General features: G+C 37.1%; 1 protein-coding gene, 1 non-coding gene and 5 pseudogenes across 4 annotated transcripts in view; 3 read left to right on the top strand and 4 right to left on the bottom strand.

The window, feature by feature from the left end:
* The window catches only part of LOC147940326 (putative lipid-binding protein AIR1B pseudogene), a 619-nt pseudogene extending 555 nt beyond the window's left edge, over positions 1-64 (bottom strand). The window contains exon 1 of the transcript XR_015564602.1: positions 1-64. This exon is cut by the window's left edge and continues 555 nt beyond it. The product of XR_015564602.1 is annotated as a putative lipid-binding protein AIR1B pseudogene (transcript).
* An 18,792-nt stretch (positions 65-18,856) lies between these two features.
* LOC147940325 (putative lipid-binding protein AIR1B pseudogene) lies at positions 18,857-19,475 on the bottom strand (annotated as a pseudogene). The gene has a single exon (XR_015564180.1). The product of XR_015564180.1 is annotated as a putative lipid-binding protein AIR1B pseudogene (transcript).
* A 20,037-nt stretch (positions 19,476-39,512) lies between these two features.
* LOC147940324 (small nucleolar RNA R71) lies at positions 39,513-39,619 on the top strand. Its single transcript, XR_015564851.1, has one exon. It is a non-coding gene; the product is annotated as a small nucleolar RNA R71 (small nucleolar RNA).
* Positions 39,620-48,859: 9,240 nt separating this feature from the next.
* LOC147940323 (uncharacterized) lies at positions 48,860-53,871 on the top strand (annotated as a pseudogene).
* Positions 53,872-56,284: 2,413 nt separating this feature from the next.
* LOC147940322 (uncharacterized) lies at positions 56,285-56,946 on the top strand. Its single transcript, XM_087461262.1, has 2 exons — positions 56,285-56,681; positions 56,765-56,946. Exons 1-2 carry the CDS (start codon positions 56,285-56,287, stop codon positions 56,944-56,946), a joined length of 579 nt encoding a protein of 192 aa, XP_087317388.1.
* A 3,170-nt stretch (positions 56,947-60,116) lies between these two features.
* On the bottom strand, positions 60,117-65,926 carry LOC147940321 (putative lipid-binding protein AIR1 pseudogene; annotated as a pseudogene).
* A 1,180-nt stretch (positions 65,927-67,106) lies between these two features.
* LOC104707551 (putative lipid-binding protein AIR1 pseudogene) lies at positions 67,107-67,869 on the bottom strand (annotated as a pseudogene).
* Between the last annotated feature and the right edge of the window lie 4,220 nt (positions 67,870-72,089).

Raw genomic sequence — 72,089 nt, 5'->3', positions numbered from 1 at the left:
GTTGAAAAGGCTTAAGAAGTATTAGTGAGTTTAAGTTTGTATGAGATTGGTGGAGAGAAATGTTAAGTGTTTAGTGGGTATTTATAGGGTTTCCATTAGGAGATAAATGTGAAGGTTTGCACTAGGAGACAAATGTGAAGGTTCCGATGAGTTGACTAATTTTTCTTTTAAAATATGATTCAATTGTTCAAATTAGCTGGTTCTCTCTAAAAGTATATGGTTATAATTTTAAAGAACGTACAACTTGGTGCCTTGGTGGTAAGAAATTATATGTCTAAAAAAACAGAAAAATTGGTTAATTAATGAGATCGTTTTAAACTTTTAACACAAACTTGAGATCTAAAGTCAATTTGATAGTGTGGAAAAAAAATCCAAATTCGTCGAACTTAAAAGAAAAAAAATTGTGAATACTAATTTGGCCAATTTGCAGGTTTTCAAATACGGAAGGACAGCCTTGTCCAATATGAATTGTTACAAGAAAAAAATTGCAAGAATTAGATCCAATATATGAGAAAATCAACGTTGTTATTTCTCTTTCGGATAATATGTTTCTATATTGAATTGAGATGTATGCGCGAGTCATACTACTTATGTCCTTTTGCTGAATAAATAACATAAAATTTCGTGTATTAGTTGTATCTATTTGATCATATTTCGGATTATAAAAAGGTCGAACATGCCAATACGTGGTTGACGGCATGGGTAGTGCGGCTATAGGAGAGATCGAGTAATTTGGAAAAAGTAATTTTGTTCATCAAAGGTTTTTGTCAGAAAAATCAATTATATTCTTATATCAATCAATAATTTTAAGATCTAAATTCAGATAAATAATCAAAGATCTAGCATTAAGAACAACCTATGGTGTTGAACAAGAAAGATAATGAATCCAAACAATTAATCAATCTAATAATCCATGAAATCCCTAATGATAAACCCTAAACCTAACAAGCAGATCTACTCATACATAATTGTGAGAACACAAATCATGAATAAAATAGATAGCATTAAGAGATTAAAGAAAGAAGAAAATGAATTCTGAATCTTCTCTGAAGGAGTCGTGATTTTTCTCTCCAAAAGTTCTCTAAAAATCTCTCAGGATTTTCTCTCAAAAGTTGTAGGAAAAAATAAAGCTTAGGTCTAACCAATGATCATAAAAATCTTATATATATTCCTAAAACATGTCCAGGGACTAATGATGCAAATATAGAAAACATTGGGGTGGTTTTATAAATTTTCAAAAATTGTGGGAAAGCTTCCGATTTGTCTTGTGGACACTGCATCGATCGACACATATGAAGCATCGATCGATGCTTACTCTTGAACTGGTCTCCCAACTTCGTAGCTCAGCCTCAATGCTTGATTATACTCCAAATCTTCCTATTTAGCTCCATTATGCTCCCATCCTAAATCTTATAAAGACTCAAAAGACTCTAAAAATACCAAAAAGACTCTATAAATAAGACTTATATTATGGCTAAAAACACCTAAAAACCATGATATATCAACTCTCCCAGACTTAGCATTTGCTTGCTCTCAAGCAAAACATAAACTTAGACCTGTGAAAGAGGTTTGAAAATGCAGAAACTCTTTTTATTTCCAAAAGTATTACCATAATCATCCAAACCATAATCCATATGCTTAGCAAATAAATCCAAATCGAACCACCATGTACATCTCCGTTGACATTCATAACATCCCAAATTCAAACCAAATTCCACTACTTCCTCCATTAAGCCTTCATTGGTGGGTCTCATCAATTTGATCAATGTTAAGAACCTTCTAGACTCATTCCCGTACAATACCATAACAAGCAAGACAAATCTTTACCACCAGTGGTACTCTTTCTCTCCCCCAGACTTATTTTATTTAATCTTCCTATGATCTTTGTTTTTTTTTCTTTTTTTTCTTAATATCTTTTTTTTTTAAATCAAAGGTGTAGGCGAATAATGTGGTCATCGGTAATTTACCTACCCCTCGCTTCCAAGCTTTGTGTGATCATTTGACTCAAGAGTAGAATAATGAGGTCATAGGTAATTTACCTACCTCTCTAAACTGATCAAAATCATCTCATCTTTTATTCTTTTTTAAAAAAAAAAACAAAGTTCCCAGGAAACATATTTCAAACTTTAAATAGGGGAGAGGAGTACCAATTTTTTTTCTTTTTCTGAAATCTTACTTGTCAGGTATAAACAAGGAGCCAAACTCTATGAACATCAATCTCTTTGATGAGGTAAAAAGAAAAGTACAGAAATTACCTCAGGCTTTTATGGATTCTGTTGGAAATTCGGATGTCTTTGGTAAGCTGGTCAGCCTTTGGATTTTTCGTTAGGCGGATTTGTGGATTCAATCTGCAGCATTAATCAACCAAGGCAGTACACTAAAAAGAAAAATCATAATTCCAACAATTTTTTTGACTCAATCATTTTTTTTTTCGACTGACTCTCAAAAACAAAAACTTTTTTCAACTGACTCTCAAAAACAAAAACGTAGTTAGTAACTGCCTCCCCCAAACTTAAACAACATTGTCCCGAGTGTTATCAAGTAAGAGATTGGCGAAGAAAAATAAATAAAAACGAATAAGTATTGAAATTGTGAACAAAATCGGTTTACCAATCCAGATGTTCTGTGTCGACTGATGCTGATGGTGTGTCGGTCGATGCACTTTGCAGATGCAGAGAGTTCCAGCATTACTCCTGAGTTAGCTGCGATTAATTTGTGTTTTTCTCATTCCTTGGCTGTTAGCACTGCTAAGAATCACTCAAACACAAGATTAAATGCAACATGATAGATAGAAGTTCATAATTCAATACAAATTCAAACTGACTCAAAGCAAGAATAAAAATGACTCAATTTAAGTGGAAAAGAAAAACCTATGAGTGGGTTGCCTCCCACTAAGCGCTTGTTTTAAGTCATTAGCTTGACTGTGTCGGATCTCAGGCATCCGGTGGATTGGAACATGGCAATGAATGCTTCCGAGAGTATGTCCTCTTCATCCAAGGGCGTGTGTAGGCAGTAGGTACATGAGATCTGCCAAGGATGTGAGGATCATGACCAGGACGGGACTGAGGTATGGGTGACTTTCTTTTAAGTCCTGCAAAATCATCAACAGAAGAAACAAGCGCTCTACGATAATCTCGTGGCTTGGTTAACTACAAAAAAAGTTTTTGTACCTTTGAAATTCTTATTGATGAATGGAGAAGGTTTAGGAGAAGGAGATGCTTACCTTGGCTTTACCTGTGGATTCTGGACTTTGGAATGGTGAGATTTCAGCTTTACAACTGGTCGAGGACTTGCAGCTAAGGAATCAACTCAAGAATGCCACCTTTATGTCATTCCAGGTCTTCAGAGATCCTGGTTTCAAGTGCCTTAGCCAATGAGATGCTTCCCCAACAAGAGAGTAGGGAAAAAGCTTGCAGTAGATATAGTCCTCTGTGACGCCATTAGCCTTGATGCTTGTGACTATATCCTCAAAATGCTCAATGTGGTCTAGAGACTTCTCATGCGGCAAGTTCTGGAATGGCCTTTGTCTAACAAGAGCAAAGTAGGCAGACTTCAACTCAAAATCATTCCTTGGGAATGGAGGAGGGACAATTGCGGAGCGGTTCTCATAGAATAAGTGTGGTCTGTTGAAGTCCACAAGAGTCTTGAAAAGTTCTCCATTGTTGTCTCGTCTGCCCTGAAGGATCTGCTGGTTGTGACCTTCCAAATCGGCTCTGGCATTGCGTCGGTCGATGCCTTCTTGGTTGCGTCAATCGATGTCGTTGTTGCATCGGTCGATGCAATGTGCATTCTCATCGGTCACGACGAGTTCTTCCTGAATAACCTGTCCTTCAGCATCAAGTTTCTGGTCTTGCTCATTGCGCACATTACCCTCTTGATCCCTCAAAACTCCAGCCTCATCAGGTCTCAATATGATTGTATTGGCCATCTTCGCTGACTTGGCTGCTTTTGTGTTATCACGCTCTAGTTGTCCTAACTCTTGGTTTGTAAGCTTAACAACTGGACCAGTAGCATTTTTTCTGGTGCTAGGCTTAGGCATGTACCTGAAACACACAAGAGAAAAGAAACAAAAGTGTGTGAGTAAAATAGAAAAATAAAAATTTAGACAAAATCAAAGACTTTAATCTAATGGTGAATCAAAAGAGTCCCCGGCAATGGCGAAATCAATTGTAGTACTTAGGGATCGAATCCACAAAGACTCCAGATTCACACAATAGATTTAATAATCTTTTAATTATGCTAAACATAAATATTGTAATTAAATTGCAAGATTAAACAGAATATAAAAGAGATGTAAATTCAGATGGATGAAATGCTAGGCTTAGGGAAATTCTCAGGAAATCATGGAAAATCAGATCAATTAATTTAGCAAGCAAGATTCAATAATTAAGCACCGTTCTTGAACTCTAAAAAACACAATTTTAAAATAAATTAGTTCTCACTGCAAATATTATCTAAGTTTTAAAACCCGAAAATCCAAATCTCTTTGCAAAATTCAAGTTAAAAACTAGCAATAAAATCAAGTTTAGATAAGTTCACAAAATCACTAATTCAAATCTCTTTGCAAAAAGTAATTTTGCTCACCAAAGGTTTTTTTCAGGAAAATCAATTATATTCTCATATCAATCAATAATCCTAAGATCTAAATCCATATGAATAATCAAAGATCTAGCCTTAAGAACAACCTATGGTGCTGAACAAGAAAGATAATGAATCCAAACAATTAATCAATCTACTAATCCATGAAATTCCTAATGAGAAACCCTAAACCTAACAAGCAGATCTACACAGACATAATTGTAAGAACATCAATTATGAATAAAATAGATAGAATTAAGAGATTAAAGGAAGAAGAAAAAGGAGTTTTGAATCTCCTCTGAAGGAGTCGTATTCTTCTCTCCAAGAGTTCTCTAAAAATCTCTCAGGGTTTTCTCTCAAAACTTGTTGGGAAAAAATAAAGTTTAGGTCTAAACAATGACCATAAAAATCCTATATATTTTCCTAAAACACGTCTAGGGACTAATGATGCAAATATGGAATACATTGGGGCGGTTTTGTAAATTTTCAAAACTTGTGGGAAAGCTTCCGATTTGTCTTGTGGACACTGCATCGATCGACACATATGAAGCATCGATCGATGCTTACTCTTGAACTGGTCTGCCAACTTTGTAGCTCAGCCTCAATACTTGATTATAATCCAAATCCTCCTATTTAGCTCCATTATGCTCACATCCATGCTAAATCTTATAAAGACTCCAAAGACTCTAAAAATACCAAAAAGATTCTATAAATAAGACTTATATCATGGCTAAAAACACTTAAAAACCATGATATATCAGCAATCAGGACAGCCTCACTAGCTGAGATCTGTTTTTCATTGAAGATCTTTTGATTTTGTGATGTCTAAATGGACCAGAAGATCCAGGGAGCAAGGGATCCTTCTCCTATTCTGGTGGGAGGGAGGCAGATCGCGTTAATTGCAGCAGATATACCAACCGACACAGAGGAAACCGCTTATGTATCAAAGTCAGATTTGAGGGGGCTAATTTCCAGACTTCCTTTGAAAAAAAGACAGTGGAAGAGGAGTTCTAGGACAGATTCATCACCCTCATGATGCGGACATCGATCCTAGCATCCAAACCGCCGAACCAGATTTGTACAATATCTTGTACCAGAAGTACAAGAAGGTTCCATGATACGATCATAGCCTAAACAGCTCAAAAAGAGGTTTACCTTAGTTGTGCAAGATATTGTAATCTCCCTAGAACTGAAGGATGTCAACTGGTCTGTACCAGCTTCATGCCACCACAACGGATATGATCACATTTTCAAGGAAGAGCTTGCTGAAGCCTTTTACCAAATGAGCCTTGAACAAACCAGTCCCCCGGTATGAAACCTCTTTTGGCAGGTCGAGGAATCCCTAGAAGTCAAAAGAAGACATTGGAGCCGCAACAGACTTGCGAAACAAGTTTAACCTTCGAGAGCAATCAAGATAGTAAAGATCAAGACCAAGAAATTGAGGACATGGAAGAGCATCAAGAGACAGATCAAGGTACTTTAGAGGGATTCCAGGAAGACCTCTACTTCAAGAAACAAGCCAGCAAATAAATACAAGACAAGAGCTGTGAAGTAGTTCAAAGAGTAGTACAAGAAATGACTAAGAGGACATCTATTGGACCTAGATCGCATCTAGGTAAGACGCATCACGAGAGTTTAAGTATGTTTAATATTTCCTCTATTTGGTTTATTTTCTTACAAAAAAATGGTTTTATGTTTGATTTTATTTTTTTCCTTTGTTGCGTTATTTTTGCATTTATTTCCGGCCTCAGGGCTAGCTGAATGACTATTATAAAGTCTCTCTACATCAGTTGTACGATTTTTCACCTTTGATAATAAATAAAAATGTCGAATTTTCTTACTTTTTCTCTTCGAGTGTTCTTGAGAGAATAAACTTGTTCTTTGTCTTTTGTGTGCGATGTTCGTATGCTATATCAGAGACCAATCACATCTCCGTGGTGTATTTCATTCCGCTAATAGTTCCCCTTTTAAGGATCCCACAATAGAGAAGCGACCACCATCGTGTCAGATCTTCGTCATCGACCATCTTTCTTAACAAGAGAAAAGTGACCGCCAGCTTATGAAGCCACTATCTCAATCCCGGTACAAGTCTCACCACCGAGTCTTATATCACTTTAAAATGAGGGCATCTTACATAATCACTCACCTGTTTGTGGAATAGGTTGTCGCCAACCGGTAGAGCATTTTGAGCTGCTTTCCAAAGTAGCAACTTTGTCTTAGGCAAACTCCTGATGGACTAGATGTTTTTCTTCTAGTTGTAGGAACTCACGGAAGGGGCTACTGTAAGTGTATCCTCTATTTTTGTGAGTTTTAAAGCTTCATAGTAGGCTGATTTAGCTGAATATATCCCATTTAATGTAGGAAGCCAAGCCCAGATGTCCAGAGCTCATTTGTATCTTGGTTTTAGGGATAAAATTTCTTTTGCATAAGCTAGAAGAAAGAGACGGATGAGATCTTTGTTCTATTCTCTAGAGCCCGAGAGTAGGAGACTAGCAACTGTAAGGTTTTGGGAGACTTCAGTAGGGGGACCCATAGGTGATAAAGGGCAGAAATTCTACAGATCGGGGTGGTTGATCCCATACCAATGAGTTTTGCTAGGTTTCCTGAGGACTCTTCCCATATAAATGCTCCTCCACTCATGTGACGCTGAGTTGAGAACCTTATAGTCAAGAAGTGAAGATGTTTAACAGTATTTACCCAATAGGACTTTAGCCGGAAGATAGTTTGGTATAGAGGGATCTCCAAACTAAGTTTTGCTAACAATGCTCTATTAAAGGTATGGAAATATCTGACACCCAGTCCCCTTGTCTTAAACGATTCAGTCATTTTCTTCCAAGAAATTGAACTCATTTTTTTTCTTCCAAGTATTGGATTCCCACCAAAACCTAGTGAGAGCAGCTTGAATACATTTGCAAAGAGAGCTTCGGAGATGGAAGCAAGACATAGTGTAGGTAGGTATTGCTGCTAGAACTTATTTCAACATAGTGATCTTCCCTACTTGAGGAGAGGAAACGAGAAGACCAACTCAAAGCTCTCTGTTTGATCCAGTCAACAATTATATTGAATAAGTCATTTTTCTTCGGGTTAAATAATTCTAGTAAACGCAAATATTTGCCTTCTCCTCCTTCTTTCTCGATCTGTAGAAGCTGTTTGACCTGATGCTTTCTGATATTTTTGTAGAAAAATTTGTAGAGTTCTGCAAAATTTTGGATCTGATCGGCCAAAAACATCGTATCATCCACAAAGAGGAAATGATTTACTCGAAGACTTCCTTTTGCAACTCTTATCCGTAAAAAAAACGTAGAGTTACCAAAAGGTAACGGTCGTTATATTATGTCAGTATACATATATATGGATATAATCTGAAATATTAGGCTACACCACATAGATAATACACGACATAGATAATAATAGTTAAATGATTGAGTGAGAACGAAGTTGAACTTTTGGTGTACATATATCTTTTTGAAAGTTGACCCGCAATATTGGGATGGGTAAAGATTTAATTCAAATAACCAATTACATTCTGATGCTTCGGTTTTCATAGAGTATAATTTGTTTCCAAAAGAACATGGTCCACACTTCATAATATTTGTTAACAATTCATAATCTAAACTCCCGATAATTTGGTTGAAATATACAATTGTCTCGTGTCCTTTTCGATTGTCATTGGGCCAGAAATAAAAAAACAAATTTTAATCCACACTTGATCAGAATTTTAAAAATGATATTAAAATAAAAGAAAAAATATCAATGAGTTTATCGAGTCAAAAAAAAATCAAAAAAAAAAAAACTCAAGATTCGTAAAAATAAAAATTTTAAAAGAAAAAACAAATGTTAATTCTCACTGATCAGAATTTTAAAATAATAAAAAAAAGAATTAACATATATAACAATCAGAAAAAATCAAGAAAAATTCAAGATTCATAGGATAAATATTGAAATTAAAGATTAAACTGTAACATCCGCGAATCGAAGTCCCGGTTTAGGGATTGCATCGGTCGATGCACTATGTTTGATTTTGGAACTACTCATAGCTTAATTACTCCAGAGTGTGCAGAGAGCGCGGGAATCAGAGGGGATCCTAAGAAGCGTATTGGAGTTGTTAGAGTTGCGGGAGGCAAGTTCCTGAGAGTTATTGGACGAGCTAGAGGAGTTGATATTCAGATCGCGGGGGAGTTGTAGCCAGCTTATTTGCTTATCAGTCCAGTGGAGTTGTATGATGTTATTCTCGGGATGGATTGGTTGCATCGGCACATGGTGCATTTGGATTGTCATCGGGGTAGAGTGAAGTTTGAGCGTCCAGGAGGGAAGTTGGTTTTTCAGGGTATTAGACCGACTTCGGGGAGTCTCGTGATCTCGGCCATTCAGGCTGGGAAGATGATCGAGAAGGACCGTGAGGCTTATTTGGTTACTATATCAATGCCAGAGTCAGTGGAGAAGTCTACGGTTAGCGGTATTCCGGTTGTTGAGGAATTTGAGGATGTGTTTCAGTCATTGCAAGGATTACCACCATCTCGGTCGGATCCTTTCACGATTGAACTGGAACCGGGGACGACGCCGTTGTCCAAGGCTCCTTACAGAATGGCTCCAACAGAGATGGTAGAGCTGAAGAAGCAGCTAGAGGATTTGTTGAGTCAGGGATTCATCCGTCCTAGTGTATCACCGTGGGGAGCGCCAGTGTTATTTGTCTAGAAAAAGGATGGGAGTTTCTGGTTGTGTATTAATTATCGGGGTTTGAACCGGGTCACTGTGAAGAACAAGTACCCTCTTCCTAGGATCGATGAGTTGTTGGATCAGTTGAGAGGTGCTACTTGGTTCTCCAAGATAGATCTAGCGTCGGGTTATCATCAGATCCCGATAGACGAGGTAGATGTGAGAAAGACTACATTCAGGACAAGGTATGGACCTATGAAATATTAAAGTTTCTTAAGAAGTTTTTAATTTCACTTTTTTCAAAATTAAGAATAAAATTTGTTTTAAGATACTTTCATTACATTCTTTGATGGAGATACTCTAAGTACATTAGGAATTCTAAACCGACATTAAATAAGAAGAGGTAGGATGCTGGGCCTTGCGGACTTGGACATGTATGGGCCGGTTATGGAGATCCATCTTCAATGGTTTACAACAATCCCCCTTGGATGACGTAACCGTTCAAATGCTAAGAGGTCATCATAATACGCTTGGGGATGATGCCTCATTAAAACCTTACCAGGAAAACCCATTGGGACAATACCATGGTGAAGGAAGAAAAGTACAACACGTATTACACCCTCTGTTCTAAGCATCACTAAAAGTCATTGAGTCTGCGCTTCCCAATCTGATGCTTGAGCTTCCTGAAAGTTGATGTCCGTAATGACTTGGTGAAGAGATCGGCTGAATTGTCGCAGGATGGAACTTGCACCACTTAAACTTCTCCGGCCTTTTGTAGTACATGTGTGAAGAAGAACTTAGGCAATATATGTTTCGTCCGATCTCCCTTGATGTAACTGATAACAGGTTTTTCACCCAGGGTATCAATTCCCTATGCAGTTGTAGTACAAAGGGTTATCAATCCAAATGGTTGTTTATGATAGCAGGAAGGATGCAATCAGAACTATGCAAGTCAAGCCAAGCAAGAATAGGGTTTTGTCTAACAATCCTAAAATAATAAAAGAAAAGAATATAAACAAGGAACCACACGACCTAAGCACTCGATGCAAGCATTAGAGTACAAGATCGGGTGGGGTGATCGAGTAAGCAAAGAAGGTATGAACAACTCGAGGGGTTACTCGAAGCAGGTGATCGTGTACCTGTTCGGGTAAGGGATCGAGTGATGAATAGAAATGCAAGCAATTAAAATACGAAAGCTTGTAAGGATGGGGTAATTGAATCCTAAGTATTCCTAACCAGTACAGATGTCTTACATGCCTCAAGCAAATATTTCCTAGAAAATGAATCTCTAAAATCTTGTTAAAACACTCTCGTGATAGAAATAATCAACCTTGATCACTCCCCTACCCAACTCTCGTTGGAGAAACATGACCAAGCAGGCATTAAGATCCGATTCATTATTGTCAGTAAACCCCTTACTCATCTAATCACTTAGGCTACGTGAGTAAATCTCTAGCATTGGTTGATTCAAGCATCTCATCTACACCTCTCGGTGGTAAAACACCTTAGATCTAATCTCATCCTCTCGGTTTGTTGACAACATTAAGAACACCAATCTAGAAGGAAATCTATTAAACATATACAATCAACTAAGACATCCTAACCAATCAAGAATACAAAATCATCTATCCCATCCCTATAAACTTTACTACACTACTCGGAAATCATAGTAGGAAACATCAAAGCAAATATAAATGAAAATTGCATTATATTAAACGATAAAGTAGAGGGATTAGAATACAAGATAGAAATCTAAAGAAATGATAACTAGTTATGAAATAAAATCTAAAACAAAAGGGAAAAGTGTTTGAGTCGCTCAGTTCTCTCACAGAAGCTCTCGCTCTCTGGTTTGAGGGTCTGCGGCGTGCTCGTTTGCGAGGAAGGAGAGGAGGGGTTTATATATGGAAACCCCTTTGACCTAGCTTCCCAGACCTGCCCGAGGGTCTACTCGATGGGGTACACGAGGATGAGGTCGAGTTAGTCCTCGGGTAGATCTCTGGGTTGGTCTTCATGCTCTTGGATCCTCCTCGATCGTGTTGGGGTTCGGACTCGTTCTTCCAGCTCGATGGCTCCTTCGGGTACATCTTCGGGTTTGTCCTTGTTTTTCCCCATTTTAGGCTCTTAAGCACCTGTTATCATCCAAAATATGAAAATGCAAAAATGCAACACCCTAAATGACCTAAAAGTGAATTCTTACAGTTAATGACCTAAAAATGCTAAGTTAAGGGTATGAATAATGCAAAATATGGACAAAAAAGGATGCTAAAAACATGTAAATTAAAGAGTTATCAGATCCCCAAACTTAAATCTTGCTAGTCCTCTAGCAAGGAAGTAGGAGAGTGCGGTTTGAAAATGGGGACTCATAACCTTTATATACTGTGACAACCCGTCCCGCGGACCCCACTAGCCCCCCGCTAGCTGTCCCAATTGACCGTCCGTGGACCCTGCTAGCCCCCCCCCAGCCGTCCCAACGGACCCCAAGCTGGCCCTGTAGGGCATCGATCCTAACCCATCACTGTGGATATCCAAATCCACCAGTAGGTTATTGGTGCGCCAGGAGTTCCTCGAACCCTGGTCCCCACCCTTTAACAACTTTCCCACAGGACAAGCTGTCACCAATTGACCTGCAAATCAATTGGTGGCAACTTCTCCTGTGGGAAGGTTGATAAAGGGTGAGGACTAAGAGGACATCTATTGGACCTAGATCAACGAGTAGTACAAGAATATTTTCTTTATTTGGTTTATTTTCTTTCCAAAAAAAAATAGTATTGTGTTTGATTTTTTTTTTTTTTTCCTTTGTTGCGTTATTTTTGCATTTACTTCCGGCTTTTTGGGCTAGTTGAAGGACTATTATAAAGTCTCCCTACAGCAGTTGTACGATTTTTCACCTTTGATAATAATAGAAATGCCGAATTTTCTTACTTCTTCTCTTAGAGTGTTCTTGAGAGGATAAACTTGTTCTTTGTTTTTTTGTGTGCGATTCCAGAAGGCTGAGTTCGTTTCCTATATCATATTAGAGACCAATTACATCTCCGTGGTGTACTTCATTCCGCTAATAGTTCCCCTTTTAACGATCCCACAATAGAAAAGCGACCACCATCGTGTTAAATCTTCATCATCAACAATCTTTCTTAACAAGATAGAAGCAAACACCAGCTTGTGAAGCCATTATCTCAATCCCGGCACAAGTCTCACCACTGAGTCTTGTATCACATTAAAATGAGGGCATCTTACAGAATCACTCACCTGTTTGTGGAATAGGTTGTCGCCAACCGGTAGAGCATTTTGAGCTGCTTTCCAAAAGTAGCAACTTTGTCTTAGGCGAACTCTTGATGGACCAGATGTTTTTCTTCTGGGTTGTAGGAACTCAGGGAAGGGGCTAGTGTAAGTGTATCCTTTATTTATGTGAGTTTTAAAGCTTCATAGTAGCCTGGTTTAGCTTAACATATCCCATTTAATGAAGGAAGCCAAACCAGATGTTCAGAGCCCATTTGTTGCTTGGTTTTAGGGATAAGATTTCCTTTGCATAAGCTAGAAGAAATAGAAGGATGAGATCTTTGTTCTATTCTCTAGAGCCCGGGAGTAGGAGACTAGCAACTGTAGGGTTTTGGGAGACTTTAGTAGGGGGACCCTGTAGTGACCCTCATCAAGGGATACATACCGGACAAGAAAAACACTTAAAAGGACACGTGACGAACCCAAGGAGATAAAGGAAGAAAAACCTCGACAAACGACCGAGTAACTTGTGGGAGAAGTCATTTGGACGCGGGAATGGCCAATGGCCAAAAGACGGACGTGGACCATCAGGCCATCAAGGAAATTAGACGACGGACGTTGGGGAATGGTAATGGAAAGGTTAAAAAGGAAGGAAAGGAGAGAATAGCCAAGAAAATAATAAGGAAAGGACGAAAAATGGACCATAAGAACGTAATGGCCGTGTACCAACGTACCGGCCAGGGGACTAAAGGATGGTTGGGAGTCACCGCGGGACATACCGTATGTCACGGATGCGGAGACAGACTATGGACGAAAGGACCGTACGTCTCGGATGCTGGGATAGACTACGGATGAGAGGACCGTACGCCTTGGACGAGGGGACCGATCATGGACGAGGGTTTGGTTGATACGAACAAAGGGGATGGAAACGTGGACTCCGGACGAGAGCTTCTGACGCGGGAAGGACGAAGGGAAACTGAAGGGTCCATCCTTAGCCGCGATGCCACATGTCAAAATCTTAAGCCTCTTCCGCCGGTGAGTGGAATGCACGCGCCACATGCAGCCAAGATTTTTTCACTTGTCAAAATCAATGCAACAAAGTGGACATTTGTCCCACTTGAGAATCGGCTAAAAGGCTTATAAATACCCCCTTTTATCTCTCATTTGCGACCCTAGAACTCCAAAAATATACCAAAACTCTCTCAAAATTTCGATTGATTCTTTAGAGAAAGAGTCTAACAGATTTTGATCTAAGGAGAGACAAGGAGAAGGGTGATTCAAGCAAGAGGCTAAGGAGGAGAAGAGGAGCTGTCAGATCTACGGTGTGGTGAAGTCCAAGACAATCAAGTGCTGCTAAAATAACTGTGAGTTGTGGTTGTGTGTTTCAGATGATGCATGAGCTCTAAAGCTCATGTATCCATCCTTGTGTATTGTTTGCTTCTTTGATGCATGTTTTCTTTGATAGATTCATGATAACAAGCTTAATAACTTGAGTAGATCGACATGCATTAACCTAGTTGAATGCATGTGGTCTTGAGAAGGTTCAAATTGAACATGCATGCATAGATCTAACGATGAAATCAGAAAATCATGAGTTCTTGAGATGCAAAACTAATCTTGCATAATTTTTGGTTGTGTGAGCTTGCATGTTTAATTTTTGAGAAGATGGGTGTGCATGCAAATTTTTTGGGAGTTATAATCGGTGAACATGATGAAAGATTATGTTCACTTGATGAGATAAAATGCAATAATTTTCTTGCATAAATTTCTTGATGAAAATGGATGACATGCACGAAAAAGAAATGAGGAAAAATGGAGTAAAAATACAAGAAAAGGTGAATATTCTTCAGAATAATTTCACTAAGATTTTTGGGGGTTAAAAATGATTGCATGCATGTAAAAATAATCCTAAGTTGCTTGAATAACTTTCTTGCTTCACAAGGATTGTGTGGATTTTCTTGCTTGAATTTTCTTGAAATTTATAGCTTGAAAATAAATTGTTTGTCATAGAAGTACTTAATAGCTAGTTCTCATAGAATATGATCGGACTAGCGAATGATCTCTGTCCCCAAAAGTGAGTTGGTCCGGCGAGTTAACCTTCATGGTCTCGTGGCAAGGACGTTTTGATGCTTACCTAGCTACTAGCCCGAACCGATGCGTCTAAGTTGTGGAACCGGTTGGTTACCTTTGTGGTTTCATCGCAGTATGGTTGTGGGAGAATGGGACATAGTATTGAAGGGCCCTAGGTTGTGGAAGTCTAATAAGGACCAATTTTGTATTGGTGCCTTATTAGCAATTCTTACCCGAAAAATGTTGCGAGTGTGGTGGTGTGATAGTCTGAATGACTAAGTGTCCAGAGGAGTCAAGTCTCTTGATATCTTCTAATTTTTCTTGTGAGACTTATTGTGGTCTGTTGTGTGATTGACGCTTCTGCATTGCGTGTTCTGATTGCTATTGCATGTTGATTGTTGCATGTTTGAGTGTGTTGTTGTAGGGTAGTTGGGTGGGAAGATTGCATGTTAGAGGGATTACCCAATTCACTAAGTAATCTTAGATTACTCATGATAATATTTTGTCTTGAAGGACAATGTGAGGTGGGTATAGAGCTTGGACAACTAGGAAACCGGCTAGGGCGTTTTCTTGCTGTCTTGCAAAAATTTAATATATCCTTTTCTTCGAAAATGGATCCAACTGTTTTACTTAAGTGTTTTGTTTTAATGTACATTATACATAGTAATAAATCGAGATATCTTCATATATATATTCGGACAAGTGGAAATGGTACATGGTCCTATCCGAGCCCGCACAATGCCTCTTGCGTGCCAAAGGTTGAGAAGCCTAAGGTGCGTACGTAGCAGGTAGGCGTCGCCGGGGAACTGGTCGAGAGTCCTAATTCGTTGGTGGAACCTCGGTCGGATTGCAGGCGGATGTCCTCTCGTGACGACCTCCGGGCCGGTCCTCAGTTAGTCCGGCCGTAGGAACGGTTTGGGGGCGTTAAAGCCCCATAGGTGATAAAGGGGCAGAGATAGAAAACCATGGAATTCTACAAATCAGAGTGGTTGAGCCCATACCATTGAGTTTCCCTAGGTTTCATGAGGTCAGTTCCCATATAGATGCTCCTCCACTCATGTGACGCTTAGTTAAGGACCTTACATTCAAGAAGTGAAGATGTTTTACATTATTTACCTAATAGGACTTTAGCCCGAAGATAGTTTTGTTTTAGAAGGATTCTCCAAACTAAGTTTTGATAACAATGCAATATTAAAGGTATGGATATATCTGACACCCAATCCCCTTGTCTTAAACGATTCGGTCATTTTCTTCCAAGAGATCAAACTCATTTGTTTTTTTTCCAAGTAGTGGATTCCCACCAAAACCTAGTGAGAGTAGCTTGAATACGTTTGTAAAGAGAGCTTCGGAGATGGAAGCAAGACATAGTGTAGGTAGGCATTGCTTCTATAACTTATTTCAACATAGTGATCTTCCCTACTTGAGGAGAGGAAACAAGAAGACCAACTCAAAGCTCTCTGTTTGATTCAGTCAACAATTATATTGAATAGGTCATTTTTCTTCCAGTTAAATAATTCTGGTAAATCCAAATATTTTCCTTGTCCTCCTTCTTTTTGGATCCGTAGAAGCTGTTTGCTTTTATTTTTATCTCCAATAGGGTTTTAGTAGAGAAAATGATAAATAATTTGGATTGATTATCGGTTGATCTGATGCTTTCTCATATTTTTGTAGAGAAATTTTAGATCTGATCGGCAAAAAACATTTTATCATCCGCAAAGAGCAAATGATTTACTCAAAGACTTCCTTCTACAACTCTTATCCCTAAAAAAAACCTAGAGCTACCAAAAGGTAACGGTCGTTATATTATGTCAGTATACATATATAAGAATATAATCTGAAATCTTAGGCTACACCACATAGTTAATAATAGTTAAGTGATTGAGTGAGAACGAAGTTGAACTTTTGGTGTACATATATTTCTTTCTGAAAGTTTGACCCGAAATATTGGGGACGGGTAAAGGTTTTCATAGAATATAATTTGTTACCAAAAGAACATGGTCCACACTTCATAATATTTGTTAACAATTCACAATCTAAACTCCCAAGAATTTAGTTGAAATATACAATTGTGTCGTGTCCTTTTCGATTTTCATTGGGCCAGAAATTTTAAAAAAACATATTTTAATCCACACTTGATCAGAATTTTTAAAATAATATTAAAAAAAGAGAAAAAAATATCAACGAGTTTATCGAGTCAGAAAAAAATTCAAAACAAAAAAAAAGGAATTCCAAAATCCGTAAAATTAAAGATAAACTAAAAAAACAAATTTTAATCTTCACTGATCAAAATTTTAAAATAAAAAGAAAAAGAATTAACAGATATAACAATCAGAAAAATCACGAAAAAAATCAAGATTCATATTATAAATACTGAAATTAAAGATAAATTAAGAAAGAAAATTGACGTTTTAGTAAATCTAATATCAGTTGAGACGAGACTTACATTAATATATAAAAACATAGATGTGAAATTTAATAATTGTCAATTGGTTTTGAGTCGGAAATCTATGCATTTTAATATAGTGTTATAGTCTAACAGAGACTAACTGAAATAAAACCAATATATAGTCCGCCAACTCAAAAATAATAGTATTAATTTTATGTGAGATTTTTATGGAATTATGACAAAAGTTAATTTATAAAGAAATTTAATCAGAATAAAAAGTCATATGTGTTGAAAATCTCACATCTTCAAACAAACAAAGCTCTAGCAACTCTGACGACAATGAGAGTTGTGAGTGAATCCAAATTCACCAACATCTTCTTTGCTTCAGACTCGTTGACTTTAGTCTAATCACTCAATTGGGAGATCCAAGAGATTCTACATGATATACTAATTTTCTTTTCTTTTTTTGTTAATGATCTGGCTAAAGATGATCTTATTGTTGTAATGAACCCTATCTTAGTGAAATGAGAAAAGGAATGATTTACCCAAAAAAAAATGACTTCTAAAATTTTATATCAAAAATAAGGATCGTCAATTTTCTCATTACAAATTACTTTTGATTATGAATCTTATAATCTAAACTCGCTACAGCTATAATATTCTAAAATTAACATACTCTTGTTCTTGGGTAAAAATCAAGATTCGAACGGAAAACAGTTAGATTTGCAATTTTGTAAACTCTATTAACGAAGTTTAGAGTTCAGAGTACATAGCTGATTTCAAATAACGCTTACTATTTATAGTTAATAACTTTTTGTGACGATTCTATAACAACTCTAGCCCATACATGGCTTTTTGAAATTTGATGCAGATTTAATTAATCTCTGATTAGTGTATGTATGTATAGTTCACGTGTACGTACGTGTGCATTAACAAATCCAATACTCACGGACCAGATTAACGAATCCTTATGGTATTTTTAAAATAAAATATTTTTGTCTTTTATATGTTTGGGAAATCTCATTAAAATTAGTTACAATTTCATTTCAATTTATCTAATTTTTAAAATTTTATAATTATTTACATAATTTGCTATTTTAAACTTTCAAAATGGTTTCTGTATTTGCCGACCCATAAACCTTAATTAATAGACAAATTTCACAGTTCCTTTTTGCTTACATATAATGACAATTTTAATTTTAATTTTGTGTCATAGTAAAAATTAGTTAAATTGTTATAATAGAAGAAGATGAAGGGAGATGTGACAACAATTTCATAGTAACTTTCGTATAGTTTAATATTTTATTTTGTAAATGGGAAATTGCAATATCAACGAAGCAAAATTGTGTTCTGCGTCCAAATATGTAGTTGGAATCTCTAGACTTCACCATACAAATACAATTCATACATCTGTCTTCGTGGCTAAGTACTTAGCCAGGAAAGTATCAAAAGATTGTCTGTGTTCTTTCTATTGACAACGGGTAAATCATGTTTCAAAAAGATGGTTCTTTATCCATCATTCATCACTCGAAAGGTTTAGTTGATAGGACGGCTTGTCTCGCAAAGGTATCAATTTCATTTTACAAATTTTTTTGATTTCTGCAAAGATTGAATGATTATGTCCCAAGTCAAGCCAAAAGTCGATTACCGTATGATTTATGATTTTTCGCTTTTAGTATAGTTACTTTAATACTTTAACTTCTAATATATTTTTGAATACTATGTTCTATGTATACTTCTTTAACATCACAATATATATAGTTCTTATATCCAGTTCTGCAGAAATATCTTCTCTAGTTTGATACTTTTATTAATCAGATTCGTTTTTGCCAGCAATGGTCTGTTTGTACATGTCTTAATGTTTACAACGGAATACTAATAAGGGCATGTTTTGTAGTGATATATATAGTATTACAGTATAATGTCACCTTGGTTTTTAAGATAGGCATATAGACAACGACATCGGTTCATACTTTATTAATCATATCCGGAAGACAAAGTTACAAAGAAGAAATGGAGGAACAATGAAGCAAAGGAGTGCAAACTTGCCGATTACACACACACAACCCCACTATCCATTATTATTGCATGACAACGTCAATAAAACGAAACATCAACTGTATGATTCATTCATTTTATAGGTAAGTTATAAGTGTTCAACTTACAAGCACTGGTAGTTCGCTGGAGCTGTTCTACCGCAAACATTGAGGAGTACGGTGAGATCGATGGGAAGGTTAAGGTTGATTCCAAGAACGTTAGCCTTGACCAAAGTGCAGAGGCAGGCTGCGGCCTCAAGGTCAGCCAAGCCTTGGATGAGAGTGCAGCATGGCTGTACAGGTGGGCTTCCCACTGTTATGTTCACTATCTTGAGAACATTTGCGCACAGAGCGACCTTAAGGGTATCATTAGGACAAGTCCCTGTGGTCGCAGTGGTGTAAGTGAAGAAGAGGAGGTTGAGGGAAAGGAAGAGTGCAAGGGAGGTTCTTGGAGCCATTTGTTTTGGGAGTTGAAAAGGCTTAAGAAGTATTAGTGAGTTTAAGTTTGTATGAGATTGGTGGAGAGAAATGTTAAGTGTTTAGTGGGTATTTATAGGGTTTCCATTAGGAGATAAATGTGAAGGTTTGCACTAGGAGACAAATGTGAAGGTTCCGATGAGTTGACTAATTTTTCTTTTAAAATATGATTCAATTGTTCAAATTAGCTGGTTCTCTCTAAAAGTATATGGTTATAATTTTAAAGAACGTACAACTTGGTGCCTTGGTGGTAAGAAATTATATGTCTAAAAAAACAGAAAAATTGGTTAATTAATGAGATCGTTTTAAACTTTTAACACAAACTTGAGATCTAAAGTCAATTTGATAGTGTGGAAAAAAAATCCAAATTCGTCGAACTTAAAAGAAAAAAAATTGTGAATACTAATTTGGCCAATTTGCAGGTTTTCAAATACGGAAGGACAGCCTTGTCCAATATGAATTGTTACAAGAAAAAAATTGCAAGAATTAGATCCAATATATGAGAAAATCAACGTTGTTATTTCTCTTTCGGATAATATGTTTCTATATTGAATTGAGATGTATGCGCGAGTCATACTACTTATGTCCTTTTGCTGAATAAATAACATAAAATTTCGTGTATTAGTTGTATCTATTTGATCATATTTCGGATTATAAAAAGGTCGAACATGCCAATACGTGGTTGACGGCATGGGTAGTGCGGCTATAGGAGAGATCGAGTAATTTGGAAAAAGTAATTTTGTTCATCAAAGGTTTTTGTCAGAAAAATCAATTATATTCTTATATCAATCAATAATTTTAAGATCTAAATTCAGATAAATAATCAAAGATCTAGCATTAAGAACAACCTATGGTGTTGAACAAGAAAGATAATGAATCCAAACAATTAATCAATCTAATAATCCATGAAATCCCTAATGATAAACCCTAAACCTAACAAGCAGATCTACTCATACATAATTGTGAGAACACAAATCATGAATAAAATAGATAGCATTAAGAGATTAAAGAAAGAAGAAAATGAATTCTGAATCTTCTCTGAAGGAGTCTTGATTTTTCTCTCCAAAAGTTCTCTAAAAATCTCTCAGGGTTTTCTCTCAAAAGTTGTAGGAAAAAATAAAGCTTAGGTCTAACCAATTATCATAAAAATCCTATATATATTCCTAAAACATGTCCAGGGACTAATGATGCAAATATAGAAAACATTGGGGTGGTTTTGTAAATTTTCAAAAATTGTGGGAAAGCTTCCGATTTGTCTTGTGGACACTGCATCGATCGACACATATGAAGCATCGATCGATGCTTACTCTTGAACTGGTCTCCCAACTTCGTAGCTCAGCCTCAATGCTTGATTATACTCCAAATCTTCCTATTTAGCTCCATTATGCTCCCATCCTAAATCTTATAAAGACTCAAAAGACTCTAAAAATACCAAAAAGACTCTATAAATAAGACTTATATTATGGCTAAAAACACCTAAAAACCATGATATATCAACTCTCCCAGACTTAGCATTTGCTTGCTCTCAAGCAAAACATAAACTTAGACCTGTGAAAGAGGTTTGAAAATGCAGAAACTCTTTTTATTTCCAAAAGTATTACCATAATCATCCAAACCATAATCCATATGCTTAGCAAATAAATCCAAATCGAACCACCATGTACATCTCCGTTGACATTCATAACATCCCAAATTCAAACCAAATTCCACTACTTCCTCCATTAAGCCTTCATTGGTGGGTCTCATCAATTTGATCAATGTTAAGAACCTTCTAGACTCATTCCCGTACAATACCATAACAAGCAAGACAAATCTTTACCACCAGTGGTACTCTTTCTCTCCCCCAGACTTATTTTATTTAATCTTCCTATGATCTTTGTTTTTTTTTCTTTTTTTTCTTAATATCTTTTTTTTTTAAATCAAAGGTGTAGGCGAATAATGTGGTCATCGGTAATTTACCTACCCCTCGCTTCCAAGCTTTGTGTGATCATTTGACTCAAGAGTAGAATAATGAGGTCATAGGTAATTTACCTACTTCTCTAAACTGATCAAAATCATCTCATCTTTTATTCTTTTTTTAAAAAAAAAACAAAGTTCCCAGGAAACATATTTCAAACTTTAAATAGGGGAGAGGAGTACCAATTTTTTTTTCTTTTTCTGAAATCTTACTTGTCAGGTATAAACAAGGAGCCAAACTCTATGAACATCAATCTCTTTGATGAGGTAAAAAGAAAAGTACAGAAATTACCTCAGGCTTTTATGGATTCTGTTGGAAATTCGGATGTCTTTGGTAAGCTGGTCAGCCTTTGGATTTTTCGTTAGGCGGATTTGTGGATTCAATCTGCAGCATTAATCAACCAAGGCAGTACACTAAAAAGAAAAATCATAATTCCAACAATTTTTTTGACTCAATCATTTTTTTTTTCGACTGACTCTCAAAAACAAAAACTTTTTTCAACTGACTCTCAAAAACAAAAACGTAGTTAGTAACTGCCTCCCCCAAACTTAAACAACATTGTCCCGAGTGTTATCAAGTAAGAGATTGGCGAAGAAAAATCAATAAAAACGAATAAGTATTGAAATTGTGAACAAAATCGGTTTACCAATCCAGATGTTCTGTGTCGACCGATGCTGATGGTGTGTCGGTCGATGCACTTTGCAGATGCAGAGAGTTCCAGCATTACTCCTGAGTTAGCTGCGATTAATTTGTGTTTTTCTCATTCCTTGGCTGTTAGCACTGCTAAGAATCACTCAAACACAAGATTAAATGCAACATGATAGATAGAAGTTCATAATTCAATACAAATTCAAACTGACTCAAAGCAAGAATAAAAATGACTCAATTTAAGTGGAAAAGAAAAACCTATGAGTGGGTTGCCTCCCACTAAGCGCTTGTTTTAAGTCATTAGCTTGACTGTGTCGGATCTCAGGCATCCGGTGGATTGGAACATGGCAATGAATGCTTCCGAGAGTATGTCCTCTTCATCCAAGGGCGTGTGTAGGCAGTAGGTACATGAGATCTGCCAAGGATGTGAGGATCATGACCAGGACGGGACTGAGGTATGGGTGACTTTCTTTTAAGTCCTGCAAAATCATCAACAGAAGAAACAAGCGCTCTACGATAATCTCGTGGCTTGGTTAACTACAAAAAAAGTTTTTGTACCTTTGAAATTCTTATTGATGAATGGAGAAGGTTTAGGAGAAGGAGATGCTTACCTTGGCTTTACCTGTGGATTCTGGACTTTGGAATGGTGAGATTTCAGCTTTACAACTGGTCGAGGACTTGCAGCTAAGGAATCAACTCGAGAATCTTTGGTTTTAGACAAGTTTGGACGTTCTCGTGGAGGTGTTTCGATCGATGCAATAGCTGCCTCGATCGATGCTGGGCCTGCAACTTGTGTTTCTTGAATGATTCTGCAACTTTCCTCAGCAATCCGTGTTTCCATTACAAAAACATCATCTACTAGCGACTTGTCATGGATCAGAACCTCATCATGGTCTCTAGTACTGATTAGATGATCTCCGCTCCAATCTTCAAGCTTAACAGCTTGCTTACTCACTTTTTCAACAGTCTCCAACTCGTTGACATACCCAGCAGTAATGTCTCAATGAATCTCTATGAGCGGATCATCATCAAAAGCAATTTCCACAGAAATTGTCTGACCATCAATAGTGGGAGCCTTTCTCAGCTTGTCCATCTCAAAGTTCATAACCAAATCATCTATATTCAGATCTATTTGTCCCTTTTTCACATCTATGATGGCACCAGTTGTAGCCAAGAAAGAGCATCCTAAGATGAGAGGATCACTAGGCTCTTTGTCATACTTCAACACCACAAAGTCAGTGGGAATCGTGCAATCTCCAATCTTGATTCGAATATCCTCTAAGAAACCTTCAGGAATCCTTCTGGATCTATCTGCTAAGATAAGAGAGATCTTAGTTGGTTTGAAATCTGTCATCCCAAGTCTTACAATAGCCGAATGTGACATCAAATTGATACTAGAGCCAAGATCGCAAAGAGAATGAGAAAACCTTCCTGTGGAGATAGAATAATCTAACACAAAACTTCCGGTATCTGGTAACTTCTCTGCAATCCTACTCTGAATCACTGCACTTACTTCCTCAGATACAACCACTTTCCCCCTCCTCTCTTTCTTTCTTTGTGGAGGCTGATTCAACATAATTGAGCTGACATCCTTGGTTAGCAAAGCTCCTTCCTCAGGACTCAATCCATTAGTGACCATCCTCTTCACATATCGCTTAATCCCAGGAGAAAAGTTGACTGCATCAATCAAAGACATCTCTATCATCACCTTATCCATCACAGCCTTGCATCTAGCTTCCTCAAGCTCCTGCTTAGACCTCCTAGGCTTAGGAAAAGGAACCTTAGGCTTATAAGCTTGCTCTGATGGTGGAACTGGAACAGAAACCGAAGCTGTTTGTGGGGTGTGTCGATCGACACTGGTGGTGCATCGATCGATGCAACCACCATCTAGCGTCGATCGATGCAACCACCATCTAGCGTCGATCGATGCAACCACCATCTAGCGTCGATCGATGCATATGTGTATTGGTCGATGCAACATCCACTACCGTATCATCGTCTCCTTCCTTCACCAAAATTGCAGTACAAGCATGTTTGGGGTTCGACTCTGTTCTTCTAGAAGGAAGTTCCTCTTGTCTTTTAATTGACCCAGCAGTCTGAATCACTTGATTCTCCAGCTTCTTAACATGAGTGTTTAATGCATCGAATTTCCCAGTCAGCTCAATGTATACAGAATCAATCTTTCCATTGAAGTCTACTGTTAACTTCTGTTGACCTTCCAAAATCTGTCCAATCATTGATTCCATCTTGCTCTCTGAATTGGGTGGAGGGAGGGGTTGGTAAGAAGAAGAACCATAAGTCCTTGTAAAGCATATGTTCTGTTGTTGCTCCTGGTAATCCGGCTTAGGAGTGTAGCATGAAAAGTTCCCACTATAAGGCCTGTTGCCTTGCTGATTGCCAAATTTATGTGCCTGATACCCAGCTCCATACATATAGTTGACATCTTCTTCTATAATCTCTGGCTTTGGCTCAAAAGTCTCAACATCTTCAGCAAAATGGGCAGACTTCTTGCTCACAAGAAGATTGTGCACTGTATCCAGCTTAGCATTCACCGTAGAAAACTGATTTGAAGCATGGCCTTCATGTGCTCTTTCCCACTCTAAGTCTGCATTCTTGGTGCTATTGCTTGATGCTAGCCTTTCAATGAATTGTACAGCTTCATCCGGATACCTTATCTTGAAGTTCCCATCACTAGCTGCATCCAAAGCCATCTGATACCTCCAGTCAATACCGCTGAAGAAGATACTGATCAACTGCACCTCCGAGAACCCATGATGCGGACGATCCCTCTGGTATGCTTTGAACCTCACCCAAGCAGCTTTGTAAGATTTAGCTGGGCCTTGTCTAAAGGTGGAAAGCTTAATCCTCAGCTCATCTGACATTGCATCATCATAAAAGTAGTTCAAGAATGCCACCTTTATGTCATTCCAGGTCTTCAGAGATCCTGGTTTCAAGTGCCTTAGCCAATGAGATGCTTCCCCAGCAAGAGAGTAGGGAAAAAGCTTGCAGTAGATATAGTCCTCTGTGACTCCATTAGCCTTGATGCTTGTGACTATATCCTCAAAATGCTCAATGTGGTCTAGAGACTTCTCATGCGGCAAGTTCTGGAATGGCCTTTGTCTAACAAGAGCAAAGTAGGCAGACTTCAACTCAAAATCATTCCTTGGGAATGGAGGAGGGACAATTGCGGAGCGGTTCTCATAGAATAAGTGTGGTCTGTTGAAGTCCACAAGAGTCTTGAAAAGTTCTCCATTGTTGTCTCGTCTGCCCTGAAGGATCTGCTGGTTGTGACCTTCCAAATCGGCTCTGGCATTGCGTCGGTCGATGCCTTCTTGGTTGCGTCGATCGATGTCGTTGTTGCATCGGTCGACGCAATGTGCATTCTCATCGGTCACGACGAGTTCTTCCTGAATAACCTGTCCTTCAGCATCAAGTTTCTGGTCTTGCTCATTGCGCACATTACCCTCTTGATCCCTCAAAACTCCAGCCTCATCAGGTCTCAATATGATTGTATTGGCCATCTTCGCTGACTTGGCTGCTTTTGTGTTATCACGCTCTAGTTGTCCTAACTCTTGGTTTGTAAGCTTAACAACTGGACCAGTAGCATTTTTTCTGGTGCTAGGCTTAGGCATGTACCTGAAACACACAAGAGAAAAGAAACAAAAGTGTGTGAGTAAAATAGAAAAATAAAAATTTAGACAAAATCAAAGACTTTAATCTAATGGTGAATCAAAAGAGTCCCCGGCAATGGCGAAATCAATTGTAGTACTTAGGGATCAAATCCACAAAGACTCCAGATTCACACAATAGATTTAATAATCTTTTAATTATGCTAAACATAAATATTGTAATTAAATTGCAAGATTAAACAGAATATAAAAGAGATGTAAATTCAGATAGATGAAACGCTAGGCTTAGGGAAATTCTCAGGAAATCATGGAAAATCAGATCAATTAATTTAGCAAGCAAGATTCAATAATTAAGCACTGTTCTTGAACTCTAAAAAACACAATTTTAAAATAAATCAGTTCTCACTGCATATATTATCTAAGTTTTAAAACCCGAAAATCCAAATCTCTTTGCAAAATTCAAGTTAAAAACTAGCAATAAAATCAAGTTTAGATAAGTTCACAAAATCACTAATTCAAATCTCTTTGCAAAAAGTAATTTTGCTCACCAAAGATTTTTGTCAGGAAAATCAATTATATTCTCATATCAATCAATAATCCTAAGATCTAAATTCATATGAATAATCAAAGATCTAGCATTAAGAACAACCTATGGTGCTGAACAAGAAAGATAATGAATCCAAACAATTAATCAATCTACTAATCCATGAAATTCCTAATGAGAAACCCTAAACCTAACAAGCATATCTACACAGACATAATTGTAAGAACATCAATTATGAATAAAATAGATAGAATTAAGAGATTAAAGGAAGATGTAAAAGGAGTTCTGAATCTCCTCTGAAGGAGTCGTATTCTTCTCTCCAAGAGTTCTCTAAAAATCTCTCAGGGTTTTCTCTGAAAACTTGCTGGGAAAAAATAAAGCTTAGGTCTAAACAATGACCATAAAAATCCTATATATTTTCCTAAAACACGTCTAGGGACTAATGATGCAAATATAGAAAACATTGGGGTGGTTTTGTAAATTTTCAAAAATTGTGGGAAAGCTTCCGATTTGTCTTGTGGACACTGCATCGATCGACACATATGAAGCATCGATCGACGCTTACTCTTGAACTGGTCTCCCAACTTCGTAGCTCAGCCTCAATGCTTGATTATACTCCAAATCCTCCTATTTAGCTCCATTATGCTCACATCCATGCTAAATCTTATAAAGACTCCAAAGACTCTAAAAATACCAAAAAGATTCTATAAATAAGACTTATATCATGGCTAAAAACACTTAAAAACCATGATATATCAGCAATCAGGAAAGCCTCACTAGCTGAGATCTGTTTTTCATTGAAGATCTTTTGATTTTGTGATGTCTAAATGGACCAGAAGATCCAGTGAGCAAGGGATCCTTCTCCTATTCTGGTGGGAGGGAGGTAGATCGCGTTAATTGAAGCAGATATACCAACCGACACAGAGGAAACCGCTTATGTATCAAAGTCAGATTTGAGGGGGCTAATTTCCAGACTTTCTTTGAAAAAAAGACAGTGGAAGAGGAGTTCTAGGACAGATTCATCACCTTCATGATGCGGACATCGCCTAAATAGCTCAAAAAGAGGTTTACCTTAGTTGTGCAAGATATTGTAAGCTCCCTAGAACTGAAGGGTGTCAACTGGTCTGTACCACCTTCATGCCACCACAAAGGATATGATCACATTTTCAAGGAAGAGCTTGCTGAAGCCTTTTACCAAATGAGCCTTGAACAAACCAGTCCCTCGGTATGAAACATCTTTTGGCAGGTCGAGGAATCCCTAGAAGTCAAAAGAAGACATTGGAGCCGCAACAGACTTGCAAAACAAGTTTCACCTTCGAGAGCAATCAAGATAGTGAAGATCAAGACAAAGAAATTGAGGACATGGAAGAGCATCAAGAGACAGATCAAGGTACTTTAGAGGGATTCCAGGAAGACCTCTACTTCAAGAAACAAGCCAGCAAATAAATACAAGACAGGAGCTGTGAAGTAGTTCAAAGAGTAGTACAAGAAATGACTAAGAGGACATCTATTGGACCTAGATCGCATCTAGGTAAGACGCATCACGAGAGTTTAAGTATGTTTAATATTTTCTCTATTTGGTTTATTTTCTTACCGAAAAAAATGGTTTTATGTTTGATTTTATTTTTTTCCTTTGTTGCGTTATTTTTGCATTTATTTCCGTCCTCAGGGCTAGCTGAATGGCTATTATAAATTCTCCCTACAGCAGTTGTACGATTTTTCACCTTTGATAATAAATAAAAATGTCGAATTTTCTTACTTCTTCTCTTCGAGTGTTCTTGAGAGAATAAACTTGTTCTTTGTCTTTTGTGTGCGATGTTCGTATGCTATATCAGAGACCAATCACATCTCTGTGGTGTATTTCATTCCGCTAATAGTTCCCCTTTTAACGATCCCACAATAGAGAAGCGACTACCATCGTGTCAGATCTTCGTCATCGACCATCTTTCTTAACAAGAGAAAAGCGACCGCCAGCTTGTGAAGCCACTATCTCAATCCCGGTACAAGTCTCACCACCGAGTCTTATATCACTTTAAAATGAGGGCATCTTACATAATCACTCACCTGTTTGTGGAATAGGTTGTCGCCAACCGGTAGAGCATTTTGAGCTGCTTTCCAAAGTAGCAACTTTGTCTTAGGCAAACTCTTGATGGACCAGATGTTTTTCTTCTAGTTGTAGGAACTCAGGGAAGGGGCTACTGTAAGTGTATCCTCTATTTCTGTGAGTTTTAAAGCTTCATAGTAGCCTGATTTAGCTGAATATATCCCATTTAATGTAGAAAGCCAAGCCCAGATGTCCATAGCCTATTTGTTGCTTGGTTTTAGGGATAAAATTTCTTTTCCATAAGCTAGAAGAAAGAGACGGATGATATCTTTGTTCTATTCTCTAGAGCCCGAGAGTAGGAGACTAGCAACTGTAAGGTTTTGGGAGACTTCAGTAGGGGGACCCATAGGTGATAAAGGGGCAGAAATTCTACAGATCGGGGTGGTTGATCCCATACCAATGAGTTTTGCTAGGTTTCCTGAGGTCTCTTCCCATATAGATGCTCCTCCACTCATGTGACGCTGAGTTGAGAACCTTACAGTCAAGAAGTGAAGATGTTTAACAGTATTTACCCAATAGGACTTTAGCCCGAAGATAGTTTGGTATAGAAGGATCTCCAAACAAAGTTTAACAATGCTCTATTAAAGGTATGGATATATCTGACACCCAATCCCCTTGTCTTAAACGATTCAGTCATTTTCTTCCAAGTGATTGAACTCATTTTTTTTCTTCCAAGTATTGGATTCCCACCAAAACCTAGTGAGAGCAGCTTGAATACATTTGCAAAGGGAGCTTCGGACATAGAAGCAAGACATAGTGTAGATAGGTATTGCTGCTAGAACTTATTTCAACATAGTGATCTTCCCTACTTGAGGAGAGGAAACGAGAAGACCAACTCAAAGCTCTCTGTTTGATCCAGTCAACAATTATATTGAATAAGTCCTTTTTCTTCCGGTTAAATAATTTTGGTAAATCCAAATATTTTCCTTCTCCTCCTTCTTTCTCGATCCGTAGAAACTGTTTGATCTGAAGCTTTCTCATATTTCTGTAGAAAAATTTGTAGAGTTCTGCAAAATTTTGGATCTGATCGGCCAAAAACATTGTATCATCCACAAAGAGAAAATGATTTACTCGAAGACTTCCTTTTGCAACTCTTATCCGTAAAAAAAACGTAGAGTTACCAAAAGGTAACTGTCGTTATATTATGTCAGTATACATATATATGGATATAATCTGAAGTCTTAGGCTACACCACATAGATAATACACCACATAGATAATAATAGTTAAATGATTGAGTGAGAACGAGTTGAACTTTTGGTGTACAGATATCTTTTTGAAAGTTGACCCGAAATATTGGGATGGGTAAAGATTTAATTCAAATAACCAATTACATTCTGATGCTTCGGTTTTCATAAAATATAATTTGTTTCCAAAACTACATGGTCCACACTTCATAATATTTGTTAACAATTCATAATCTAAACTCCCGATAATTTAGTTGAATATACAATTGTCTCGTGTCCTTTTCGATTGTCATTGGGCCAGAAATTAAAAAACAAATTTTAATCCACACTTGATCAGAATTTTAAAAATGATATTAAAATAAAAGAAAAAATATCAACGACTATATCGAGTTAAAAAAAATTCAAAAAAAAAAATTTAAGATCCGTAAAAGTAAAGATAAAAAAAAAAACAAATGTTAATCCTCACTGATCAGAATTTTAAAATAAAAGAAAAAAGAATTAACAGATATAACAATCAGAAAAATTCAAGATTTATAGGATAAATATTGAAATTAAAGATAAACTGTAAGATCCGCGAACCGAAATCCCGATTTAAGGATTGCATCGGTCGATGCACTATGTTTGATTCTGGAGCTACTCATAGCTTAATTACTTCGGAGTGTGCAGAGAGCGCGGGAATCAGAGGGGATCCTGGGAATCGTACAGGAGTTGTCAGAGTTGCGGGAGGCAAGTTCCTGAGAGTTATTGGACGAGCTAGAGGAGTTGATATTCAGATCGTGGGAGAGTTGTAGCCAGCATATTTGCTTATCAGTCCAGTGCAGTTGTATCATGTTATTCTCGGGATGGATTGGTTGCATCGGCACATGGTGCATTTGGATTGTCATCGGGGTAGAGTGGAGTTTGAGCGTCCAAGAGGGAAGTTGGTTTTTTAGGGTATTAGACCGACTTCGGAGAGTCTCGTGATCTCGGCCATTCAGGCTGGGAAGATGATCGAGAAGGACCGTGAGGCTTATTTGGTTACTATATCAATGCTAGAGTCAGTGCGGAAGTCTACGGTTAGCCGTATTCCGGTTGTTGAGGAATTTGAGGATGTGTTTCAGTCATTGCAGGGATTACCACCATCTCGGTCGGATCCTTTCCCGATTGAACTGGAACCGGGGACGACGCCGTTATCCAAGGCTCATTACAGAATGGCTCCAACAGAGATGGTAGAGCTGAAGAAGCAGCTAGAGGATTTGTCAAGAAGAAGGATGGGAGTTTCCGGTTGTGTACTGATTACCGGGGTTTGAACCGGGTCACTGTGAAGAACAAGTACCCTCTTCCTAGGATCGATGAGTTGTTGGATCAGTTAAGAGGTGCTACTTGGTTCTCCAAGATAGATCTAGCGTCGGGTTATCATCAGATCTCGATAGACGAGGCAGATGTGAGAAAGACTACATTCAGGACAAGGTATGGACCTATGAAATATTAAAGTTTCTTAAGAAGTTTTTAATTTCACTTTTTTTCAAAATTAAGAATAAAATTTGTTTTAAGATACTTTCTTCACATTCTTTGATGGAGATACTCTAAGTACATTAGGAATCCTAAACCGACATTGAATAAGAAGAGGTAGGATGCTGGGCCTTGTGGACATGGACATGTATGGGCCAGTTATGGAGATCCATCTTCAATGGTTTACAGCACTCCACCTTGGATGACATAACTGTTCAAATGCTAAGAGATCATCATAATACACTTGGGGATGCTGCCTCATTAAAACCTTACTAGGAAAACCCATTGGGACAACACCATGGTGAAGGAAAAAGTACAACACGTATTACACCCTCTTATCTAAGCATCACTAAAAGTCCTTGAGTCTGCGCATCCCAATCTGATGCTTGAGCTTCCTGAAAGTTGATGTCGGTAATGACTTGGTGAAGAGACCGGCTGAATTGTCGCAGGATGGAACTTGCACCACTTAAACTTCTCCGGCCTTTTGTAGTACATTTGTGAAGAAGAACTTAGGCAATATATGTTTCGTCCGATCTCCCTTGATGTAACTGATAACAGGTTTCCCCCTCCAGGGTATCAATTCCCTATGCAGTTGTAGTACAAAGGGTTATCAATCCAAATGTTTGTTTATAGTAGCAGGAAGGATGCAATCAGAACAATCCAAGTCAAGCCAAGCAATAATGGGGTTTTGTCTAACAATCTTAAAATAATAAAAGAAAAGAATATAAACAAAGAACCACATGACCTAAGAACTCGATGCAAGCATTCGAGTACAGGATCGGGTGGGGTGATCGAGTAAGCAAAGAAGGTATGAACAACTCGAGGGGTTAATCGAAGCAGGTGATCGTGTACCTGTTCGGGTAAGGGATTGAGTGATGAATAGAAATGCAAGCTATTAAAATACAAAAGCTTCTAAGGATGGGGTAATTGAATCCTAAGTATTCCTAACCAGTACAGATGTCTTACATGCCTCAAGCAAATATTTCCTAGACAATAAATCTCTAAAATCTTGTTAAAACACTCTCGTGATAGAAACAATCAACCTTGATCACTCCCCTACCCAACTCTCGTTGGAGAAACATGACCAAGCAGGCATTAAAGATTCGATTCAATATTGTCAGTAAACCCCTTACTCATCTAATCTCTTAGGCTAAGTGAGTAAATCTCTAGCATTGGTTGATTCAAGAATCTCATCTACACCTCTCGGTGGTAAAACCCCTTAGCTCTAATCTCACCCTCTCGGTTGGTTGACAACATTAAGAACACCAATAAAGAAGGAAATCTATTAAACATATACAATCAACTAAGACATCCTAACCGATCAAGAACACAAAATCATCTATCCCATCCCTATAAACTTTACTACACTACTCGGAAATCATAGAAGGAAAAATCAAAGCAAATATCAACAAAAGTTGCATTATATTAAACGATAAAGTAGAGGGATAAGAGTACAAGATAGAAATCTAAAGAAATGATAAAAAGTTATGAAATAAAATCTAAAACAAAAGGGAAAAGTGTTTGAGTCGCTCAGTTCTCTCGCAGAAGCTCTTGCTCTCTGGTTTGAGGGTCTGCGGCGTGCTCGTTTGCGAGGAAGGAGAGGAGGGGTTTATATATGGAAACCCCTTTGACCTAGCTTCTCAGACCTGCCCGAGGGTCTACTCGATGGGGTACACGAGGATGAGGTCGAGTTAGTCCTCGGGTAAATCTTCGGGTTGGTCTTCATGCTCTTGGATCCTCCTCGATCGTGTTGGGGTTCGGACTCGTTCTTACAGCTCGATGGCTCCTTCGGTTACATCTTCGGGTTTTTCCTTGTTTTTCTCCATTTTAGGCTCTTAAGCACCTGTTATCATCCAAAATATGAAAATACAAAAATGCAACACCCTAAATGGCCTAAAAGTGAATTCCTACAGTTAATGACCTAAAAATGCTAAGTTAAGGGTATGAATAATGCAAAATATGGACAAAAAAGGATGCTAAAAACATGTAAATTAAAGAGTTATCAGACCCCCAAACTTAAATCTTGCTAGTCCTCTAGCAAGGAAGTAGGAGAGTGCGGTTTGAAAATAAGGACTCATAACCTTTATATATTGTGACAACCCGTCCCACGGACCCCACTAGCCCCCACTAGCTGCCCCAACGGACCGTCCGTGGACCCTGCTAGCCCCCCCCCCCGGCTAGCCGTCCCAACGGACCCTAAGCTGGGCCTGCAGGGCATCGATCCTAACTCATCATTGTGGATATTCAAATCCACCAGTAGGTTATTGGTGCGTCAGGCATTCCTCGAACCCTGGTCCCCACCCTTTAACAACCTTCCCAGAGGACAAGCTGTCACCAAGCGAATGATTCAAGCTATAGTCCTTCAAGATAGTTTAATGGTGCTAAAATTAATCAACATATTTACAAATATTTTTCTATGCTTATTACCGTGCATCGATCTAGTTCAACCTCCAACTAAAAGTAGAGAACATCTTTTTTCACATTCAATTAAGTGTTTGGCGAATTCTTGCAAATGGAAGGTGAATCAAGCTCAATCGGTTTCAAGGGCAAGGCTTTTTAGTAAGGTGGTTTCAAGCAAATTCTTTGGGTGGTTTTCTCTCAAAAGAAGGAATGCTAGACAGTTGTAAAAACTATCTAAGATTGAGAACAATTTGGGCATACAAAGCTTAACTCTTGATAATCTACCCTTTTCTCATTCACTTTTTTTTTTATTATATCAAACCCCCTAAAATTACACTACTCACATCCTTGATTTTAACTCTCTTTTTTTTACTCCCTAAGGTTTAAACTTTAAACTTCTAGCTCTCTTCTCTCTCTTTTTTTCTTTCTTTTCTTTCTTTGCTAAACTCCTAATATGTATATATATATATTTTTTTTTCTTTCTTTCTAGTAGACTATAGCAAGATCTTTTTTTTTTGTTTTTTACTTAGAGACTTAAAGCTAATTGATTCTAATCTTAGGGACTTCTTTTTTTATTTATTCCTCAACCCAACCCCAAATAAACATACTAACCACCTATCTTTCAAAACCGAATCTATTAGCTAGTTCAAATTCTAACTTAGCTAAACCAAGAGGCAGTTCTTTGTCGTTCTCAATACTCTCAAGGTTTCACAACCTATAGCACAATGAAAAATGCCTCACTCAACAATTCACAACAAGGTTTGAAAGAAAGGTTTGGGTTCATGGGTATGACAAACAAATCGGGTTAAACGAAAAAGATTGGTGAAATGGAGTGCTAACCCAAATTTAGAGTTACCATGAGCAAGTATTCAAATTCCATAAGCAAGACAATTTAAGTTCAAATTAAGTCCAATAATATAGAGATGTTCCAATGTTCAAGCAAGTGGATGAAGCATTCAAAAGATAGAAGGTTCTAAGCAAAGATTTTTCATTTTTTTCCAAAGATTGATCTAGCAACATGGAACTGTGACTTAGGGCTATAGCTTCAATGCTAAGGTTTGATTTTAAACAAGGTAGTTTTAATCACTGTCCCCTAAGATGCGTATGCAACAATCCTATATGAAAAAAATTAGACTCAATCCTAATATGTAAATGCAACTACATGAACACTCTTTTTTTTTTTTAATTTTTCAAAAAACTTTTTGGGTTTTTCAATGCACATAGATGCGGACTCAAATGAATAAAACTAGCATGCAAAGATTTGAAATAAGAAAATTAAGAAAATAAAACACAAAGTTAAAAATATTTTGGACCCTCCCCCAAACTTAAATTACACAGTCTCTGTGTAAATAAAAGTTGGAAAGGCGAATCCAAGAATTACACAAAATGAAATAAACTAAATGCAATGTTATTTACAAAGATTGGATGAAAGTGGTACCTCATGGGTTGATGAAGAAAGAGGTTGCAGTAGCCTCCATACACAGCCAAAGTGTAGCCAGGGTCGTCTCCGGCTTCAGCAGGTGCTGGTGTTTGCTCGTCAGAGAGCTCGGTGATATGCACGGACGACTTACTCGGACCAACATCCGAGGGGTTGATCGAGGGGGGTATCGCGTAGCTCATCGGGTAGGGCATCGTGTAGTACGACGGGTATGGCGGGAGAGGTCCAGAGTGATCACCCGTATAGCCACTCACAGGGTGCATCGTATACGACATCTAGTAAGGCGGAGGGAACAGTCCTGAGTAATCACCCGATTGTGTGCTCGATGGGTGCATCAGATATGGCATCGTGTACCCCATCGGGTTAGGCATCGGATTAGCGTCTGAATGGCTTCTCCGCGATGCTTCAGGTTGTGTGATGTTCTCCTCAGCTTGGGGCTCGTAGGATGATGCTCTGTGAGGTTCTGGAGGTGGCAGTCCTCGGGTTCCTCCTAGCGGTCCGCATCTCCCCATTCAAGTTGGTGCGTGTGCTGAGGTAGGAGCTGAGGCACAACTTGCCTTGTCTTGCAGCTCCTTGATCTGACCTCCCATTGTCTTCACCGAACCGGTGATATCCTTCACCTTTCTCACCAAAAACTTGTTCATCCTCTTCAGCCATCCGATATTCTTGTGGGCTTCCCTCACTCCAACCGGTTGCTTTTGAGAGCAAACATACTCCTCAAAATCAAAATCTTCCGAGCTATCTCCCTGTCTTTGCCAGGTTTATTCTCTCTTCTCTGCTTCGGATTTTTCCTCCGGATTGTACAGCTCCTCCAAAGGTGGTGCAAAGTCGATGTTATCTCCCAGTCGGACCTTAGTGCACATTACATTAGGTAGGATCATTTGTGCGGCTCCGGCGGTTGGATGGACGAATTTGAAAAGCATCATGTCGTTAGGCCTCTCATAGGCCAAAAATCTCGTCAGCACAAGGTTGTCGACGTCCAGCCATCTCGGATCGTGTACCACTCCCTTCAAGGGCACATCGCAAGCCACTAAAATCGGTGTGATCAGTCCTCCAATGGAGATCTCTCTGCCTCCTTCTCTTTTCTTAATAGCCCATGACTTGAGGTAGAGGAACTGATCGAGCAGCACAAACACCATGTTAGTACCGCAACATCCCCAACTAGCGGTGTACCATCCTTAGCATTGTTCAAAACTCCACACAATGCAATTTCCATCAGCTGAAGCTCGTGATCATTCACATTCCCAGTCTCCTTTCTAGCAAAAAGAGTGCATGCGAGGGACTTGTGAAAATACCTCAAGAGAGGGCTCCTTATTTGAGCTGATTTGGTGCTTGTGGACTTGTAGGGGAGGTTGTCTCCTATTGTCAGCCATAGGGACCTCATTTCCTCCTTGCTAACCTCCATTCCTTCTCCATTACCAGCCTTGAAACCATACAGCTTCTCCATCTCCTTGAAAGTGAGCCGGTACTCCTTGTTCCTCACAGAGAAGGTGATGAACCCGATCTCTCCATCGGGTAGTAGGGTCGGGTGGTCTTCGAAATAATGTAACCGCAATGTGGAGAGGAAGTGAACCATCTCCTCCTCATAAGCCTCGAGGTTGGCTCGCATCATCTGGCCCAGGTGGCACATGTCGAACAGGAACTCGACATCTCTAGCGATGCCCAACTGCTTCATTGTCTCATGGTAAGGGTAGCGGGTACCAACGAAGCTCATCTTCCGGAAAACCTTGAAGAGTTTTGTCGGAGTCTCCACTTCTTTCTGCTTCAGCCTTCGCGATGCTTGGCGTGTTCTCTCTCTCTGCTCCTCCTCTGTGTCACAATCCTATTCCTCAGCTGCTCTCTCAGCTACCTTCTCAGCCTTCTCGGAAGCTGGTCTCTTTCCTCTTGCAACTGCAGCTCTGCTCCTTAGCGGCGACGTTTGGATCTCCTCTGGCTCTTCTCCACCAGCAGCAGAATCGACCTACATGGGGTCGGTAATGGTTCTCTCGGATGTAGATAGGTCCCTACATCGAGGAGATCGGCGAACAGCACTCGCCATCGAACTAGGTGAGCGAACTCGATGGTCTACTCGATCGGTTGCTCGAGCACCGGATCGGGTGGATGATCGGGTCGAGCATCGGGTTGGGGAAGCAAAACGTCCAGCCAGCGGTTGGGAATGCAGAACGTTTCCTCTTCCTTGGGATTCTCGAGGTTCGACGGCATCACCTCCGGTTGTAGCAGCGGTGGAGGTTGATCTTTTCCCCTTCCTTTGGTAGGTTTTCGTGTGTGGCTCCATTGTCGAATCATTGAGAAGAAAAACAACTAAGCCTCGAGATTAATAGGGTTAGTTCCCAAAAAAAAATCGAAGGTCACTCGAGTTTGAGAGAGAATAGAAAGTAGGGAAAACAAAAAGCTCTAGGGTAGAGAAACTTATCAGTGCTGCTGAGGAGGAAGGGTTCGAAACCCTTAAATAGAGTAGGGTTGGTTGGTGGGCTTCGCTGAGAGTGGGCTTGGCTTGTGGAATTCGGACTTCACTCGCCACCCGAGCAGAGACACGATCTAGCGCGTTGAGTACGGTGTCGGATTGGCCCTCGGATTCCTCAATTTCCTTTATTCACTTTTTTTTTGTTTATAAATAAACATGTAAAAATAGAAAATAATATAAATCAAAATTACAACAAAATAAAAGATAATTTTGGGACTTCCTCCTAAGTGAGCTTGTTTTAAGTCACTAAGCTTGACTCTTCATGCTCTTGAAGCATGGGATCTACGGGGGAGAGGTTCTGGAATCGTCTCCACTATAGCAGGGTGGTTCAACCGATTCTCCAGGTTTTGTCCAGGTTCCAAAGCAAATGTAGTGTTGACTTCCTCAAGATGTTTGACTTTTCTCTGCTTTGTCTTAGTGGAAAAAGCTTGACCATCTATGGTTGGCCTCTTAATCCCCTTCTTCACATCAAACTCCATCTTGAAGTGCTACCCATGCTCTATTCTGAACTTGCCTTGTTTTACCTCAATCACAGCACCTACTGTTGCCAAGAATGGTCTTCCTAGAATCAGTGGATCGTCTAGTTCCTTGTCCATATCAAGGATCATGAAGTCAATGGGGACTTCCATTCTCCCGATCCTGAGTGGCAAGTTTTCTAGGATCCCAATAGGATGTCTGACTGTTCTATCAACTAGAACTAAATACAGACTACTTGGTTTAAAACTGGTGAAACCCATCTTGTTGGCAACTGACAGTGGCATAATGCTAACTGAAGCTCCAAGGTCGCACAAGCAATTCTTGAAAATCCGAAGTCCTATCGAGCATGGCAAAGTAAAAGAGCCAGGATCCTCCAATTTTTCCTCGATTCGCAGCTCAGGATCTAAGCACACTCCACTCCTGAGAATTTCAAACCCAATCTCCTTGACAGTCTCCTTAACCTCGTTCTCCAGCTGAGCTTCCTCCTTGGCAGCTTCCTCCTGAAGTTTGTGTGGTGGCAAAAGCTTAGGTGGTGGAGCTTTACGCTTGGCCACACGCTCTGCAAGCGCCTCCAGTTGTATGTCAAGTGCAGCATTGAACCTTTCCTCTAGTTCCCCTTCTTCTGCTACAGGTGGTTGAGGTTGATCTTTCATATGAACATCTACCCGATGTATCATCCGATCACCATCATCGGGTTCAGCCTCGGGTGGTTCTTCAATTTACGATTCTCAAACCAGTGCTCGATCATCAACTCGATCAGTCTCCTCGGATAAAGGCTCGGGTTCATACTCGGATATGTAGTGCTTGGCCTCATTTATCCCATAGTGATCCATATCCTCCCAATCTTGATCTTCTTTGTCCTCAGTGAGGTAATCCTCATAGTTATCATCAAGGAAGATGGCTTGGGCAGTGGCATAATCCTTAGGGTTCTGAACAGCTTTTCCTGGAAGCTGGTTGATCTTTGGAGTTGGTTGGTTGTTGTGGTGGCCCTCTAGGTACCTCAGCTTATTATTGAGTGAATCATACTTGGCGGTCAAGTCATTGTATCAAGAGTCGATCTTGTTGCTCATTTCTGCAAAAAGTTTTGTAGTGTCCATAGCAGTGGTAGCCTGATTTTGAATCATCTGCTGAATTAGGCCGCCTATGTCAACATCTTGGGATTGGTGCTGCGGGCCTTACTGTTGTTGGAATCCAGGTGGTGCAATGGGTTGGTGGTAATATCCAGAATACTGCTGCTTAGAGGCATAGCCTTGGTTGTATTGAACAAAAGGCTTCCGTTGGACCTGGTTCCCTTGAACTGCTGATGGGTAGGTTCGGTCTTGAGGATTGGCAACCTTCGGGTTACTGTAAAATAGATTTGGATTCGGCTTGTAGTTGTTGTACCCTTTGTTGTAACCTCCTTGGTTGTTGATGTAGTTCACATCCTCTATATGAACAGTCTCCCCATCTTGTTGTAAAAACTGCTCTTCCTCTGATATTGCATGAACATGCTGCTGCTGGTTGAGGAGCTTATCGAGCTTGTCATTGAGGGCTTTCATGTCCCTCTTGTACTTGGCATCTTCCTCTCCTGTAGATCGCACAGTACGATTGTATTCCTCATTATAATGCCCATCAGATTGAGCCAAGTTCTCCACTAGGTCCCAACCTTCATCAACATCCTTGTTGAGGAAGTTACCATTGCTTGCGGTGTCCAGAAACATCCGTATCTTGGGGACCACTCCTCTGTAAAGTGTACTCAGTAATGAAGCATTGTTGAAGCCATGATGAGGACATCGGGTAGTGTATCCCTTGAAATGTTCCCAAGCTTCACTGAACGTTTTATTGTTCTTCTAAACAAAGCTGGAAATGTCATTTTGCAGCCTTGCGGTTCTGGAGTTGGAGAAGAATTTGGCCAGAAACGCCTTCTTGCACGCTTCCCAGGTGGTGATGGACTCCTTGGGGAGTGATTTCTCCCAGATGTATGCTTTGTCGCCCAAAGAGAATGGGAAAAGCCTGAGTTTGAATCCATCCTCACTAACTCCATTTATCTTGGTGAGCCTACAGAGCCTATCAAATTCATCCAGATGATCCAATGGGTCCTCAATTGGCAATCTATGAAACTTGTTGCTTTGTATCATCTGGATGAGACTACTCTTGATCTCGAAATTGTTGTTCTGGACAGCAGGTGGCACAATGTCATTCCTTCGAGTGTAAATAGATGGAGCATCCCCTGCTCCTATGTAGGTCCTTGCTGGAGGAGCTGGTGGACCGTTTTGATCGTTCATTGTCTCCTCAATTGTGGGTGGTTGCGGTTGTGGAACTTGTTGTTGACGAAGTAACCTTGGTCTGTCGATGTTGTCGATGAATGGACTCAAGTTGCGGCTACCTTTGGATCATGTTTGCATGCACAAGTAGGTGACCGAAGGTGTACACGAGGGTCAACTTGATCCATGTGATCGAGTGACGGGTCGGGTGGGTACTCGGGTTGTACCTGAAATGCAAAAAAAACAAAAACGAAAGCAAACAAGTCAGATTCCGAACCAATGTAGATAAGAGAACTTGATCTAGCAAGTGCTGAAAATCTAAACGTAGCAAAATTAAATTCAACCAAATGGCAACGACGCCAAATTGATAACAGGTTTTTCACCCAGGGTATCAATTTCCTATGCAGTTGTTGTACAAAGGGTTATCAATCCAAATAGTTGTTTATGCTAGCAGGAAGGATGCAATCAGAACAATGCAAGTCAAGCCAAGCAATAATGGGGTTTTGTCTAACAATCCTAAAATAATAAAAGAAAAGAATATAAACAAGGAACCACACGTCCTAAGCACTCGATGCAAGCATTCGAGTACAGGATCGGGTGGGGTGATCTAGTAAGCAAAGAAGGTATGAACAACTCGAGGAGTTACTCGAAGCAGGTGATTGTGTACCTGTTCGGGTAAGGGATCGAGTGATGAATAGAACTGCAAGCAATTAAAATACGAAAGCTTCTAAGGATGGGGTAATCGAATCCTAAGTATTCCTAACCAGTACAGATGTCTTACATGCCTCAAGCAAATATTTTCTAGACAATGAATATCTAAAATCTTGTTAAAACACTCTCGTGATAGAAAAATCAACCTTGATCACTCCCCTACCCAAATCTCGTTGGAGAAACATGACCAAGCAGGCATTAAGATATGATTCATTATTGTCAGTAAACCCCTTAATAATCTAATCTCTTAGGCTTAGTGAGTAAACCTCTAGCATTGGTTGATTCAAGCATCTCATCTACACCTCTCGGTGGTAAAACACCTTAGATCTAATCTCACCCTCTCGGTTTGCTGACAGCATTAAGTACACCAATCTAGAAGGAAATCTATTAAACATATACAATAAACTAAGACATCCTAACCGATCAAGAACACAAAATCATCTATCACATCCCTATAAACTTTACTACACTACTCGGAAATCATAGCAGGAAACATCAAAGAAAATATAAACGAAAATTGCATAATATTAAACGATAAAGTAGAGGGATAAGAGTACAAGATAGAAATCTAAAGAAATGATAAAAAGTTATGAAATAAAATCTAAAACAAAAGGGAAAAGTGTTTGAGTCGCTCAGTTCTCTCGCAGAAGCTCTTGCTCTCTGGTTTGAGGGTCTACGGCGTGCTCGTTTGCGAGGAAGGAGAGGAGGGGTTTATATATGGAAATCCCTTTGACCTAGCTTCCCAGACCTGCCCGAGGGTCTACTCGATGGGGTACACGAGGATGAGGTTGAGTTAGTCCTCGGGTAGATCTTCGGGTTGGTCTTCATGCTCTTGGATCCTCCTTGATCGTGTTGGGGTTCGGACTCGTTCTTCCAGCTCGATGGCTCCTTCGGGTACATCTTCGGGTTTGTCCTTGTTTTTCCCCATTTTAGGCTCTTAAGGACCTGTTATCATCCAAAATATGCAAATGCAAAAATGCAACAGCCTAAATGGCCTAAAAGTGAATTCCTACAGTTAATGACCTAAAATTGTTAAGTTCAGGGTATGAATAATGCAAAATATGGACAAAAAGAGATGCTAAAAACATGTAAATTAGAGAGTTATCATTTACAGATCATAAGAGCCTGAAGTATATATTCACTCAGCCCGAGCTGAACTTGAGGCAGAGGCGGTGGATGGAGCTAACTCAGTTGCAGATGCTCTGAGCCGGAAGAGGGTAGCTTCGGCTCAGGAGCAGGAGATGGAGTCTCTGGTAGGAGAGATCTGTGCATTGAGTTTGTGTGTTGTTTCTCATGAATCATTGGGTTTGGAGGCGGTTGGTAGAGCAGATCTTCTGATCAGGGTGTGGTTGGCTCAAGAGAAGGACTTGGGGCTGGTGAATGCCTCAAAGGATGTGGATTCAGAGTATCAGGTCTCAGAGTATCAGGTCTCGGATTTGTGTGCCCAAGGATGAGGAGTTGAGGCAGGAGATTCTGAGAGAGGCCCATGCGAGCAAGTTTTCTATTCATCTAGGAGCGACTAAGATGTACCATGATCTCAAGAGGTATTATCACTGGGTCGGGATGAAGAATGATGTAGCTAGTTGGGTCGCGAGGTGCGATGTGTGTCAGCTAGTGAAGGCTAAGCATCAAGTTCCAAGAGGGTTACTGAAGAGTCTTCCCATTCCAGAGTGGAAGTGGGATATGATTACTATGGACTTCGTGGTGGGTTTGCCAGTGTCCAGGACGTTTGATGCTATTTGGGTCATTGTGGATCGGTTGACTAAGTCGGCACATTTTCTGGATATTAAGAAGACTGATGGAGCAGCGGTCTTGGCTAAGAATTATGTGAAGGAGATAGTCAGGTTGCATGGGGTGCCAGCGAGCATTGTGTCTGATAGGGATTCTAAGTTCACTTCGGTGTTCTGGAGAGTGTTTCAGGCAGAGATGGGCACTAAGGTGCATATGAGTACAACTTATCATCCCCAAACAGATGGACAGTCGGAGAGGAAGATCCAGACGCTGGAGAATTTGCTGAGGATGTGTGTGTTGGAATGGGGAGGCCATTGGGCAGATCACTTGAGCTTGGTAGAGTTTGCTTACAACAATAGTTACCATGCGAGTATTAAGATGGCTCCTTATGAGGCTTTGAGAAAATTCGTGTTCTCAAGCTCAACATGAAGGAAGCTCAGGATCGGCAGAGGAGTTATGCCGATAGGAGGAGGAGAGATCTTAAGTTTTAGGTAGGAGACAGAGTGTACTTCAAGATGGCCATGTTGCGGGGTCCGAACAGGTCATTGACAGAGACTAAGTTGAGTCCCGGGTTTATGGGTCCGTTCAGAGTGATTGAGCGGGTGGGACCGGTAGCATATAGGCTGGAGTTGTCTGAGGTTATGCGTGCATTCCACAAGATTATCCATATTTCTAGGTTGCGGAAGTGTCTCCGTGAGGATGATCAGTTGGTAGCTAAGATTCCTGAGGATCTTCAACCTAACATGACTGTGGAGACGAGACCAGTGAGGAGGATCAAGGAACTTCGGAAGAAGAAGATTCCTTTGATGAGAGTCCTATGGGACTGTGATGGTGTTGAGGAGCAGACTTGGGAGCCTGAGGCGAGAATGAAGGCAAGGTTTAAGAAGTGGTATGAGAAGCAAGCCGCGACACTTGAGCTTGTCTAGCCTGGTCCCATCTGTAATCCGTGGCTGGAGCGGGAATGGAGTATTCCAGCCCATTTCTCTTGTTTACTTGGTCGCTTAGGGGTGGTGGGTTGTGAGACTAAGTAACAAGATGAGGTGGTGTTCGGGGTACGAAATTTCCGTTAGGCGGTGGTTTGAGGGAAAGTTTCCTGAAATAGAAGTTTCTAAAAGTGGAAAGTTCTAAAAATGGAAAGTTTTATGTGAGTTAGAATTTGTGCATTTTAGTGGTGGAGAGCCTTGGAGGGGCTTGTGTGGCCTTAGTGGTGGAATTTTAAGTCATTTTGCCCGTGTGTGACAGTCATTTGAGTCCTTGTGTGGCAGTCATTTGAGTCATTGTGTGGCATGCAGGCTTAGGCCTAATGAGGAGCCAATAAAAACTCAAGGTTTAGACCTGGAGCGTGAGTCTATCGCCTAGGCGTCGACGTAGCTTCGGCTCGCCGACGTTGGGAAATCCTTGTCTTATCAACTCTCTGCTTCTTTTCCCCTTTTTTTAGCTTTTCTTTTCTGCATTTTTCCCCATTTTGTTAACCTTTTGGCAACCCTTACAAACCATACAAATCCTAGATCTGGTCTGTGTCACAATCAAAGAAAGACGGTGGACGCCGGTGAATCCCACCACCATCTACATATACCCAGTTTCTATGATAGCGGATCAAATGTCCTCTGTTATGTATAAGTCAAAAATCAGATTTGGATTCCTATTCTCACCTGAAGACTCCTTTTGGGAAGTGATTCGACTATACTATTAAGGGTGAACAAATTTGTTATAAGAACTCTGGTACTTTCTCTGTCTGTGGTGAAAGATGCTTGTCATATTTGCTTAAAGTCTCTTGGCAGTGTAGATCCAAAATCTAATTGGCAACAGCTTGATCACGGTTTTGGAAGATCCTCAACCAACATTCATTCTGCGTCAATTCTAGCTAGCGACTTAAAGCCATCACCCATCAGCCAACACCTCTTTATGCCGTGTATTATCCTAGACACCCTTAGATGCCCACTATCAACAACTGCCACCAGCTTTGAAGCTAAGGTCTGATCTACCCATGCCTGTGTTAAGCCGACTACAAAACTTGTGTGGAATACTTAATCTCCATGGTCAAGGCCCTTTTGTGAGAGAGTATCCACCTCTTTTGTTACGCCATTACACATTGTCCTTGAGAACCCTTTTGCTAGCTTCAATGTTTTCTCCTAGGGCGCCCAAGTTAATGAAGTACCATGGCTTGTTAATCCGGAATTCAAATTGTGGAAGGTGTGAGTATGGTCCTAGAGTTTTCTTAACCATCAATTCCCCCTCGACATGTCTAGCTTGCTACTTCAACCATCATCCGTTCATCATGAACACCTTATCAACGTCATTTTGTCCTTGCTTGACAATGACCATCTTGTCTTCCACTGAACTACTCGTGGAAGATCTTTCGACAACCCTCGATCTCACAGGTGGCAATCCGCTTCTCAGCAATTGCTTCAAAGCTCTCTTGGATTCCTTGTCGATCTTGTTTCTCTTATTTGTTTGGCATTGGTGAATGCTTTTCTATGTTATGCTTTCAAACTTTGGATCTTTGAATTTTTTTCTATGTACTTGGATTTACAAATGAATGAAATCAAGTATTGTGACAACAAAAAAAAACAAAAAAAAAAACAAAAAAAAAAACAAAAAAAAAAAAATCTCTAAGAGTATCTGGATCTTATTATTTTATGGTAAGAAATTATTTATCAATAACAAAAATGTGGTTGTTGAAGACATCTCCCAGAGTTACAAATTATATCTACATATGTACTTCAATTATAAGAGTGCCATAAAAATTAATATTATCATTTTAGACTTCAATTATAAGAGTGCCTTCACGACTATTAAAAATATAATCAATATTATCATTTTAGACTTCAATTATAAGAGTGCCATAAAAATTGGAGAATTTTTGAGTAATACATTTTTTGGGTGCACTTATAAAAGTAATTTGTGCATAAGATTACAAATATAATTCGATAAATATTATATTTTTACTGGCATTTTCTATAAATTTTATTAAGAGAAGACATTTTAAAAAAGTGACACTAGAAAAGAGATACTTTCAAAATTTTCCCCATGAATTATATATCTATCATCTTGATTGGTCCCGCTGTCCGATGACTCGTCGTTCACTATTCGGTTGGATTGTTCAACTTAGTTCTTCTCCCATTTCTTGGTGGGCTAAGAAACAGAATGTTGTTGCTATATCTTCTGTTGAAGTGGAGTATCGGGCCATGGGTGCCGTCACTAAGGAATTGATGTGGCTCAAGACACTTCTTTTTGATTTGGGTGTTGATCATTCTGAACCTATGACGATAAAATGTGATAGCCAAGCTGCTATTCATGTCAGCTTAAACCCAGTTTTTTCATGAATGGATTAAACATATTGAACGTGAGTGTTATTTCGTTCGTGATCAGATTGTTAAAGGTGTGGTCAGAGCTGTCGCTAACAATTACAAGACCACACACCCAAAACAAAAAAAGACCTAATATATACCCAAAAAAAATGTTTTAAGTCTTTTTGCAAGATTGAGTAACGAACCCACCACCTATAACTCATTCACCCAGCATTTAACCAGTAGAACTATAGAGATTTTTGACATAACACAGATCCGAAAAAGTAATAATTAGAACCGGGCCGCAAGCACATGCTTCACCAGCTTGTGGCTTGGGCCGGCTCTGGGTGTGGTTCGAACGGAGCATGTTTCTACGACATTTCAACTTGCAGACATCCTTACTAAGGCATTGGGTCGCAAAGAGTTTGATGCAATGTTTTTAAACCCAGACCGGACCGGCCGGTCGGATCGGTCCAACCCTGACCCGATAGACATTCCGGTTTGGGTTGCCTCTAAAAACCGGAAACTAAAAACCCGCAAAAAACCGGAAAAACTCTCTAAAAATTCGTGAACCGGTGGTTGAACCGGCGGGTCGGACCAATAGGTCAGTATCAAATTAAAATATTTTATTTTTATCACACTTCAAACTCAAAACAATTAAAATTAAGGGGGGTGTATTCAACTTGACATTTTAAGTGATTTGTGTAAAAGTTACAAATCCTATGTTATTCAATCATGGATTTTAAAAAGTCTCATTAAATCCATTGTTATTGAACTGATGATTTAAACATCTACTTTAAAATCCACTGTTATTCGAAACAGTTTGTGGATTTGGATTTTAATAAGTTTTAGGGATTCTGGAGGATTTGAGAGGATTTGTTTAGTTAAAAATACATAAATCCAAATCTCATAATTTTAGGTGGGATTTGAAAGAATTTTACCATAATTAAATCATATCAACTTCTCCAAAATCTATCAAAATTTCAAATTTCCTAAATCCCATACAATCTTCCAAAATCATTGTTTCAATACACCCCCTAAATGTTGTTATCTATAGAAAAATCACTTAGTTATTTTATCAAATCATTTAAAAGTTTAATTTTAGTTGCTTAGTACTTCATTATGTAAGTTTTGTTCATATATTTATAGAAAAGTAAATGTTATATTTATAAAATGTAAACAAACCAATAAACTATCTGACCCGTGGTTCTACCGGTCCGACCGGTTGACCCAGTGACCCGAAAGACTTCCGTTTCACCTACCGGTCCGATTTTAAAAACATTGGTTTAGTGATTTTCTTCCCAAGTTGGGCATTCACAACTATCATGCTCCAACTTGAGGGGGAGATATTGAGGATATTTTCCTATTCTCTAGATATTACTAAATCTTGTATTTACCTTCTATGTAATTATATTTTTCTAGGGTTTAGTACATAATTTTGTATAAATAGGAGATCTTCATAACATAATAATACAAGCCACATTATTCTTCAAACATATCTCTTCAAAGTACCTTCATAACATAATAATACAAGCCACATTATTCTTCAAACATATCTCTTCAAAGTACCTTCATAACATAATAATACAAGCCACATTATTCTTCAAACATATCTCTTCAAAGTACCTTCATAACATAAAAGCTATTTTTCAATGAGTAGCTTTTTTAGAGAGATAGACTCTTAGAGAGATCGAGAATATCTTCGACAGGCTAGTATAAGGTGTAGTAGATATTATGTATTTCTTACAAAAGGAAAAAAAAATTATTTCTAATTTATTGTTTCGTTGAAAAAAAAAAAGAATATATTTCTGTAAACAGATAGATAGTAATGGCACAAAATCAATTATCAAAAATAATAATCAAGTAAAAACGAAGTTGAACTTGCTGTATATTTTTCTTTTTAAAATTAGACCCGATATATATGGGATGTGTGCAAAGATTTGATTCACATATGACATAACCAATATAGTATACCAAATAAATTCTGATGCTTAATGTTTTCCGGTTTTTTTTTTGCTTTTGGACAAACATGCTTAGTGTTTTCCATGTTACCAAATGAACAATAGAGTATTGTTATTGAATTACATTCACTACAACAAATACGGTAGAAGACGTTTTGGGTGTCAATCGGGCTGACCTGGTCCAAAACTCGTAAATCTCGTATATGTTTGAGCCCGAGCCCCGTCCTAACAAGGCTACAGGGCTTTTTGGGCTTTTCCGGGCTTATGTTAGAGATTAAAAATTTAAACTTATAAGCCCTAAAAAGCAGTGTTTAAAGGTACACTATAAAACAAATCAATCAAAATTTTAATAACTCATCTATATTTACTACAACCAACTAATTTTAAAAAAAAAGTTTAACACTAAATAAAATTTTAATACTTTAACCAAATAAAACAATATATAATTCATATAAAATATCATAGATAAAAATTTTAAAAGTATTAAGTAAGGTTATTAAGTAAATATGAAAACTATGATTAGAGTTTAAAACTTTATTTACAATAAATCATGAATCAAATATTGCAATCAAACAAAAATGTTAACACAAAAGTACAAATATATTTGTTACGATTTTTTTCTAGACATATATATTTAAACCTATGACAACCCGTCCCGCAGACCCCACTAGCCCCCTGCTAGCTGCCCCAACGGACTGTCCGTGGACCCTACTAGCCCCCCGCTAGCCGTCCCAACGGACCCCAAGCTGGCCCTGCAGGGCATCGATCCTAACCCATCACTGTGGATATCCAAATCTACCAGTAGGTTATTGGTGCGCCAGACGTTCCTCGAACCCTGGTCTCCACCCTTTAACAACCTTCCCACAGGACAAGCTGTCACCAATTGATCTGGGCTAGCAGGGTCTACGGACGGTCCGTTGGGGCGGCTAGCGGGGGGCCTAGTGGGATCCATGGGACAGGTTGTTACAAAACCTCTTTAAAATAATGTTATTTTGGTTTACTATTTAGGTTTGGTGTACCATTGGGTTAATTATACAATCTAGGTTTAGTGCACAATCAGGATTTGGTATATAATATGGATTTGGTGTATCATCTGGTTTGATGTATCATATGAGTTCGATGTATCATCTTTTTTTAGTGTACAATCTAGGTTTGGTGTACAATATATGTCTGATGTACCATCTAGGTCTGATGAACCATCTGAGTCTAGTATATCATTTACGTTTGGTGTACCATCTGTGTCTGAAGTAGCCTATGGGTCTAGTGTACCATCTGAATGTGGTGTACCATCTCAATCTGTTGTATACAATCTAGGTTTAGTGTACAATCAGGATTTGGTGTATCATCTGCTTTGGTGTACCATATGAGTTCGGTGTATCATCTGTTTTTAGTGTACAATCTAGGTTTGATGTACAATATGTGTCTGATGTACCATCTGGGTCTGATGAACCATCTGAGTCTAGTATACCATTTTCGTCCAATGTACCATCTAGGTCTAAAGTAGCATATCGGTCTAGTGTACCATCTAAATCTGGTGTATACAATCTAGATTTAGTGTACAATCAAGATTTGGTATATAATCTGGATTTGGTGTATCATCTGGTTTGGTGTACCGTACGAGTTCGGTGTACCGTATGAGTTCGGTGTATGATCTGTTTTTAGTGTACAATCAAGGTTTGGTGTAAAATATGTGTCTGATGTACCATTTGGGTCTGATGAACCATCTGAGTCTAGTATACCATTTACGTCCGGTGTTGTGACAACCCGTCCAGCCGACCCCACTAGCCCACCGCTAGCCGCTCCAACGGACCCCAAGCTGGCCCTGCAGGGCATCGATCCTAACCTCTCACCGTGGAATGGAACTACTCATCCAAATCCACTAGTAGGTTATTGGTGCGCCAGGCGTTCCTCGAACCCTGGTTCCCACCCTTTAACAACCTTCCCACAGGACAAGTTGTCACCAATTGATATGCACGTCAATAACTTGGTGCACCAATAACCTACTGGTGGATTTGGATATCCACAGTGAGGGGTTAGGATCGATGCCCTACAGGGCCAGCTTTGGGTCTACGGGGGCAAGCTAGCGGTGGGCTATTGGGGTCACGGGACGGTTTGTCATCGGTGTCCCATATGGGTCTAAAGTACCATATGGGTCTAAAGTACCATATGAGTCTAGTGTATCATCTGAATCTGGTGTACCATCTCAATCTGGTGTATCATCTAGGTTTGGTGTACCATCTGGGTTTTGTGTACCATTTGGGTTTGATTTACCATCTAAAATTTTCAAAATTAAATCATACATTCTAAATATTGAAACATAGCCTTTCAAAACTATATTCTAAATGTAAAATAAAGAATTCAAACATAAAAAAAAACAATTTTATATATTAAATGTCAAAATAATGTTATTTTGGTGTACCTAAATCCTAAACACTAAAACCTACCCCTAAAGACTATACCCTAAATTTAAAATTGTCAACCCAAATCTAACAAAATAAATTCTACATTCTTAAAAACAATTTTTTTGTTTGTGGTATTTTTAGAAAATAAAACTTATATGATTTTTTGGAAAAATAATTATATTTTTGTGTTTGTGTTATTTTTGGAAAAGTTTTTGTGGTTTTTGGAAAAAATAACTTAATATGTGGTATTTTTAAGATTAATATCAAAGTGTAGATTAATATTAGAAACAAACCATTAAATCCTATACACTAAACCCTACCCTTAAAGGCTATATTTTAAATTTAAAATTGTAAACCCAAACCTAACAAAATAAATTTTACATCCTTAAAAACAAATTTTTGTGTTGTGATATTTTTGGAAAATAAAACTTATGTACTTTTTTGGAAAAATAATTAAAATGAAGTATTTTAGGAAAAACTTAAATTGTGATATTTTGGGGGATTTTTATAATTATTTTATATAAATTAATAACAAAATCAAGTTAAAAGGTTAAAGAGTAAAAAAAGAAAAAAAAAATATGATTGTACAAATATTTTTTTATGAAATATTTATGTTTGCACAAAAGATTAAATGGGTCATTTACTAAAATGTCTATATAATAGAGAGTTGTATTAGAAAAATAGAGAAAAGTGTATTTTTTTACAAGTATATTTTATAAAGTGTATATTTTACAAATTTATCTATTTTTCTAGTTAAAATTTTAAAGTTCGAGCAGATTTCCTGTCATCCATAAATTCAGGATTAAAGGGCATTGGAAGTCACGCGGAGCCTTTCTGCTGCAAACGTTGAGAAGCAAGGTAAGGAAAGGGTAAGGTTGATTAGAAGGTTAATGTTAATGCAAAGCTAATTGCAGCTTCAAGATCAACCAAACCAACAGCAAGGCGACAACATGTACGGCTTAACCGGAGGAGCACCTAATGTCACATTCACAAGGTTAAGCGCCTTAACACAAACATTGAGTTTCAAAGCATCTTTTGGGCATGTATGTCCCTATCGCAGAATCGGTTGGGGGTTTGCTTCGGTTTGTAAACCATGGTGGACAACCGGAGTGGGCGGCTTCGGTTTAAGCAAAGAAGACGATGTTCAAGGCAAGGAAAATAGTGAGAGATTTTCTAATTAAGAGCCATCTTTCTTACCCTTGAAAGAATATCTAATATATTAAAAAGAATAGTCGAAAGAGCTCACAGTCAAACTCACAAAAATTGACCTCCCTTGTCCTTAATGAAAATTGTCCTTTAAAAAATTTCGGACAAGTTTTTTCGTCTATTTAGGTTGCAGAAACGTACCACATTCAAATTCGCTGCATCAACTTGAAAAACTGTGTATAAACATACACATGCCGTAACGGTGTTAAGAAACCGTTAGCGGCTGCTTACGTGGAAGCCACGTAAGAAAGGACGCCGTTTTGGTGAGACGAAAGAGTGATTCTTTTCGTCAAAACGACGTCGTTTCTATCTTCTTCTTCCTTTTTTCTTGTTTTCCCGACTCGGTTTCTTTCTTCAAAATCGCGATTTGGGGTTCTTCTTTTAGTTTCAACCATAAGTCAATTGATTCAATTAGCAACGATTATCGGTCCTGGGGAGTGAGAGATAGTGCAGTTAACTGGATTTGCATCCGAAAATGAGGTAATTTGCAACGGTTTCGATTCAATGTTTAGGGTTTTCGAAATTAAGGGTTTTTCTCAATTGAGATAATTAAGAGTGTTTATTTAGAAAAGATGATGAATTTTGTGTTTATTTGTATAGTTTGGATGATATACGGTGTGTGTTCTTTAGTTTTTAGTTAACTTAGCTCTTCAAAAATTTTATGAACACCAAGTGTTCGATAATATGTTTGAACGAAAATGGTGAACCCTCTAATAGTTTTTTTGTAATCTTTCTCAGCTCCGATGAGGATGTACTATTCCAATGCTATAATGGTGGACAGTTTGGAGTTGTTGATGGGAATAAAACTTCATATGTTGGAGGATCGGTTCTAAGCCTTGAAAGCAGACCAGAAACAGTTGTGACTAATGTGATGGCAGCATTGAATGATCCTCTGTATGGGCAAAAAATCTGGTATAAGTATCCCTTTGAGGATTTTTCAGGGCTGAAGTTAATGAATGAAGGTGAGAATTTTCAGAAAATGTGTACAACTGCCGTGTGGGTTAAGGGGATAGAAATTTTTATAGAGAAAGAGAATTATGAGCTCCTTGGAGATGGTTCGGGTGCTGATAGAGTTGTTGGTAATGGTTCTGAAGAGGGTGAGGGTTTCGAAAGTGATGGTTCTCATGGTAATGGTTTTGAATAGGGTATTCGAAGGTGATGGTTCTCATGGTGATAGAGATGCTGGTAGGATTTTTGTTGACATGGAAGATCGAGTGGAGGAGAATTTAGCAGGTTTTGTTGATGAAAAATAACATGATAATGACGAGGACACTCCTCCCAACTCAGATTGCGATGAAGTTGAAAGAAGATATATGAGGTGCAAAAAAGGTAGTGGAGAAATCAGATTAGAGCAAGTGTTTGATAGTATAGCAGAGTTTAAAGAAGCTGTGGTTGATTACGCTCTGAAACATGGAGAGAATATAAAGTTCACAAGATGGGGATCAGAGAGAAGTGAAGTAAGGTGTTCCATTGGAGGGAGATGCAAATTCAAAATCTACTTCTCCTATGAAGAAAAAATTGGAAATTTCATGCAATGATGTGCATGCATGTACAAACGACGGGTTTAGCAAAGTGATAAAGAGTGGGGTCCTTGCTCAGTTGTTCTTGAATGACATTAGGAAGGATCCGACATTCAAGGCAAAGGCGATGCAAAAGGCAATTGAGGAGCGTTACAAAATTGTTGCTACTTATGATCAGTGTCGAACAGCTAGAGCAAAAGCACTGAAGATGATTCAAGATGAATATGATGAGCAATTTGCTCGAATACATGATTACATGGAGCATCTTCTAGAGTGAGTAAAGCTTTTTTTTTTTTTTTTTTGCAAACATTATGTTTGTAAGTGTCTCAACTTGAATATGTGTTTGATTTTCTGTTTTGTAGATCAAATCCAGGTTCAACAATGGATGTTGGGACAATGACTGATGATGATGGTGTAGTCAAGTTTGATAGGTTTTATGTTTGCTTTGAAGCCCTTCGGAAAACTTGGCTTGCATATTGTCGGCCAATAATTGGCATCGATGGATGCTTCTTAAAAAATGGTGTGAAAGGACAACTATTGGCAGCTGTAGGAAGAGATGCCAACAATCAGTTCTACCCGGTTGCTTGGGCAGTTGTGCAAACAGAGAATTATGAAGCTTGGTTGTGGTTCATTAAGTTGCTGAAGACTGATTTGAAGCTTGAAGATGGTGATGGGTTTACACTTATTTCTGATAGACAAAAGGGCTTGCTATGATAGACACTTATTTCTGTACCAAAGGTGGAACAACGGATGTGTGCACGTCATATCTATGGTAATCTGAGAAGAGTTTATCCAGGCAAAGATTTGCCTAAGAAGTTGTTTTGGGCAGTTGCGAAGAGTTTTAACCAAGCGGAGTATAATAGAGCCATTGATGAATTGAAGAAGTTTGATGAGGGTGTGTATGAGGCTGTCATGCAAAAAAATCCGCGGAACTGTAGTCGAGCCTTCTTCGGTTGCAAATCAAGTTGTGAGGATGTTTCTAACAATTTTTCTGAGTCTTACAACAATTTTTCTGAGAAGAGGACTATGATTAGGCAGTTTATGAATGGAGGAAAGAACTGAATGGAAGATTGTTGGTTGTTTTTTTGTTTTGGTCCCATGAGTTTCGTTTTGTTTTATAGTTATCTCAGGGAAGTTTCGAATATTTGCTTGTTTTGTGTAATCAAAACTTATTTCCTTTATTTGGTACGTTTTTTGTAATATTAAGATCGTTAACAGCCATATCAAGTTCACATAACACAAAGATCACATCACACAAACATTACATAGTAGACAAAAGCAATAACCAAACCACCACACACAATCATATTCTTGAAGCACCTTAGCTCTTGCATCTCTTTCTCACACGAGCTCACCTTTGCTTTGAGCTCTACAATCTCTTTCTCACATCTTTCTGTGATGTTTTTGAAATTTTCAATCTCATCTAATCCCTTTGCTAAGCTACCTACTTCTCTTTCTATCTTCTCAATCACACCTTCAACCTCTTCCACCTCCTCAACCATGCTTATGTCGGTCCACTTAAACAAATGAGACTGATTCTGGTACAAAAATACACAAATGAGAAGGTTCTCACATGAGAATAACTTTTATATGACCACCTAGCCTATAGATTACCTCGTCGACGGATCCAATGGGACAACAATGAAAGAGTCTCCCAGGATTTTTCATTGTGTTTGGAGTCTTCATTACAGAGAATCGACCGCATCTACATTTTCGTGGGATTCCTCTTCCAATCACAGTAAATCTGTCGCTCACTCCTTCAACAATTAACGGATTCACAGTAAATAATCTTCCTATCAAAATACACAACGAAAAGGAAAATTAAAACATTAGGTTTTCGATTACGCACATGAAGAATCTGAGGATGAAGACATCTTGATCGAGTGAGAGAAATTTCGAGAAACCCCAAATCGCGAACACAATACTGTTGCTAATATTTTTTTGTAATGATTATAGTTGCAGAAAAATTATGTTGGATTCTATTCACAAAAAATTATGGTAATTATAGACAAAAAAATTATGGTAATTTTCTTAAAACTTGGATTTTTTTTTCTGGTTACAAATAGATTCAAATTATAATTCTATTTATATGTAACCTATTACATAATTTTTTTTTGTTTCAGTTGAATTCATGGATGATCATTAATCATAATTGGGGATCTACAAAAATGAATATAATGAAATTCATGTATTAATTTTTGCTAACCCAAATCTTTAATTTTTTTTAAATAATATTGTTGCTAATATTTTTTTTAATGATTATAGTTGCAGAAAAACTATGGTGGATTCTGTTCATAAAAAGTTATGGTAATTTTCTAAAAACTTTGATTTCTTTCTATTTACAAATAGATTTAAATATTTTTTATGACTAATATTTAAATGAATATTTGTGACTAATATTTCTTCATAAATATTTGTGACTAATATTTGTTCTTCCTCTTAAATTGATAGAAAGAAGAAGGAAGAAATACTAATGATCGATGTAAAACGGATTTTCTGGCTTTTAAGACGGATATGAGTAAGGCGTATGATCGGGTTGAATGAAATTTTTTGGAAGCAGTTATGGTTTGGTTGGGGTTTGATCGGAAGTGGATTTCCTGGATTATGTGGTGTGTCACCTCAGTTTCGTATCAGGTCCTTCTTAATGGTCATCCCGTGGTTTTATTATACCTCAGAGAGGTTTACGCCAGGGTGATCCTCTCTCACCGTATTTATTTATCCTTTGCACAGAGGTGTTGATAGCTAATATCAAAAAGGCTGAACGAGAGGATAAACTTACTGGTATTACGCTAGCTCGGGATTGCCCCACCATCTCGCAAAAAGATGATAGTTTGTTCTTTTGTAAAGCAGAAGCGACATAATGTAATACGGTCATGAAAATCATAGGAAATTATGGAAAAGCGTCCGGACAGGAGGTTAACTTGGAGAAGTCATCTATCATGTTTGGTAAAAACGTTCCAGAGGACTTAAGAACCCAATTAAAGTCTGTCATTGGTATTTCAAAAGAAGGCGGTATGGGCTCTTATTTGGGTATTCCTGAAAGCCTTCAAGGTTCGCGAACTAAGGTTTTTAGTTATGTTAATGATCAGTTAGATGATCGTGTGAATGGTTGGTCGGCGAAATATTTATCGAAAGGCGGCAAGGAAATCATGATCAAGTCAGTTGCGTTGGCTCTCCCAACTCATGTTATATCCTGCTTTAAATTGCCACAGGAATTGACGTCTAAATTAACAAGTGTTATTTCAAGATTTTGGTGGCGGTCTAACGACAAAGCTCGTGGTTTGCACTGGGTTGCTTGGGATAAAATGTGTGATGATAAATGCGAAGGCGGTTTGGGTTTTCGAGATTTGGAGCAATTCAATGACGTGATGCTGGCTAAGCAGTATTGGCGGTTAATTCATTATCCAACATCTCTAATGGCCCATGTGATGTGAGGTCAATATTTTAGAAATAACATCCTCTAATGGCCAAAAAGCCATACTTTCCCTCATTTGCTTGGAGGAGTATTTTTTCAACGAAAGGCTTCATGGAAAAAGGAGCAAGATGGGCATTAGGATCTGGTTGTGATATTTCAGGATGGAAAGATCCTTGGATACCGGATAGTCAACCAAGACCAGCTAACGGTCGAGGGAGACTGCTCCATCCTAACTTAATGCTTAATCATTTGATCAACCCGCACACTATGGAATGGCATCTGCCCATCCTTGAGGAGTTCATGGATCCAGAGGATATTCAGATTATTCAGGCTATGCCAATCAGTAAATCCTATAAACCGGATCGACTGATTTGGCATTACACTAAATCCGGGAAATATACGGTCAAATCGGATTATCGGCTAGCCCGTGATTTAGTTAAGGTAGGTGAGTCCGGACCGATGTGTATGGCCGTCAAGCTTGGAAACTTGACATTCCCTCCAAGGTTCAACATTTCTTTTGGCAAATAGCATCCGGCTCTCTTCCGGTGTTGGAACGGCTAGCTCATCGGGGTGTTCGGTGCGACACTCTTTGCACACGGTGTGGGATGGCGGCTGAGAAGATAAACCATGCTCTCTTTGAGTGTTCTCGGTCTCGTAGGATCTGGGATTTATCTCCGGTTTCGTTAACATTCGATGGTTTTCCTTATTGATCAGTTTATTAAATTTAGACTTCTTATTCTGGCGGGTGACATCTTAATCGAGTGTCTCGGATATTAGTTTTCAGCTACCTTGGATTGTATAGTCAATTTGGAAGGATAGGAATAAAAAGGTTTTTCAGGCTATGGAGGCGGCTCCAATACATATTATAAATCAGGCGGCTAATGATAGGATTTTATGGGAGGAGGCGAGGTCATTCACAGGCAGAGCTATGGATTATTCGACATCTATGGAAAATCTGGAATCTTCTCCGCGATGTCAGGATCCTGGAAGGGGTCTGACTCCTTTGTGGGCTTGGGTTGGTGCTTTTGCAATAGAGAGGACAAAGTGTTACTAATGGGAGCACGATGCTATTGACGAACACCCTCACCTCTACATTCGGAGTTACACGCCTTGATCTGAGCCATGGGGTCTATGTTGACAGTTGGCGTGGATTGTTCTTTCTTCGCGACTGATTGTGCAGAGCTAGTGGTGATGGTGCAATCTCCGGATGATTGGCCCGCATTCTCCAACCTGTTGGACGACTTCGATTTACTTAGAGCTTCCATCCCCGGCGTCACCCTAAGGAGGATTCCGCGTTCGACAAATGTGAGGGCAGATTGTCTAGCCCTCTCATCGCGTTCTTTAGATTCCGAAACTACTTTTGTAAACTTCTTCCCTCCCATTTGGGCAACCAACCTTGGAGTACTGTTTTAATTTTATGCTCGGTTGGGAAAAAAAATATATATATTAATTGGATTTGGGACTTCATATCTCAGAGATTTTTCAAGAAAGAAAGAGATTAAGGAAGATTAGGAATAGTTTTTTTTTAACAATTTACAATTGTTGTTTATTTGAAATTGCTTTAGATGGATAAATAATATATAATAAATTGGAAATTTCCCATTTTGTTTGATAAAAAAAATCAGAGATCTAAATTTTATATCTCATTTAAATTTTAAAAGTAATAGAAAATAAATACTAGAATATATTGCAAATATTTCTTTGAGAAAATCCATGTTTTTAAAAATGTTAAATTTCTACAGACCATTTGTTTCATTTTAAAATTTTTTTTTTTAAAAACGAAAATTACAAAAAAAGGAAAATCAAATATTCATATCCTATTTAGATTTTTTTAAAAATAGAAAATAAATACTAAAATCTATTGTAAATATTTGTTTCAAGAAAATTTATCATTTCTAAATTGTTAAATTTTTTTAGATAATTATGACGGTTTGATTTGAATAGAATGAACTGAAAATCTCTAGAGGATATACTACAAATATCCATTTAATTTGAAGATATGACACAATCTCATAGGGTTAATGTAAATTTCCGGAAAAACCATGTTGTTCCGGCTGGATACTCTATCACCAAAAAGAGGAACAAATACTCTAAATAAGACAAAACGTCTTGACAGTTAAAATGTATATATATTGAAAATAAAAACGAGTAATTTTAAAAAATAATTTTTCTTTCACTTTTCAAAATAAAATGTTTGAAAAAATAAATTATTTTTTTTAAACGAAAATTAGAAAATCTCATAAATAAAATGATCTTATCCCATTTAAAATTACTAAAAAATGAAAAATAAATACTAAAATCTTTTGTTAATATTTTTTTGGAGAAATGATATATTTAGAAATTTTAAATTTCTATAAATAATTATGAAGGTTTGACTTGGATACTAAGCTATCAATATAGAGGTGCTCAATCACAACATTAGAAGTCAGGTTTGTTAGGCTTAAACATTTGGGTGTGTATGCTCGCGGGTAACTCCCCTAACTATGTTACTTTATGTTTATATTAGAAAAATTACTTAGGTTCCTTATTATTGAAGATTAAATTATATCTTCTCTTTTAGTTAATTCTTTTCCATTTACATTTTTGTTGGAATCCTTTTTAGTTTTATAATTAATTTACTTTATGGTTTGTTAAATTAGTTGAACTATTATTTAAAAATATATTTGCCCACACAAGCGTATAAAAGAAGAAGAAGTTTACATTGAGCAACCTCAAGGCTACATAGTTAAAGGAGAAGAAGACAAAGTTTTGAGGTTAAAGAAGGCACTTTATGGGTTAAAACAAGCCCCAAGAGCTTGGAATACACGGATCGACAAGTATTTCAATGAGAATGACTTCATCAAGTGTCCATATGAGCATGCACTTTATATCAAAATTCAAAATGGCGATATATTGATTGTGTGCTTGTATGTAGATGACTTGATATTCATGGGTAACAATCCAAGCATGTTCGACAAATTCAAGAATGAGATGACGAAGGAGTTCGAGATGACAGATATTGGATTGATGTCTTACTACCTCGGAATCGAAGTAAGACAAGAACAATAATTTGCATAAAACAAATGAAAACGAAGTTGAACTTTTGCTGTATAATTTTCTTTCTGAAAGTTGACCCGACTCATATAATCTTCTGAAATTAACTTACTCATAGTTCGTTTGAGGTTTAACCAAATCTTGGGTTCCGTCGATCTTATTGTGAGGCCTGACTTTTATTAAATCAAAGATACCAAGTTTTAGACTTGCTAGTTCCAATAAACACTGTAAAACCATGCATGGCTTTTTGATGCAGAATTGATCAATCCAAATGTCAACCAAACCGTCAATGAGCTTTAAGCGCTGTTCAAAGACAAACCCCATCTCTAGTTTAGCCAAACCCTCAACGAGGATGCAGCAGGGGTTGACCGGTGGAGCACCTAATCTCACATTCAACTAGTTTTGCGCGTTAACGCAAAAAGCAAGCTTCAAAGCATCTTTTGGGCATGTCTCGATGGCAGGAGCGCCTGGTGTTGGCTGTGGTTTGTAAGAAGACGATGGTGGACAACGGGAGGGGGCGGCTTCCGTTAGGGAAACGACGAGGATGTTGAAGGCAAGGAAAATGGTGAGAGAGTTTCTAAGAGCGTTGAAATAATATTACAGACGGGTGAAGATATTCAGAGTATATTGGTCAATATTCATAGGATAAGTGTGTACCGACCATGTGGTTAGCCCTAGCCCCTAGGGTAGTTTAAATTGAAGTAAAGCGTTTGGAACACAATGTCAAGTGAACAGTGTAAGAAGTGAATTTATTAATCAAATTTTAAAGGCACAGTAACAAAGAAGAGATGGAGGAACAATAAAGCAATGGATTACACACTTGCCGATTACACCTTATCCATCAAAAAGGCACAGTAACAAATTACGTTCATTTTAAAATTAAAAAAAAAAATCACCTTAAAATAAAACAAGAAGATAAGATAATAGGTTCAGAATTCATAAACTGTATGATTCATTCATTTTATAGGTATGTTTATAAGTATTCAACTTAGGCGCACTGGAAGTTCGTTGGAGCTTTTCTACCGCAAATATTGAGGAGTACGCTGAGATCGATGGGAAGGTTAATGTTGATTCCAAGAATGTTAACCTTGAGCAAAGTGCAGAGGCAGACTGCAGCCTCAAGGTCAGCCAAGCCTTGGATGAGAGAGCAGCATGGCTTTACAGGTGGGTTTCCCAATGTTAAGTCCACTAGCTTGAGCACATTGACGCAAACACCGAGCTGTAGGGAATCCCGAGGACAAGACCCTGTGCTTGGGGTGGTCGCAGTGGTGTAAGTGAAAAAGAGGAGGTTGAGGGAAATGCTAAGTGTTAAGTGGGTATTTATAGAGTTTTCATTAGGAGAGAATTTTATACTAGTATTTTTGCTCAAAAATCGATTTTGGAAAGTTTTTACATTTAATGCTATTTAATGCTTATATTCATATCCAAACAAGTTCAGTTAATTCTCTTTACTATCTTTATAACCAAACACAATTAAAATATTTTAAATATCTATATATAAAATATTCTATATTTAATATATATATAGAAGATTTATTCCATATTAAAAAAAATTATTCTCCTATCATCTATTTTTATTTTAAAATTTAAATGTAGTGAATCATCATATAATACATAAAATTGATAAAAATGTATATTTTTCATGCATATATTGTGATTTGAATTCTTTTAAACAAACATATATTACTCAATTAATATAAAAAATGTGTGTTCAACATACATATATTGTAAATATACAGTATATAGTAAATTATAGAATTTTAAGAAATCTATAATTTATAATTGATATATCAAAACTTAATAAAAATGTTTAAAATTATGAATATTTAAACATATTAATTTTTCAAAATAACACAAACGAGTTATATTACATGACGGGTTATATGATATTACATTGAATTGATAATACTAAAAAAAATATATCATTGATATGATACTTCAATACAGGTTAAATTCTTATTTTACTATTTTAACATCACCAATATAAAATATGTCGAATCAAACTGATGTAAGTAAGATTGTATTAAAAAAATTGTTTTGCAGTATCTCGAATTATATACTAAATCACTAAAATCAACAAAAGAGTACATTAGTAAAATTAGTATTAAAATAATACATTAAAGAAAAAAACAATTTGCCCCACGGTATACCGCCGGTCATAATTTAGTTTAAAGGTATAATTGATAATTTTTCTTTAATAGGGGATTAGTTGACTAATTTTTTAACAGATATGATTTCATTATTATATAACACTTAATTGTTATCATTGTACAAAATAGCTGGTAATCTCCAAGAGTATATATGGTTCTAGTTGTAGGGGGCTGTATTGAAACCATGATTTTGGAGAATTTGATGGGATTTAGGAAATTTGGAATTTTGATAGATTTTAGGGAAGTTGATATGATTTATGGTAAAATTCTTTTAAATCCCACCTAAAACCATGAGATTTGGATTTTTGTATTTTTAACTAAACAAATCCTCTCAAATCCTCTAGAATCTCTAAAACTTATTAAAATCAAAATCCACAAACTGTTTTGAATAACAGTGGATTTTAAAGTAGATTTTTAAATCATCAGTTCAATAATTGTGGATTTTAATGGACTTTTTAAAATTCATGATTGAATAACATAGGATTTGTAAATTTTACACAAATCACTTAAAATGTCAAGTTGAATACACCCCCCGTAGTTAACAACTTAATTGGTGGTAAGAATGTATATATCCTTTTTCCTTTTTTTTTGTTCAAAAGCATCTTCCATAAACTTCAAGATGGGCCAGATCAAATAATCAATTAAGTTCCTTGATCTTTTGATGTGTAATAAGATATCCTCTGTTCAGCTTCTCAACCCACATAAACTTCAAGATGGCTTACAGATATGGTTCGATTCAAGGGGCTTATAACACTCTAATTTCTTCTTTCAGAAAATATTGATGTAAGGATACAATTATTGTAAAAAGGGTTTTTGGTTGAATAAAATTTTACATTCATTGAAAAAAAAAAAAAAACATCTTTCATAACTTAATTGAACGGGTTTGGTACAGTGTTTATAAGAGACAGCTTAGAAATCCCATCAGCTTCCCTATTGAAGTTGCGAGGGATAAAGGAGAAACAAATTTTCTGAAAAAAAAGAAATAGAGTGGGGATATCCTAACGAATTTCATGGAGTTCCTTTAGTAGGTTCTCGGAATTTAAGATTTCGATTACTTGTTTAGAATCAGAAGCAGTGTGGAGGTTAGTGAAACCTAGATCTGCCGCTGCTTGGACAGCCTTAGTTGGTGGTAAGAATTTATGTATACATAAAAGAAACTTGGTGGTTGAAGTCGATCCTCTAAACTAATTAACAATACAACTCCCAAATTTACGAATTATATTAATATGTACAGGCCTTCACGATATTATTCAAAATATAAACAAATATATTAATTTTTTTAGAAATTAATTGTCAAAAGCCTCATAAATTGTGTATGACCTTTGTATATATCGGACCCATACCCTCTACGCTACCCAAATTAAGTGACTTATTGAAAAAACTTTATTGTTTGTAGCATAATCAAATCCCATACTTTATCACCATGCTTCAAGTACCCGTTTTTGTTACAGGAAGATCTTTTTGTTTCTTTCAAAAACATGTGGTTATCTATTATTTCAAAACATGTGCAATTTTCTAATTAGAATACATACACACTTCTATTATTACGATTATTGATTTATTTATTTCTTTTTTTGTCAGCCAAATATTAATTAGAAAAGAACTTCAAAATTGGTAGCCTAAACTGTAGAAAAAAAGTTTACAAAAAAAATTGCAACTAAAAACGATAATGGATACCGAAAGAGACAATCTACTTTCAAATTTGACGAACGAATAATTTTAGACAGAGCAAATAAAAGAAATGATTCCCAGAACACGGTGAAATCATCTAATAGGTTACTGTTTTCTACTTAAGAGGTTCTATGCCAAATTTGTATCTCCTTTATTAATTAGGAAGCACATAATAAAAATAACCTTTATAAGGGTATATATTTATATTCAAATGTCATTACAAATATATGTTTCAAAGAACAAATTAAAAATAGCCACTAAGGCTAAAAATTCTAAAAACTAATTGATATAATTAAATTAAATTATAAAAACCAAAATATATTATTAATTTGTATAAAATGACTCGTATCAGTTATACTCGATTGTGACCTTTTAGACTGTACTTATATTAGTATATACGTTAGTAAATAACAATTATTCATATCGTTATTAGTATAGCACCAAGTAATAAGCAAATATATTACCCATTAAAGGAGTACATTGCAAGTGAGTATATGTATCTAGGTTTTTTTTTTTCATAACTAGAAATTTTGAACTCATTAAACGTTAGTTTCTTTAAAAGAGGCAAATTAAAGTCAGTCTAAAACGGCCAATATAAGTAACTAAGCACATCTAAAGACTAAAACGGAATGATTGTTCTTTATTTTTGAAGCATTATTTCTGAAGCATCAATTAGTCTACTCATAATCTCAAACAAAGACAAAGTCTATGACTTCATTTTCATGTGATAATTGTTTAGTAAATCTCAAATGGTTAGACTTATTACTTATCACATCATCCCGTATAACAGGGGTTACAAGATGGACAGATAGACTAGTTTGGATTTTAAATATATATTTATATTATATATCTCAATCGTATAATTTTAATGTCAGACTTTCCCCATTTTATTAGATGGTTTAACACAATAATGAGGTCAAAGCTCATAAAATTTTAGAGTGTGGAAAATATTAAAACCCCAACTCGAGTAACTTAAAATTTAGGAATACTTATGCGGCCAATCTTATCCAATCCAATATGAATTTTTTTAAAAAGTAGATCCAAATAAAATCTATATTAAGGTACCGTGTTATAACGACAAAATCATCGTTGTTATTTCTCTTTCGGATTAAATGTTTCTACTATTTAATATTGAATGAGATATATATATTTTCGAGATCATACTACTTTTATCCTTTTCCTGAATCAATAACATAGTTTCGTGTACAAGTGGTATTTATTTTATTATATTCCGATAAAATAAGGTCGAACATGCCAAAATATAGTTCACGGGTACTAGCTGTAGGAGAGAATGAGAATTTAGTTATTCCTTCAGACTAGTAACAATATGATAATCATCATACCAAATCATTCTGACATTCTTTACTATAAAATTGAACAATTATATTCTTTTTTAATAATAAATTACCTCTTTAATTAATTATCTACATAGTATTTCTAAAAAGAAGTGAAAAGTGAAAGAAGTTGATATATATAGTTCAATAGTTTAAACCAAGTATTATATTGTGGTGATCATCGTATTTTACGTTGATTAAGGCCAAGTTAGTTCTTAAAAAATTCCTAGCAAAAGAAAAATATTAAGATTTCTCCATCTGAATTTTTCGATTAATAGGAAATAAGTAAGAAGTGTAGTAAATTTTGTAGAATATCTTACAAAAAGGATAAAAAATAACATATCTCTGAACGGTTACATACATAATAATGGCATAAATGATAAATCAATGCTAAAAAAAATCAACATGTAAAAACGAAATTGAGCTTTTTGTGTATTTTTCTTTTTGAAAGTTGACCTTTATGTTTATGGGATGTGCATATATATGATTCACATAACCAATAATATACCAAATAAACATGGTTCATAATATTCGTTAACAAATCATAACCCAAAGAGCAAGGTCGCTATACTTGTGTTCAAAATATACAAATATATCGGTGCCTTTTCGATTCTCGTTGGGTCAGAATTTTAAAAAGAAAGAAAATAATTTTAGACTGGGTCAAAATTATAAAATGAATAATAGAAAAATAAAAAATCAGCGAATTAATCCAGTCCAAGATTGAAAATAAAGAAAAACATTCAACACTTTTAGAAGTAAAGTTGAATAAAAGATAAATTAAGAAACAAAAATGGACGTTTTACTAATTCTTGTTTTGGTTGAGACGAGATCTACAAGAGTGTATTCAAACTAGTATTTTAAGTTATGAGTTTTTATATGATTTTGATAATTTAAGAAAAGTTAATATGATTTATTATAAAATCCTTTCAAATATCATCTAAAACGATGAGATTTTGATTTATGTATATTTAACTAAGGAAATTCTTTAAAATTCCTTTAAAATCATCAAAATCACATCTACAAACTGGATTTTATAACAATAAATTTTAGATAGATTTATAAATCATTAGTTCAACAATAATGGATTTCACTAGAGTTTTTAAAATTTTTTATTGAATAACATATGAAATCCATTATGTATCGAATCACTTAAAATATTAGTTTGAATACTCCCTATAATGTATAAGGACATGAACATTCAATTTACTCACTATTAATTAGTATTGATTGATTAAGTGTGAATTTTTTTTCACAATTTAAAATGGATCCTACCGAACTATAACAAAATTTATGTTATAGTAAAATGCAGTCGAGATAAATAGTTAGAAGAGTCATTTGTGTTCAAAATCTCAATTCCACAAACAAATGACTTCTTAAATATTATCAAAGGCATTGATCAATTTACTCTCTTTTTGTATATAACTATTCAATTTACTCATTACAAATTAATTTTGATTATGAATATTAACAAACCTAATAATCTGTATAAATATAACAGTCATAGTATAAACTCGCTACAGATATACATAGTTCACATATAAAACATTAATATTCTATTCTAAACTTACTCTTGGGTTTAGTCCGTCGATCTTATTGTGAGGCCTGACGTTTGATTTTTGTAAACAATTTCTATTAACCAAGTTTCGGAGTTCAGAGTTCGGAGCTTATTCTATAATATAGTCTATAACCTTTTTCACTATTCTATAACCCCTGTTGCTAGTTGCTATAAATAGTGTACCATGCATAGCTTTTTGATGAAGAAATTAATCAATCCAAATGTCAACCACACCGTCAACTTCTGGGTCAACCAGTCAATAAGGCTGCAACACGGCGTAAGTGGAGGAGCACATAATGTCAAATTCAACAAGTTAAGTGCTTCCAAAGAATCTTTTGGGCATATCTCAGATGGCGGAAGCGCTTAAGATTGGCTATTTGGTTTGTAATTAAGAAGACGATAGTGGACAACGGGAGGGGGCGGCTTTGGTTAGGGAAAAGAAGAGGATGTTGAAGGCAAGGTAAATGGCAAGAGAGTTTCTAAAGAGCCATTTTCTTAGCCTTGAAACTATATTCGTAGAATTTAGGTATTGAACTGACTTGATCTTATTGATTTAGGTGACAACCTTATTTATAAATGTTTATTTAGGGTTTACACAAACTGTCATTGACGTAAATAACACGCTAAAGCCCAACATACTGATCATATAACCCTAATACTCCCCCTCACGTTGAAGAGTGATGGTATTGAACACCCAACTTAACTTGATCTTATTGATTTAGGTGACAACCTTATTTTTACATGTGTATATATGGTTTACACAAACCGTCGTTGACGTAAATAACACGCTAAAGGCCCAACATACTATGCCCATCATATAACCCTAATAATATTGGAGTGTTGATTATGCTTGAGATTGATGAAGAAGATATTGAGAGTGTATTGGTCAGTATTAATATGATAAGTGGGCTGGTTTGAGTAAGGAAGCTAATGAGTAATAAGACTGTATTACAGTAGTTCTACTAATTAAATACAACTTAGGGTTATAAATTATAACAAGGATATATGTATGTAAAAACCAAAATTATCAAGAATATGTATGTGTGCGGACCATTTGGTTAGCCCTAGCGCCTAGGGTATATTAGCTGGCGATCTGAAGTAAAGCGTTTGGAACGCAATGTCAAGTGTTATTTTAAAATTAAATTATTAATCATATTCGAAAGACACGGTTACAAAGAAGAGACATAGGAACAGTGAAGAAAAGGAGTACAAACTTTCCGATTACACACACGTAAACCCGTTATCCATTATTTCATGAGAACTACGTACGTTCATTTTAAACATTACACAAAAATACAAAAAAATAAAAAAAAAAATGACCGTAAAATAAAACAAAAAGATAAGACAATAGATTCCACTATTCATAAAGTGTATGATTCATTTATTTTATAGGTACGTTATAAGTATTTAAACTTACGCGCACTGGAAATTCGTTGGAGCTTTTCTACCGCAAACATTGAGGAGTACGCTGAGATCGATGGGAAGGTTAAGGTTGATTCCAAGAATGTTAACCTTGAGCAAAGTGCAGAGGCAGACTGCAGCCTCAAGGTCAGCCAAGCCTTGGATGAGAGTGCAGCATGGCTTTACAGGTGGGTTTCCCAATGTTAGGTCCACTAGCTTGAGCACATTGGCGCAAACACCAAGCTGTAGGGAATCTCTAGGACAAGTCCCTGAGCTTGGGGTGGTAGGCGTAGTTGGGGTGGTTGGCGTAGTTGGGGTGGGGAGGCACTTGGAACATGTTGCAGAGGTGTAAGTGAAAAAGAGGAGGTTGAGAGAAAGGAAGAGTGTAAGGGAGGTTCTTGGTGCCATTTGTTTGTGGAGTTAAAAAGGCTCAAGAAGTCGTAGTGCGTTTAAGTTTCTTCGAGATTGGTGGAGAAAGATGTAAGTGTTTAGTGGGTGTTTATAGGCCTTTTCTTTAGAAAAGAAATGTGAAGATTTAATTTATAATTTGTCTTTATTAGGAAATAAATGAATATCTATTTTATAGGTATGATCTGATTATTAAAGAACACTTAATTGTCATCATTGTTCAAATTAGCTGGTAATCTCTGATTCTCTATGGGTATGCATGGTCCTAATTTTAATTAACAACGTAGTTGGTGGTAAGAAATTATATATCCATAAACAAAATTCGGTGGTTGATGTCGATCCTCTAAACTAATTAACTAGGCAACTCCCAAATAATTACGAATTATATCAATATATGTACGAGCCTTCACGATTATCACAATTCAAAAGTATAAAGAAATTCATTGTGCAAAGTCTCATAAGTTGTCCGGTATCACCCTTGTAATCTAATATATCCGAATATACGTACCCTCTTTGATACCGAAATTATACGACTTGTTGAAAAAACTTTATTCTCTTGAAGCATAATCAACTCCCAAACTTATCATCTTGCTTGAACTACCTTATACATACATAAAAAATGTGGTTGTTTACTATTTCATACATACCTTATGTGCATTTTTTCTAATTAGAATACATACATATTTCTATTATTATTGTTATTATACATATGTGGTTGTTATTATTATTATTGTTACTAGATTAAGACCAGAGGACGGGTTGAAATTCTTTTTATATACATTGTAATTTTTTATAAAATATAATTTATGTGATTATTTTGTAAGTTTTATATTGTTAATGATTCTAGATAAGTATCTGTGCTATAACACTGGTAAAATTTTATTTTATACAAAATTTTGTATATTTTCTATTTTAAAATGTTGTATTAGTTTATGTATGTGAAGTTATTTCAACAATATATATTCTACTTCATGACTTGAATTTCATTATAAGACATAATTTTGTGAATTTGGTTTTTAAAAAGCAAGTTATTATATTAAGAATAATTTAATATATTGTTATACTTTTTGTTTTAATATACTTGGTTTTTTTTATTCTTTCATATTATAGTGACATATTATTGATATTGCTATAACAAACCAATTTAGAGTGTTTATAGTTTCTAACTTTAATATCAAGTTTCAATATTTAAAAAATATTTCAAAATAAATTGTTTAAAGTTTATTATATTATATAAAATTATAAAATTTAACAAAAAGTATGAAATTGAATTTAAAAATTCAAATTTTGACCCGTTACTCAGTAATTTTTTTAATTCAATAGATATTATTTTTAAAGAATAATATTAATAAAAATTGAATATTTTATAGATTGAATCATTTATATTTGTTTTTAAAAATTCAACTTATAGTATATCCGGAAATAAAATTATTTTTTAATTATAATAAATAATATGAGAATTTATTTGTTTCACAAAATAGACTCATATATAAAAATGAGAGGTGAAATATAATAATAATTAACAAATTAATATGTTAAGTTAGATATCAAAGAATTTTATTTGATGAATAATTTAATAAAGAAAATTAATATGGTAAGTTAGATGATATCAAATGATTTTTTAGAATATTCTCTTTAAGATTTCTGGAAACAATAAATCCATACTATACAAATTATATAAAACTTAATCTATACCCTATTTGTAACTAACATATTAAAATTATATAGTCTACAAAACAAGGTTATTTAGTTCCGTATTATTATATAGGGATTTCTATTATATATATTCTGAGACACGTTTAGAAATATTCCAAATTTACAATCACGGCTAGGTGGCCAAGGCGACTCAAACCCAAGACTCTCTCACTGGCCATGGCGACTTGGTTCTTCTTCTTTTTTAACCAGGAGGTTTTTTTCGTTTTAATTTATTATGTAATGCAAATTATGAAAACTGTTATATAGACAATTAGACTACCGACAATTCTCTCCGATCCTATTAAATTTACCATATATTACGCTTATTTCTTGATAGATTATGTTTTTTCTCTTCTATGCGCAAAATCAACGCATACAGCTCTAATTGTGCATCAATGGAGATTTCACGTAAACTTGTCTCTTAACTTTACAAACTAATTGAAAAGTTGGCATTCGCCCTAACTCTCTCTCAAACACAATAATCGAGGCACCGCTCTATTCACCTTCCTCCGATGCCGGTAGAGCTCCGGCTCGGCGGCGTCGGGATCTCTCAATCTCTCCGATCCTTTACTACTTCTGTCTGCAAATCTCGTCCATGTCTTTGGTTCTTTTCACCGGAGTCCTCTTGAGTGTCCAGATCTCAACTCCGGTTTCGCATCAGGTTCAGCCACCTTCCATTATTCCTCCTCTCTCAGTGTGGCTGCTCGTCTGAGTACCCAACTGCCTGATTTCACCCCTCAACCCCCCCCCCCAAATGCCCTGATCTTGGTGGTTATCTCTTGATCTGGCTTTTTCCACAGTCAACCTTAACATCTCACCGATCCTCGGAGTTATATCCTCTCTCCAAGTGTTTTACTTGGCTGCAGTTGGACGGGAGCTCTGTGTTGACGTCGGTGCCTTTAAAGATCTTGACGAAGAACACCATAACCCCGGCTTGCTCTGTCCCAACCTTGTTATCTATTTGCCCCAGGTTTGCTCCCCAATCTTACTTTGGAATCCTGGTAGATAGTCTACTCTGTTTAGACTATGATTCATCCCTACATTGGAACCTTCCTCGTTCCGTCTATAATTGCTTTATATCAAGTTCAAATTGTTTAGTACCGGTGTTATCTGCTTGGTCAAGACGAGGTTCTCTCGATAGCAGAATATTGACTTCTTATAATTTGCTTGAAAACCCTTTGTGTCGAGTTCAGTATGAATCCAGGTTTGGTCTAAACTCCACTCTCTCCCTCCCTAATCAATGCTTGTTTTGCTCAGTTGTATCACTAGTTGGAAGACTGCTTCTGATCCTTAAGCCATTATCATTGTTAGAATGGTATGAGAGTTATTTGAAAACTGGTTTTGTCGGATCTCCCAGGGATGATCTCTTTGAGGGAGACTGCTTAGTGAAGCTTCGCATTATGATCCCACCGTTACAGTGTTGGGGTTACCTCGCCTTCACCAGCCTCCTATGTCCACCTCACCTCTTCCCTGAACCCAATCAAGAACTATTTTGCATCTCTATGGACGTACCAATTATCTCTGCTTGGTCAAGACGAGGTTTTCTCGGTAGCAGAACATTAGTGTCTCCAAAGTTGCTTGATAGATTGTTTTGTCGAGGTCTGTTTTTTAACCCTGTTCGGATGCTTGCTTTGTGTAGCCATAATTATGACTCTGGTCCGACAGTTTGCTTGAACCCTATCCTTGAACCCTTTGATCCCCTGTTTCTTCTACCGCCATTAGATCGAAAGCTTGGGTATGTTGAATTTTTCCATGACCAAACTGATTACAAGCTTTTTGTGGAATTCATTTACCTCCATTGCCATGTGAGGGATGACCCACCTGCTCTATTACGGCTTGTCACCCATCAAATGAGATTCCCGGTTTCATCTTATTCAAACGCCATGAGCACTTGGCAACCATCTCACCCCTTAGCCTCCTCCATGGAGCACACTCTTAAAAGCTCCTATGCGTCTATCATAAGAGTGAAGTATGATCACTTGTTTCTCAGGGATTTTCTGAAGCTTGTCTTCAATCTTGAATCGTACAAGACATCAAAAGATCTTCCATCCTTTGCAAGATCCTCAAGGTTGTGCATCTTTTTGGAAAACTCATGTAGTCTTTATCTTTACATTTCTTTTAACCTTTTGCTTCTAAGCTGTAATAACATCCCTTTTTTGAGATTTTAAGTCTAATGAAAGTTGTTGTTTGCCAAAAAAAAAAAAAAAACTTTACAAACTAATTAATAAATCGTATTATATGGATGTCAAACCCGATAATTTTTTATATAAAAGCATTAATCAACCCTTGGTCCAAGGGAACTTCCACTAACCAATAGGTTATGTGCCAAACTTCCGTACATCCCTTTATACTTCTATTATATAATTCATCCGTTTCAAAATATATGATGTTTTAGCTAAAACATGCATATTAAGAAATAATTATTTCTAAAAAGTTTAACCAATTATAAACAAATCTGCATAATATAAAATATGAAATTAATCTAAAAGTTGCATGGAAACTTGAAAATATATTATATTATGAAACAAAAATATTTTTCTAAATATCCTATATTATCAAACGTAGAGAGTATTATATTAGTAAAGAACATGTATAGCACCAAGTTA

Source organism: Camelina sativa, chromosome 8 (assembly GCF_030686135.1).
Source record: "Camelina sativa cultivar CO46 ecotype springtype chromosome 8, ASM3068613v1".
Lineage (NCBI taxonomy): Eukaryota > Viridiplantae > Streptophyta > Magnoliopsida > Brassicales > Brassicaceae > Camelina > Camelina sativa.
Note: the sequence above shows the minus strand (reverse complement) of the source record. Positions and strands in the feature narration are given on the sequence as shown.

Coding starts and splice junctions, on each gene's coding strand:
- LOC147940322 (XM_087461262.1), top strand. CDS start 56,285: ATGGCCAAAAAGCCATACTTTCCCTCATTTGCTTGGAGGAGTATTTTT. Junction 56,682..56,764: donor CCGTGATTTAGTTAAGGTAG/GTGAGTCCGGAC, acceptor TTTGGCAAATAG/CATCCGGCTCTCTTCCGGTG.